The following is a 72,089-nucleotide window of genomic DNA, read 5'->3' on the forward strand; positions in this document are numbered from 1 at the left end:
ATAATCTATCCAAAGTCTGTCAAATCTCAGGTTCGGGTGCAAATCTTCCAAGTGCATATCAGAAAATGTCATGACTGGATGAGGTATATCCTGCTTGTAGTAGTTATCCACCTCCTGTTGTTCCGTATTCTCAGCAGGAGCATTGCGAGCTTGGGATGAAGATTCACCCCTTTCAGTCTGCAAAACACATCAAACACAATTTTTGTGCATCCAAATATGCATTAGTGTCAGCAAAATCATCAATCAAAATAATTACAATGACATGATCAATTTATATCAAACTTAAGCTCATTTTCATATTTTTATCAAATCTACACTTTTTCAAATAAGCATATACGAAAATGTTCGCCAAGTTCATAAGCATTCAACTCAAATAACATGTCAAAATAATCATTACTAGCAATTAAACAAGTTTCAAATGGCATTATCTCTCAAAAATCAAGTTCATGAATTTTTAGACTCGAAAAAGTCCACTTTAATTCTCAAAATCATGTTTAGGCTCAAATTTTGGATCATTTAATTACCTAAACATGTTACACTACTTAATCTAGCAACAATTCATGACAAAAATCGGCCATAACCTGTTTATATCAAAAAGCCCCAAATTTGCTCAAGAACACAAACCCTAGATTACTCAAAATTTGAAGTTTAAGGCTTCTAATCATGTTAAATAGCATCAATCTAGGTTATACAAGCATAATACATAAACAATTTAAGCATAATTACACTAAAAAAGCATCAAAATTAAATTGGGTATAAAATTGCTCAAGAACACTAATTTTCGGATTAAATGGTGTTTAGGTGTAGAAATTTACCGTTTTTCTTGAGTAATTCCTTGATAGCATCCTTCTCAACATGATTTTAGTAAAAGATTTGATGATTAACGGTTAAAAATTGTGATTTTGGGGGTGTATTTTCGAGTTTTTTCGGAGTGTTTTCGCAGTGTTTTCTGTTTTTGTGGGTTGGGACTGAGCTGTTCGATCAGTAAATTTTTTTCTAGTTTTTTCATCCTCCGCGAGTTGCGGGGTTTAAGGCTTCAAACTCCGCGAGTCGCGGAGTTTGTTTTTTTTTTTATATATATATCTTATACTAATTAAAACAATTAAATAATTAATTTTAAAATTTTGTTTCCCTTGTTATTTAGAACGAGGTCGTTTCGGATCGATGTCCTAGTCCGTCCTTCGACAAAATTTTAAAATTTGTCTTTTTGTAGCGATTGTTTTAAAAGCTAAGATTTTTGGGTTTTTTTAATGTTTTTGGCATACTTTAATTCAATAAGATTAAAAAAAATAATGATAATAAAAGTTCTCGTCCCTCCCTCGGGTAAAGCAATTTCGGTTCAACGACCTAGTCTTCAACTTACGACGAATTTTAAAAATCATATTTTTAACTTAATGAGATAAAGTAAATTTTTGTTTTTAAATTCACACAATTTAAATATAAAATTCAAAATTAATATTAAAAATTCACACCAAACTTACAATTTAAAATGCATAAAATTAAAAATTCATATTTTAAAAATAAAAAAATTCACACCAAACTTAATTTAAAAATTCATATTATAAATTCACACCAAACTTATATTAATTTTTCAAATATTTACAATTTTAAATATATTGTTTTTACAAAGTTTACAATATTAATTTAAGATTTATATATTAATTTTAAAAACATGGTAAAAATAAAATTAAAAATCTTTTTGGCTTTTTATCCCACTTTAATCAATCAAATATTATCAAAAATTTGCGCCCCTCTTTTCGGTAAAGTAATTTCGGTTCCAAGACCTAATTTAACTCATGACGAATTTTTGAAATATTTTGGGTTGATTGATTAAAGATATTTATACCTTAAGAATAAACGTTAAATTTCGCAGTGATGTAATAAATTTTTGAATGATATCAATAATTTCGGTCGCCAAACCTAAATTTATTCAATACCAATTTAATACTTTATAGCGAACAAATTATCGTTTATTATCAAAAGGTTAAAAATAAAAAAAATAAAAACTGTACAAACATACCTGTGAAATAGATTTCTTAGTTATATGATCTATCCCATTCATAAGATAGTCGGTTTAATTGGTTTTCCATAGCTATATAGGCGTAACCTCGAGCATTCAGTGTCTTTTCTTCTAAACATATGAATGGTCCGTCTCTGTATAAACTAACAAATTCGGTGTTTGAATAGGTTTGATTATTTGAACATTTACCTCCATGTGACCATTTTCCGCATTTGTGACATCTTTCTAGGTGTCGTGCTCTTCTTTTCGCTGCGGATTTTGATTTTCCTTTACCAAATTGTAACTTATTATCTTCGCATCTGGATTCTTTTCTAACTCCGTCCATTCTTTCTCTGATTACTGATACTATTTCACTTGGAAGTGTGTCATTATTACGTTTAGTGATCAAAGCGTGTAGCATTAGACCATGGTTTAGTTCACAGGCAGTCTTCATTTCGTAAAAACCTAAAAAATAAAAATTTAGAATGGGGGGAGAAGACTAGTTCTTTAGGGTCTGCTAGGGAAAGACCATTCGGGTTCCATTTTCGAGAACTACACGAAAACAGACAATCTAACTCTAACAGAAATACATAAACCCCCTATACTTAGTTGAAATTGTGATTAACATTATTTTCAATTGAATCATCAACAACTTGTATATCTTTGACTTTTACTTCAATCCATTTGTTGATTTCCTCCGTAACTTTCACAAATTCAACTAACACTGCCTTTTCTTTTGACGATAAATTGGATATTAATCTGTTATATAGCTTAAATTTTCTTTAATTTTAGCATCGTGAATCCGTTTATAAAGTTTCTTCGTTGAACTGTTAAAAATGGGCTCATCTAATTTCGTATCATCAACGGCATTCTTTGTGATTGGATCATCATTAAGTGTTTCTTCATCTTCCCCACACTTATGCGTTTTTATTGGTCTAACGGTTTTGGTTTGTGGAGATCTAAACTTTTGGTTCACAAAGGTGATCGATGTATCACCATCCCTAAGTGTCATTCTACCTTCTCTTACATCAATGAATGCCTCGGTGGTTGCTAAAAATGGGCGACCTAGAATTAGAGGAATATCAAGGTTTTCCTCCATATTAATCACTATGAAGTTTGCAACAAAGGTCAAACTTCCCACGTTAACAAGTAAATTATTTGCTATTCCAACCGGGTGTTTAATGGTTTGGTCAAATGATTGAACACCTATTTTGGTTGGTTTTAATTTACCCATGCCTAATCTTTTGTATAAGGAAAGAGGCATAATATTTGCACTTGCTCCTAAATCTGCGAGTCCATTATATACAGCACCATCATTAAGTAAGCAAGAAATGATAAATTCACCCGGGTCTCCTGCTTTAGTAAGTCGAGTTGGTTTGTAAACTTTTTTCGGGTGTTCTTTCCTTGATTCTTTCATTTCTATTTGAATTTCTTGTTCACATTTTTCTTCGTTTCTTGGAATGGGAGGTTTGTATAGGAATTCTTCTTCGTCACTCAAATTTGAATCCTCCCTATATTCCAATTTTGATTTTTCATATGTTGTTGATAACATATTTATGTTTTCATTTTGAAGGTTTCCTTGGGTGGTGAAATTATGATTAACTTCATTGTCAACTTCCATCGGACCATGTATGTAATGTTTAACTCTGTGACCATTAACTTTAAATTCAATCCCATTTGAATTTATTAATTCTATCGTTCCGTATGGGAAAACTCTTTTGACTATGAATGGTCCAGACCATCTTGATTTCAATTTTCCAGGAAATAGCTTGAATCGTGAATTGAAAAGAAGAACTCTGTCTCCTTCTTTAAATTCTTTTGAACTTCTGATTCTTTTATCATGCCATTTCTTCGTTCTTTCTTTATAGATTAACGAATTATCGTATGCTTCATGTCTTAATTCTTCTAATTCGTTTAGTTGACTTAATCGTAAACGTCCAGCTTCATGTAAATCAAGATTACATGCCTTCAAAGCCCAAAATGCTTTGTGTTCAATTTCTACTGGAAGATGACATGCTTTTCCATAAATAAGTCTAAAAGGTGTGGTTCCAATTGGAGTTTTGTAGGCTGTTCTAAAAGCCCAGAGTGCATCCTCCAATTTAATGGACCATTCCTTCGGATTTGATCCTACGGTTTTCTCTAGAATACGTTTTAAAGCTCGGTTGGTATTTTCAACTTGTCCACTTGTTTGTGGATGATATGCGGTTGAGATTTTATGAGTTACTCCATATCTTTTAAGAACTTTCTCAAGTTGATTATAACAGAAATGAGTACCCCGATCACTTATTAAAGCTTTCGGTGTTCCAAACCTTGCAAAAAGACGTTTTAAAAAGTTGACTACAACTCGTGCATCGTTAGTTGGGAGAGCTTGTGCTTCCGCCCATTTAGATACATAATCAATGGCTACGAGTATATATAGATTATTATGAGATTTTGGAAATGGACCCATAAAGTCAATACCCCAAATGTCAAATACTTCACATACTTGGATGACATTTTGTAGCATTTCATCACGTTGACTTATTTTTCCGGCCCTTTGACAAGCATCACAGGATTTGCAAAGAAGGTGTGCGTCTTTGTAAATTGTAGGTCAATAGAATCTAGCATCATAAACTTTTCTTGCTGTTAGTTGAGGCCCATAATGCCCTCCTGTTGGTCCTGTGTGACAATAGTTTAAAATTTTACTAGCTTCATCTCCAAATACACATCGGCGTATTATTCCATCTGGACAACTTTTAAACAGATGTGGATCTTCCCAAAAATAGTGTTTTATATCACTGAAGAATTTCTTTCGTCTTTGGTACGATAATCCTTTTTCAAGGAATCCACAAACTAAGTAGTTTGCATAGTCTGCAAACCATGGAATTTCTTTATAATCTATCTTCAATAGATATTCATCAGGAAAGTTGTCTTGTATGGCCGATTCATTTAGAACTTCTAATTCGGGATTTTCAAGACGAGAAAGATGATCAGCGGCGAGATTTTCTGCTCCTCTTTTATCTCGGATTTCAATATCAAACTCTTGTAAGAGTAAGATCCAACGGATTAATCTTGGTTTAGCATCTTGTTTCGAAAATAGGTATCTAAGAGCAGAATGGTCGGTATAGACCACCGTTTTTGCTAGAACGAGATATGATCGAAATTTGTCAAAAGCAAAGACAATAGCAAGGAGTTCTTTTTCAGTAGTTGTATAGTTCGTTTGTGCTCCTTGTAACGTCTTACTAGCATAATATATAGGTTGAAATCGTTTTTCAATCCTTTGTCCTAAAACGGCTCCCATTGCAAAATCACTTGCATCACACATTAGTTCAAATGGTAGATTCCAATTTAGTGTTATCATGATCGGCGCATTAGTGAGTTTCTCTTTAAGTATATTAAAAGATTTGATACACTCATCTGAAAAGATGAATAGAGCATCCTTTTCTAGGAGTTTATTCATAGTAGTGGCAATTTTAGAAAAATCTTTTATGAAACGTCAGTAAAAACCGGCATGCCCTAGAAAACTCCTAACTCCTCTAACATTGGTGGGATGTGGAAGTTTAGCAATTACATCTACTTTAGCTCTATCCACTTCAATTCCTTCTTTTGAAATTTTATGACCAAGAACGATGCCTTCTTTAACCATGAAATGGCATTTCTCCCAATGAAGTGCTAGATTTGATTGTTCGCATCTAATGAGCATTCGTTCAAGATTAACTAGACATGATTCAAATGTATCACCGAAGACTGAAAAGTCATCCATGAAAACTTCCATGCATTCTTCTATCATGTCATGAAAAATCGCCAATCTACACCTTTGAAAGGTTGCAAGGGCGTTGCAAAGTCCAAATGGCATGCGTTTGTAAGCAAAAGTACCATAAGGGCACGTGAATGTGGTTTTCTCTTGGTCTTCGGGTGCTATTGGAATTTGAAAATATCCGGAAAATCCATCTAGGAAACAATAGTAACTATTTCCCGCTAATCTTTCCAACATTTGATCTATGAAAGGTAAGGGAAAGTGATCTTTTCTGGTGGCGTCATTTAATTTTCTATAATCAATATATACACTCCATCCTGTTACATTCCTAGTAGGAATAAGCTCATTTTTCTCATTTGTAATGACAGTCATGCCACCCTTCTTAGGTACGCATTGAACTGGGCTTACCCATGGACTATCAGAGATTGGATATATCAAACCTGCATCTAGCAGTTTAATAATCTCTTTCTTAACTACATCTTGCATATTAGGATTTAGTCTTCGTTGGCGTTGCACATACGTTTTATGACCTTCTTCCATAAGAATTTTATGTGTGCAATACGAAGGACTTATTCCTTTAATATCATGAATCTTCCATGCAATGGCTGGTTTATGAGCTTTCAACACAGAAATGAGTTGTGATTTCTCATTTTCAGTAAGAGAAGACGATATTATTACAGGTAATTCAGATTCACCATGTAAATAAGCGTATTCCAAATGGTTTGGAAGTGGCTTTAACTCTAATTTCGGTGGTTCTTCTATCGATGATTTGTATCGATATCTGTCTTCTTCTTTTAGCATTTTAATTTCTTCTGTTGTTGGTTCATATCCATTAGCTATAAGTGTAGCTAACATTTCAGCTTCATCAATTGGTTCATTACTTTCTCCTAAAGAACATTCTCCTATTCCTTGTAATTCTGGAAATTCTTCTAACAATTCTGCATGTGCATCTATAGTTTGAATATAATAACATGTATCATCTGCAGATTGTGGTTGTTGCATTGCTCTATCAACTGAAAAGGTAACACTCTCGTCCTCAATACTTAGGGTCAATTTCTTACCGAACACGTCTATCATTGCTTTAGCCGTGTTTAAGAATGGTCTTCCTAATATGAGAGGAACTTGAGAATCTTCTTCCATGTCCAAAACAACAAAATCTACTGGAAATACTAAAGTACCAACTTTAACTAGCATGTTCTCCATTATCCCTCTAGGATATTTAATTGATCTATCGGCTAGTTGTATGCTTATTCTGGTTGGTTTCAATTCTCCAAGGTCTAGTTTAGCGTATAGTGAATATGGCATTAGATTTATACTAGCACCTAAGTCTGCCAATGCTTCTATTGAACTAAGACTACCCAGAAAACATGGAATTGTGAAACTTCCTGGATCAGATAGTTTTTCTGGTATCTTATTCAACAGTACTGCTGAACAATTAGCATTCATGGTAACAGCCGAGAGTTCTTCCATTTTCTTTCTATTTGAAATTAGATCTTTCAAGAATTTAGCATATCTAGGCATTCCTGAAATCACATCAATGAAAGGAAGATTTACATTTATCTGTTTAAACATATCCAAGAATTTGGATTGCTCGGCTTCAAGTTTCTCTTTCTTCATTTTACTCGGGTAAGGAAGTGGTGGTTGGTATGGTTTAACATAAGGTTTATCCTTAGCTGTGTTATCTTCATTAACCTTTTCAACTACCGGTTCTTTTTCCTTATCTTGATCAGGTTGTGGTTCTTGTGGAGTAGGAATAGTTTCATCAGAAGTTACAGGTATTTCAGGTGGTTTAAGTGTTGTACCACTTCTTGTGGTAATGGCTTTAGCTGTTTCATTTCGGGGGTTAGCATTTGTATCACTAGGTAGACTTCCCGGTTTTCTTTCACCTATTAACCTTGCTAGGTTACTTACTTCTTGTTCCAGATTTTGAATAGATGCTTGTTGATTTCTAAATGCTTGAGCATTTTGTTCATTAGTTTGTTTTTGAGATGTGAAAAACTGCGTTTGAGTTTCAACTAGCTTTGTCATCATATCTTCTAAATTCGGCTTTTTATCATCGGTTTGTTGTGGTGGTTTGTTTTGAAAATTAGGTCTTTGCTGATTGTAAGTATTATTGGATACTTGTTGATTGCTAGGACCTTGTTGGTTGTTGTATGGAATATTTCGGTTATAATTCTGGTTTTGATTGTAAATCGGTCTTGGCGGTTGATAATTATTCTGATAATTATTTCCATGCCTTTGGTTTATGTATGAAATATTCTCTCTTTGTTCCATTGTTAATTCAATACTGAGACAATCTTTTGTCAAATGTGGTCCTTCACACTGCTCACAACTAATTCGTATTGAGTGAATATCTTTAGTCATCTTTTCCATTCGTCTCTCCACAGCATCTATCTTTGCGGAAATGGAATCTAAGTCATGGCTAGAATCGGCTCTAGCTGCTTTAGATGATCTAACGATATCTTTTTCTTGGTGCCACTCATGTGAGTGAGAAGCAGTGTTATCAATAATTTTGTAAGCATCAGTTTCGGTTTTCTTCATAATAGAACCACCAGCTGCTATATCTATGTCTTTCCTTGTAGTGATGTCGCATCCTTGGTAAAATATTTGTACTATTTAACAGGTGTCTAAACCATGTTGCGGACATCCTCTTAATAACTTTCCATATCTTGTCCATGCCTCATATAGAGTTTCATTTGGTTTCTGTGTAAACGTAACAATTTCTGCTTGAAGTCTTACGGCTTTAGATGCAGGAAAGAATTGTTTAAGAAAATTTTCAACTAATACGTCCCATGTATCAATCGCCCCTTCAGGTAATGATTCCAACCAATCTTTGGCTTCTCCCTTTAAAGTCCAGGGAAATAACATGAGATATATCTGTTCATCCTCCACTTCTCGGATTTTAAATAGTGTGCAGATCCTATTAAAGGTACGTAGATGTTCATTTGGATCTTCCTTCGGCGCACCACTAAATTGGCATTGATTAGTCACCATGTGTAGAATTTGTCCTTTGATTTCATAATCTGGCGCATTAATGTCTGGATGAGTAATTGCGTGACCTTGGCCAGTGCGTTTAGCTCTCATTCGGTCTTCCATACTTAAAGGTTCCAGATTCTCCATAATTGAATTTGTTGAATCGGAATCACTAGAGGATTCTGATTTAATGGTTCATTCCTCAACAATCTCTGTTTGAATGATTAGTGGTTCCGGAGGAAAGTTTAGTGGTTCAGGATCTACGAACCATTCCTGAATAATCTCCGGATTCTCAATTGTGAGGTCGGGTTCAAAAAATGGATTATCGGAAATTTGAACTGGAGTACTTGGTCGACTGGATGACGATTCTAAAGAAAAAACAACGGCAGTAATATTTGCTAAATGTCTTGATCTAGTTACAGGTGGTGAACGTACAAAAGGTGGTGAACGTCTTGCTCGGTGCATTCACTGAATATCCTATTAGTTTTTAAAAGGAAAGAAAAGTTATAATAAGTTATCCAATCAATAGACTTTTCTGATTTTGCTCACGTTTTGAATAGCCAAAAGATGCAGCAGAGGGGCAGGATTCGTTTGGTCTCAATATAATTGAGGACTGTTTGGCTCCAATAACCCGGTCCACGTACAAATCCAACTATTACTACGAACCAGAAAATTTTGATGTCTATCAATTTAACCACTTAAAATAAATTTTCGTAATTTTAAGAAATTTAGATAAGAAGTAGAATAAAAATCTATGTCCTAAAACTAGAATAGCGAGAAATAAGAAAGAAAAAGAGCTCGTCGAAAAAGGTCGAAAAAGAAAAATGGTTGAAAAATAAAAGGTGACGGAAAAATAAAAGACACTTATAAAACTTAAAAACACTTGACTAACCTAACCTTATTACTACAACTAACTTAAAATTATAATCGCAAATTGAGATTACTAATTGGAATGATAATTGATACATAGGTAAAAGTCGTCTAAAAATATTAAAGCTTACAGGAAAAACTAAATCCCAAATGGAAATAACTTAAAAAGAAACTAAAACTTAAAAAGGCGTCGCAAAATTCTAAAGCACCTAAATCTTAGTCTAAAGAAAAAGCACTTAAGGAATTCTACGGCAAAGCTTAAAAATCTAGAAGTAAAAATAACTATGGCAAAAACTAAGTTTAAAACTAAATATGAGCTAAAAATACAAATATTACGCTAAAACGATTAAAAAGGGATAAAATATAAAAATATACAAAAAGTTGTAAAAATACAATTTTTTATAAAAATATTATTTATTTATTAAAACTATTAATTTTACAATTTAATTAAACTAATTTAACTAAATAAAACAAATTAAATAAAAAGAAATTTTAAAATAAAACTTAATTATAATAATAATAGATAATTAGGGTTTATAATAATAATAATTAATAAATACCCGTAATTAATGCTGAATTAGGGTTCTGTCGCGTGTCAGAAAAGCTCCGCGAGTTGCGGTATTTAAAGAAGCAAACCTCCGCGAGTCGCGGGGTTTCAAAATTCAACTGACAGCTTGTTTAAAATTCGACGCGTTTTTATTTATTTTTTTTTTAATTTCTATTTTTATATTTTCTGTTTATATTGTATAATAAAAACTTATAATTAAAAACTTAAATAAAAATAGAACTTACTTTATAATTTTTAAAAATATCTTAAAAATAGATTTATATATATTAAAAAAAAATTTTTTTTTTTTATATTAGCGTTGCGCTTTCGGCGTTTAAGAGTATTTCCCGGCAGCGGCGCCAAAAATACTTGATGTTTCGCGAGGTGTATATAAAATACTATTAAATTTTACAAGAAAATACTATTAAATACGATACAATTTTACACAAGATATTTATTTATTTATAGAATGGATATACTTAAACCTTGCTACAACACTTATAGGCAGTGTACCTAATCGTACAGTAGTGTAGTTTTTAGTAAGTCCGGTTCGTTCCACAGGGAAAATCTTTAAACAAAGCTTAACGCTATATTAGTTTACTTTTATAAAAATACAAATATATATATAAGTAATACAATTATTATAAAGGGGGGTTTTTACCGTTTAATGACCGGTTTGCCGATTTTAAAACTTTAGTCGCAGTTAAAACCAAATGTAAAATAATAAATAAATACAAGACTTAAATTAAAGCGTAAAGTAAATAACGATAATGAAATTGCGAATAATAAAAGTGCGATAAAATAAACTTGCGATAATTAAAAAGTACGATAATTAAAAGTGCAATTAAATACAATAACAATAAAAATGCGATAATTAGAAGTGCAATTAAATATAAAATAAAGGAAATTAAATATGAAAGAAAAGAATTATGCTTATTTAAACTTCCGTAATCATGATGTTTGACGTGTTGATTTTAGTTTTATGCCCATGGGTTAATTGTCCTTTGTCCTGGATTATTTAATATGTCCATACGGATTTGTCCATAATAGTCCATCAGTCATAAATATAAAGAGCGAAAGCCTTCGTCAAATTATTCTTATTCCCGAAGTCAAATATTCCAACTAATTGGGGATTCGAATTGTAACAAGGTTTTAATACTTTGTTTAATGAATACACTAGATTATCGACTGCGTGTAAACCAAGGTTTTACTACTTTGTTAACAATTACACCAATTACCCTTGAATGTAATCCACCCCTGTTTCAACAAGTCTATTAACTATTAATCCAGTTCCGTATCCGGTAAAATGAATAATTATTGGTATTTATAGATATCCCGCCCACCGTACCCAGTAAAGCGTATGTGGTTATATATAAATACGTCGAATTATAAGTTTGTATATTAAATTAACAAGGTATTGTTTAATTAATATAAAACCCATTAATAACCCATAGTCTAATTTCCACAAGTGTCGTTCTTTTATCCAAACCCCAATTATGGTACAAAGCCCAATTACCCAATTTTAGTAATTAGCCCAACATCATGATTACTTCGGATTAAATAAGCATAATAATAACTTAGCTACGAGACATTAATGTAAAAAGGTTGAACATAACTTACAATGATTAAAAATAGCGTAGCGTTACACGGACAGAATTTCGACTTACACCCTTACAACATTTGCTAACATACCCTTATTATTAGGATTAAAATTAAAATTAAAATTAAAATATAAATTATAAATATAAATATTACGATATAGATAGAGAGATGGATGATATATATTTTGAAAAATTATCAGAATTCGGTTGGCTTTATAGGGAGTTTCAGAGTTTGGGGCTCCGCGACTCGCGGTCCATTTTGCCTTCAAACTCCGCGAGTCGCAGAGTTTGCTTTTACAGCTCACACAAGTTTGGCTCTTTGTTTACCGACGGATTTATAAATAAATATAATATATTAAATAATTATAAGAATTATTTAAATATTATATTATATTTATGTGCATAGTTGACTTGTAATTTTTAGTCCGTTGCGTCGAGCGTTGAGAGTTGACTCTGGTCCCGGTTCCGGATTTTAGAACGTCCTTGCGTACAATTTAATATCTTGTACTTTGCGTTTTGAATCTTGTACTCTTGTAATTTCGAGACGTTTCTTATCAATAATTGGAACCTCTTTGATTGTATTTTGTACTTTTGAGCTTTTTGGTCGTTTGCGTCTTCAATTCGTCGAATCTGTCTTTTGTCTTCACCTTTTATTATTTAAACGAATATCACTTTTAAATAGAACAATTGCAACTAAAAGCTTGTATTTCTTGAGGAATAATGCTATGAAATATATGTTCGTTTTTAGCATTATCAATCATCAAAAAGGGGGAGAATGTTGGTTGAATGTGGGTTAATACACTAAACAATAAACTTAAGTATAATTAACCAAAGTGTAATCAACCAAAGAATATGTTTTGATGATGACACACACATACGAATAAGTAATGACTGACATCTTAACATAAAATGCGCAAGGTTACTAATCCATACTTTATCTTGCAAACGACCAAGTCAAACATAGGTTAAAGAATGAAATTAAAAGTTCAAGTAAACACACGGTCGAGGTACGGTCGACCGCATAGTCAACCGTGAAACCCCAAACTGAATTGCAACGCAGTTTTGTGAAAACAAGTTGCACGGTCGCCACCACGGTCAATCGCAGTGCGACCGCAGTTTATTCTGTCACCGTTTTTGACCAAATAAAGTTTGACTAGTTCCCGACATCTTTAATTCATGAAACCTTTCTCAACATGCTTTGAATAGATGCCTTCTCCATACTCAATTGAGTTTTGGTCATAAAAACACTAATTGTGATTAATTACACCTAATGACATCTTAATGACAACTTAACCAAGATTAGGCATAACACATAAGTGTTAATCAACAACTTGTGATCTTAATTCTTATCTAGATATCCTTAGTATGATCATCAAGTACCAACACACTTAAGCCAATATCACTAGAACAATAATTGCTATTAGAAATGACTTAGTGATTAATTAAGGCTAAATGAAGAACAATGCTCTCAAGGTTAAACTAGAAATGAATTGTAATCCTAAAACACACTTAGATACATTTAGGATGGTCGCCAAGTCCCAACTAGAGATTGCTCTTCCCTTGTGCATGTGTTGGACATTAATGTGTGCTTACACATTAATCATGTAATGTGTTATATTGCACATTAAACTTATTAAGTGCTTGAATTATAAGTTGTGAAAGTATCTATATGATTGATCCTAGAATAACTATCTCTTGCTATGTGAGTATTACTTGCTACTTGCTAATAATGCTTAATACTCATAAACTTGTCAACTTGATTAATATGTTTGCCATGTGCTCATTAGTTAGGATTCAAGTAACTAACCTACTCCAATAAATTAAGTGTAAAATGGTTTACAATGAAACTATAGTCAATTGTCTATTTGGTCTAGTCTAAGTAACTAAGTGTGATTGCTTGTTCAAGAATAACTTAACCTTAATGTCTCTACATACTTCATGATTATCTTATAGAGACATTATTCAATTAATCCCTAACTAAACTCAAATGAAATATGACTTGTGTTTAATTGGAACTAGGAAGTTAATGATATAGTGACTAGCCTTTAGAATTGAACCAAGAGCATTAATGTGACTAAGTCTTGACCAAACTGAAATTTTCCTAAATATCAATCAAGACACTTCTCCAAGAATGTTGGGTTTGCCACTTTTAGAATGATTAGTCACTTTCATGCAATAAGACCAAATCTCACACACTTAATGCATATAGTACTTGTATAGGATGTTTGGTTTCTTTTGCAGATGCTAGAAGGAGTAAAGGTGCCAAAATGTTGTGTTCAAATCTGAGTCAAACGACTATACAACGGATACCAATTTTGGACTGGAGCACGCACGGTCGCACCACGGTCGACCGTGCAGGCAACCGTGTGTCAACGGCTATTTTTTGAATCCCACTATAAAAGGCAAACATTTAAGAGCATTTGAAGCAGACCCTCTTGCACATTTCAAAGGCTTATCTCCAGTGATCACAAGTGCATCAACTACTACTCAAATGTGATTAAGCAAGAGAAGATTCTATGATCTTATAGATATAGAATTGGGTTGTTGTAAACTTACTAATCAAAATTATTTATCTTATGAGTTTACTTAATGTAATGTGTGTTCTAGTATTGTGTTAGGATCATCATTGCAGAGTGTATAAGTCTTGTAACTTCAATTAGTGGAAGCATAGGCTAGCTTAGTGATCTACTTCCTTAAAGGGGCTTAGAAAGTTGATTAATCTTATTTGGAGATTAATACTTGTCCAAGGTGAAGACAAATTGATCTAGGTTGGTGTTGATCTTTCAAAGGGATAGAAAGATTAGGTTTGTTGTCTACTAAAGAAGATTGAAGACTTGTAAATCGGATCTCCACCGGGTTTGGAGAAAAGTGCTTAGTGAAGCAACAAATCCCGATTAGTGTAATCGAGGAGTGGATTAGTTAACTTCCACCCGAACCACTATAAATTCTTGTGTCTATGTATTTTACATTACTTCATTTATCATTTTGAACATATACACTACACACATCAAGTTTGAGTTGAGTTGGTTGATCAAAGTAAAATCGAATTTGGTGATCAATCGAAAAATTGTTAAAAATGTATTAAGTAACTATTCAACCCCCTAGTTACTTACAGCGTCGAAAAAATTTAACATGCGGTGAGTGGGAAGATATGGGCCGTTATAAATTTGGGTGGAGTTAGGTTGAAGTTTTCTAATAAAATAATAATTTTACATTCTTGACCCCTGAGAAGTTGGCAAAGTTAATATTGTTTGAGGGGCAGTATTATAATTATGTTGGGGTTGTCGTTTGAATAAAGTGAGGAGACAAAACGACTTAAATGTTCACCACTTTTAGCATATAAAAGGGTTAATATATAATATATATACGTTTGCATATTTTTTTTCTATTATCCTACATACTAGTTATTAATTATTAAGTTTGTTAATAAGGAGTAGTTAATAAACTTTTCACTAAATTAATTAAATTAATTATTTACTAATTAATATTAATATTAAATATTAATATTATTAATAAAAATGAACTTTAAAATTTTTTGAATAACATGAACTCTTAAATTCAAAAGTATAATTGTTTGAAAAAATTAATTAATTTTGCATAATTATTTTATTCACCGTGCAATGCACGAGCTTTAATACCTATTACACCAAAACTGCAAAGTGATTTTTAACTAATTTTTAAACTATCGTGTAATGCACGACCTACATACATTAACTATCTTATAAAGCGTTAGCAATTTAATAATTTTATCAATTATTATCATTTTATTGAAAATATTAGCTTTAAAAATACTTCGTAACTGTTTAATAAACTCAATTAATTTTGTACGGTTATTTACTCACTCGTGCAAGATAGTGGTCTTTGACATACTGACACACTTGATCCGTTGATGGTATTATATTCGTTCACTATTTGTCGGGCCCAGCCCAATATGCAACCCAGCTAAAACATTCCTAGGGCGTGTTTGGCCGCGCAGCTTGTTGGAGCTTATGGGAGCTTGAGTTTATTTTTTTCATAAGCTTAAGCTAGTAGCGTCGTTTGGATGACATAAGTTTTCGAGCTTATAAAAAAAATAAGCTCTAGAAAAAGAAGCTAGTTGGAGTAGCTTTTAAAAATAAGCTCCTAAACTTCCTAGCTTATGATGTTTAAAATTACACTTTTGTCCCTTATTTAATTATCTATCATATATTTTATTGTCTATTTTAGTCAATTTACAACAATAAGCTCAAGCTCTAGCTACTTTTCACCAAACACTTATTAAAAAATAAGCTCCAGCTTTCAGCTTGAAAAATAAGCTTCAGCTACCAGCTATAAGCTCCAGCTCCAGCTAGTAACACCAAACACACCCTTAATGGGTGTGTTTGGCGCAAGAGCTTATGGGAGCTTATGGGAGTTTGAGCTTATGATTTAAATAAGCTCCAAGTAATAAGTTTTGTTTTGTAGAAATAAAAAGTAGGTCTTATGAAAATCATAAGCTCTAAAATGATAAGCTACTTCTCGTAGCTTATGAAAAAAATAGAGCTTATGAACTGGAAAATAAGTTCCAGTTAGTTTACCAAACACTTATAGAAAAAAATAAGTTCCAGTTACCAGCTTCAAAAATAAGCTCCAGCTCCAGCTCTAGTCCATAAGCTCCAACTCCAGCTACAAGTTCCAACTCCAGCTAATTTCATTCAAACACCCAACATCAAAGTGACCTAGATTCTAACTTCTAAGACACTCATTTTATTTTTGGTTCATAATATAATCTAGTCTATATTTTAAATGGTTATGCAAAGAAAAAAATCATCATTTTTAATCGATAAAAATATAAGGTTCTGGTTGAACACTTTAAGAATGACGTTTGAACTTTGAATTTTCATTAACACCTCAAACATATTTTCGATATCCAAAATGTAACATACGTCTAGTTACAAAAATCATAAATCACATGGTTCTGGTTGAACACTTTAAGAATGATGTTTGAACTTTGAATTTTCATTAACACCTCAAACATATATTCGATATTCAAAATGTAACATACGTCTACTTACAAAAATCTTAAATCACATGATTGTGCACGCGTGAGGGTTATCGTCACTAAAGAGTGATGCAACGGTTTCATCTGAAGCAACAGCAACCGAATAAACAGATGGGGTGTTGAAGAAAGCGTGAAGATTGTGATGCGACAAATCTTTGCTTGACGATGTGTCATGATAGTATTGGTTGGCAATGTGGGTTGGATACTTGTAAAACGAAGCGAAATGTGGGTGACCCGGGTAGGGCCATGGCTCAGCAGCTTTGCCCGCCCGTTTTATTGCTTTGAGCACTTTCTTTTCTTCTAAAGCGTAACCTCTCACAACGATTTTTTGCATCTCCATTTCAATTTCTATTTCTTCCACTCCTATAAAAATAAAAAATTTCAAACCGTTTATTTGTTTAGTTCTCCAATGATATTTATTAATTTTTAACCATTTTATTGAATCTTCGAACTTTGTTTCTAGCTTGTTGTCCGAACATGCATGAACAAGAAGTTTAGTAGTACATTCGTCACAAATTAATAGTCTTGTTTTAACTTTTGTAAGTATTTAGTTTTTCACTTTAACATTAAATAACTTTTTTTATTATATACTATAATATTTAATGAAAGTTATATTAAATGAAAAAAGTATAAAACTTAATTTAGTTATATACATGTTTTCAATTATTATATTATTATATAATACAAAAAAGTTATTTAAATTCAAAGTTAAGAAATAAACTTTTAAAAGTTAGAACAGAACAATTAATTTAGGACGATTAATAAGAAAGAATTTTCATTCAAATGTGCATGACATAATCGAGTTATCCCAAAATCGTATTTTGAAACTGAGACGTCTTGTGATTATATATAAGAGCAATGATAATTGTGTTTATAATATAAACCCACATAATCCATGAACTACATGGCATGGTCAATTGGTCATATATTTTATCTTCTTTTTTATACAAATTCTTTTATCTTTTATCTATTATATCTACGATTACATCGATTAGAAAACCTGAAATTACTGTTCACTGCCGCCAAATTTATGCATGCACATACAGCATTAATTTGAAATTTTTAAAATTACTGTTCACTTCCGCCAAATCCATTCAAGAGTGGAGCCAAAGGAGGGGTTGGAGGGAACTATGTCACCTCACCTAGCCCGAATGCTATGAACTTTTAATAGCCCAGGTCAAATAAATTTATTCAAACGTATCATCTAGCCCACAATACATGTTAAATAAAGCCCATATATTAACTAAATGAAAATTCCCATCCAATTCAATTACGTAAAATCACATTTACTTTTACTCTCACTATTAAACGAAAAGTAGAGGGCAAAATATTGTAATATTCAAATATTATGAAGAGAAAAGAGATATGTGCAAATTCGTTAATAGAGGATGCATTAATTTTAACGAATATACACGCCTTCAATTATCATTTACAATTATTATTATTTTTTTTAAACGACGATTGTTTTTTTGCATCAGTAGATCATTTATTTCAACGATCCTCATCATTTGCACGTAACACACACGTTCGGGCGAAAACCCGAACCCGACCGACAGTACCCAGGAACACATCCATTCGGGCAGTGGTCCGGTTTGTAACGACCCGACAAAATCGTCATTGACGGCGTCGTTAACTTAGGTCCCGTTACGTGGTCGTAGTCCCTAAATGAGAAGCGTTTGACCAAAATTATGTCGCATTCATTTGAGACGTATGAGACTTACAAAGTTTAGTTTACCAAACGGTTCGACAACAAGTTAAGTTTACAAAAGTATAAAGTATAATTGAGATAACTTGCGACATAATAAGTTGAAAATCACAGTTGCTATAAATAGCGTAAGTATGTATGCTTTAAGTTTGAATCCAAAGGTGCTATCACTAGCGTATGCATGTAAGCTTGACCCCAAGCAAGTATTCAAAGTATGCGGAAGCATGTATCAAGTAGCCAAGTATGAATCTGAGAAAATATATAGAAAACTGTCAACGAAAAACGTTGGTGAAATCATAGGTGTATTTGTAAAGTATGTTTTTGAACCACAAGATTTAGTATCAAAGCGTATACATCTCAAAAGATGTTGTTTGTATCACGAGCACCCAATTACCAAAACTTAACTGAATCTTACCTCTACATAATAGTGTTAGAACCTACACTATACACCGAAAATACGTTTCATCCATCAGACGAGGGTTCGTCAAACCCGTATGGCCACACAACATAAATTCTCGCTCACACCCTACAAGTGTAACTAATGGTAATTGAACTTGAGGATTTTTGTTCTAACTCGTATGTTTCTTTGCTCTTGTATTCGTATTTGTGTTCAAAGTATGAAAGTATAAACCGTATAAAATGTATATAAAGTATATGTTTCTCAGCCCACGATTTAAAGTATAAAAGTATTTGCAAATGTGGGACTATGATCTCACCTCGAGTGCACGAGTATAAAAGTACTTCACAAAGTAAACGTGTGCATGAAAGTTGCTTAGCCTTGACCTAAACAAGTAAGTTGTATCAATTAACCGGTTACGACACAAGGTCGGGTGAAATGTGTTCAATTAGTCCTATGGCTCGTTACGACTCGAATAAATAGCATGTGAATCACGTTATCAAGTTTCATGCAAGAATCAAGTATAAAATAAGATTAGAACGATTGCATAAGTGTTTTGTTAAGTTTGACCAAAAGTCAAACTTGGTCAAAGTCAACGAAAAAGTCAACGGGGTCGGGTCGGGTCCCGAACTATTTTCCTAAGCTTAGAAATCATATATGAGCATGTTGTCCAAGTTTCATGTTGATCGGGGGTGCGTAGCATGCTTAGAATTGAACGAAAATTGACCAAAATGGGCAGTCTGCCTCAGATGCGCCGCATCTGAGGTAGATGCGCCGCATCTGCATCTGGTGCAGCAAATTCTGGGGTAGTTTACACTTAGACGATTTCAACTTCAAATGATCATAACTTTTGACTCGTTAACATTCAAAACACGTATCTTATATCGTTGGAAAGGTAATTTAACAAGGAATACAACTACATACATTTCATGAATCAAATCCATCATTATCAACAATGAAAACCTCAATAAATGATCATTAAACGTTCAAAATTAAGGTTTCAAGTTCACAAAACGCATTTCTTAACTCGGGAATCCAATTTACACATACGATACATCGTTTTGAAGGTAATGAAACATACAATACAATTAAATACTTACTAACAACATTAACAAGCATTCAATGCATCAAAATCCCGTTTTAAAGTTCATCAAACCCTAAACAAAATTATGAATTCAACAATTTTGTAAATGAAGCTTTTCTAAATCAACCTACACATCAATTTGAAGCTAATGATGCTAGTAACACTTTTAATACATGAACTTTAACATTTAAACAACATTAACTCATCCAAAATCAAAGATTAAGCACACCCATTTCAAGTTCATGCTAATTACTCCAAAAACAACAAATCGAGCAAACCAAACATATATTCATGTTAGACTTGAGCCATAGACACTAACTAACACCATTTCAAGTTTATAAAACGAATTTGAGAAATCTAGAGTTTTTAGAAACCTTACCCCAAGCTATGAAATTGGTACCAAATCGAAGAGGATGAAGAGAGGATCACGAATATGTAATTTGTTTTGTGATGAACTTCCTTGATTGAATTTAGATGATAAATCTTTGATGTTGGGGTTTGAGAGAAGATATGGAAGTAGCAAGAATGAGGGAGGTGGAATGGATGGAGGAGAAGGCCACTTTGACTATTTGACCTAGTCAAATTTTTGCTCACTTGGCAAGTTTGGTCCCTCAAGTTTCAAAGCGGGTGCGGGAATTAACCGAGCGAATATTTTTAAAAACGCTAGAGTAAACGAGTGATGTTATAATTAAATAACGGGAATATTATGAACGTTAGTTAACGAAAGACACGAATTTAGATAACAAAAGGTATTCTCTAAAAAAAAGACGGTGTTAAAATAAATTTAACGGAAAAACGCGGGATGTTACATTACCTACACCTTAAAAGAAATTTCATCCCGAAATTTAGTTGGAAGCAATAGTTGATGTATTTTCCTCGAGACCTAGTGTTGTCAATTCTACAATTGAGTGAAGGTACTTCCTTAGGCATTTCAACGAACTTTGACAGTCGGGATTTTACGTTAGTTTAAAGTTTGGTTTCACGATTTATAGTTTCAACCGGTCCTCCTAGGAAGTGAAGTTTATCGTTGATAGTAAGTTCATCGAAGAGGATAACAAGTTCTTGTTTCGCAAGACACGCCTTTAAGTTTGATACACAGAATGTAGGGTGAACGGAATTTGTGAGTCGGAAGTGCGAAGCGGTAATCAACGGGTACAACATGCCCCAAGATTTCAAAAGGACTAAAAAAAATATCGCGGATTTAGCTTTCTACGTTTCTCGAAACGGATTGACGGTTATTTCATGAATGAGTTCGGGTCCTGTTGTTTGCTTGTCACCTACTTCGGTTCAACGATTAAGAAAATGACAATTATGGCTATATGAATTCTCGAAAGGTGTGGCGTTAATACTCGGATGAAAATTATTGTAGTAAGAGAATTTGGCTAAAGGCAAAAACTTTCCCCAAGTAATTTGAAGTTGATAACGCAAACTCGTATTATGGTTTCCAAGGTTTGAATCATGTGTTTGCTTGGTCCGTCGGTTTGTGGATGATACGCGGCACTCATGTTTAAACGTGGTCCCGAGGCTTTTGAAAGGCACTCCAAAATCTAGAAGTGAAACGAGGATTTCGATCCGAAATGAGGTACAGTTCTGTAAGGTATATTCGAACAAGTTTGTTAGGACTTGAAAACGTTTGTTGGAACAAGTTTCTGTTTCTCAAGAATTTTGCGCCGCGGAAGATTTATCGGTTTCTAAAAACGTTCGTTAGGACTATTCACCCTCGAGGCGAATACTAGTATAACGTGAGGAGTCTCTCTCTCCGTCGAGTATTTAGATAAAGGTTTTCCTTACACGAAAGTACGAGTGTAATGCGAGAGAAGTTTCCGCCTCGATGTGAGCATAACAAGCATATTGTAGTTCGTCGATAAAACCGTGCGAAAACGGGATAGTATACACGTGTGGCATATGTTTTGAAGTTGGAAGAATTGGTCATTCGTTCAAAAGCATAAATAGGATTTGAAAATATCAAGATGTGTCCCTGGTATGGTTGTTATCAATATTCTCGAAGTTTTCGGATGACAACAAGGAAAAATAAAGTCATGTACATGGCACATGATGGTGATTAGGTTGATCGAGTCCAATCACCATCACGAGTCATTAGAACTTTGGTATGACTTACCATAATATAACTACGTTGATCGAGTGTCGTTATATTATGCTAACTCATACCTCTATTCCCACATTACTCCATAGAATCAAGTTCGTGTAATCGTGAAGATTTAAAATGAACAAAGTGTAACGGCATCTCTAACGTGACTCGTATCGAATCGAAAGAATTTGTGCAACTCTGAAGAAGCGTTTCCCGAGTGAAGTGTATAAACGATTGTTCACTTCAATGCGGTTCAAGTCAACCAATAATGTCTTTAGGTACTAAAGGAGTAACGAATTATGATAACGAGTAGTACGCAACCGTAGTGATAAGCGGTGATGACGATACTCATCTAGAGTAGTGGTGGTAGTAACAAGAAGTAGTAAATAGTGAAGAACACCGGTGTAACGTCGGTAGTGGCTAGTGATTGCCATAGTGGTGGAAACCTTATAGTACTCGTGAATAGTAAGCCGGGACGGTGGTGAATAACAATCTGGGAGACAGAGTTCCGGACTGGTGTGACTAATGAAGTCGTCGTCATCCTTGCGCGTAGGAATCTCGAATTTATGTGTGTTACCAGAAAGTGGCAGAGTACGAGTTCGTATGATGAAAATTAGGTACCATTAAGAAGTTCGCCTAAGAATGATTCAAGTATAAATGCACAAGTAGTCAAGTAAGTGCTATCTATAGCAAATGCAAGTCAGAATGCAATGATTAACTATCCGGTTGTAGTCTAGATTCACTAACGCGTCCTAATGACTCTATCAGACACATTAATGCACATCCTAGATCCCTACAACCAACGCTCTGATACCATCTGTAACGACCCGACAAAATCGTCATTGACGGCGTCGTTAACTTAGGTCCCGTTACGTGGTCGTAGTCCCTAAATGAGAAGCGTTTGACCAAAATTATGTCGCATTCATTTGAGACGTATGAGACTTACAAAGTTTAGTTTACCAAACGGTTCGACAACAAGTTAAGTTTACAAAAGTATAAAGTATAATTGAGATAACTTGCGACATAATAAGTTGAAAATCACAGTTGCTATAAATAGCGTAAGTATGTATGCTTTAAGTTTGAATCCAAAGGTGCTATCACTAGCGTATGCATGTAAGCTTGACCCCAAGCAAGTATTCAAAGTATGCGGAAGCATGTATCAAGTAGCCAAGTATGAATCTGAGAAAATATATAGAAAACTGTCAACGAAAAACGTTGGTGAAATCATAGGTGTATTTGTAAAGTATGTTTTTGAACCACAAGATTTAGTATCAAAGCGTATACATCTCAAAAGATGTTGTTTGTATCACGAGCACCCAATTACCAAAACTTAACTGAATCTTACCTCTGCATAATAGTGTTAGAACCTACACTATACACCGAAAATACGTTTCATCCATCAGACGAGGGTTCGTCAAACCCGTATGGCCACACAACATAAATTCTCGCTCACACCCTACAAGTGTAACTAATGGTAATTGAACTTGAGGATTTTTGTTCTAACTCGTATGTTTCTTTGCTCTTGTATTCATATTTGTGTTCAAAGTATGAAAGTATAAACCGTATAAAATGTATATAAAGTATATGTTTCTCAGCCCACGATTTAAAGTATAAAAGTATTTGCAAAGGTGGGACTATGATCTCACCTCGAGTGCACGAGTATAAAAGTACTTCATAAAGTAAAGGTGTGCATGAAAGTTGCTTAGCCTTGACCTAAAGAAGTAAGTTGTATCAATTAACCGGTTACGACACAAGGTCGGGTGAAATGTGTTCAATTAGTCCTATGGCTCGTTACGACTCGAATAAATAGCATGTGAATCACGTTATCAAGTTTCATGCAAGAATCAAGTATAAAATAAGATTAGAACGATTGCATAAGTGTTTTTTTAAGTTTAACCAAAAGTCAAACTTGGTCAAAGTCAACGAAAAAGTCAACGGGGTCGGGTCGGGTCCCGAACTATTTTCCTAAGCTTAGAAATCATATATGAGCATGTTGTCCAAGTTTCATGTTGATCGGGGGTGCGTAGCATGCTTAGAATTGAACGAAAATTGACCAAAATGGGCAGTCTGCCTCAGATGCGCCGCATCTGAGGTAGATGCGCCGCATCTGCATCTGGTGCAGCAAATTCTGGGGTAGTTTACACTTAGACGATTTCAACTTCAAATGATCATAACTTTTGACTCGTTAACATTCAAAACACGTATCTTATATCGTTGGAAAGGTAATTTAACAAGGAATACAACTACACACATTTCATGAATCAAATCCATCATTATCAACAATGAAAACCTCAATAAATGATCATTAAACGTTCAAAATCAAGGTTTCAAGTTCACAAAACGCATTTCTTAACTCGGGAATCCAATTTACACATACGATACATCGTTTTGAAGGTAATGAAACATACAATACAATTAAATACTTACTAACAACATTAACAAGCATTCAATGCATCAAAATCCCGTTTTAAAGTTCATCAAACCCTAAACAAAATCATGAATTCAACAATTTTGTAAATGAAGCTTTTCTAAATCAACCTACACATCAATTTGAAGGTAATGATGCTAGTAACACTTTTAATACATGAACTTTAACATTTAAACAACATTAACTCATCCAAAATCAAAGATTAAGCACACCCGTTTCAAGTTCATGCTAGTTACTCCAAAAACAACAAATCGAGCAAACCAAACATATATTCATGTTAGACTTGAGCCATAGACACTAACTAACACCGTTTCAAGTTTATAAAACGAATTTGAGAAATCTAGAGTTTTTAGAAACCTTACCCCAAGCTATGAAATTGGTACCAAATCGAAGAGGATGAAGAGAGGATCACGAATATGTAATTTGTTTTGTGATGAACTTCCTTGATTGAATTTAGATGATAAATCTTTGATGTTGGGGTTTGAGAGAAGATATGGAAGTAGCAAGAATGAGGGAGGTGGAATGGATGGAGGAGAAGGCCACTTTGACTATTTGACCTAGTCAAATTTTTGCTCACTTGGTAAGTTTGGTCCCTCAAGTTTCAAAGCGGGTGCGGGAATTAACCGAGCGAATATTTTTAAAAACGCTAGAGTAAACGAGTGATGTTATAATTAAATAACGGGAATATTATGAACGTTAGTTAATGAAAGACACGAATTTAGATAACAAAAGGTATTATCTAAAAAAAAAGACGGTGTTAAAATAAATTTAACGGAAAAACGCGGGATGTTACACGGTTAGAGGTCCGGGAACGAATCCGGTAAAACCTCCTTATAGGGTCAATATATACCACCATTATTGGTGTTTAATTGATTTAAAGAAAATCATGTTATCCATAAGGATCGAACTCATTACTTCTCCATATCCCATGATGTAACGACCCGCACTTTTTCGATCGTTCTATACTTATAAGATTAATATTTACATAAATTAAACCTTACCAACATGATAAGCAATCCAAATTGTCGAGACTTATGTTTTTCGAAAAGAGTTTTACACAACGTTTGACCGTCTAGTTTGACCGATGATATCACGAACTATACAATATATGATAATTATACGTTTGTGTATATATATGTATATATACATATTTAACATGACCTAAGAATGTTTTAATATCTCATTTTGTATTAATAACAATAAGTTATAAGTATATTTTGAAACTACTAACTTAAGTTTTCAAAACGATAACCATACGTAACGTTATTTGACTTAAATACTTATGACCTATAATGTTTATACATATATCGTATAAGTAATGTATTTAATCACTTTTAAAGACTTAAATATATAAAACAATATAAGTATATTTACAAAAGATAGCTATATTTGAATCCTCGTTCCGTTTTCTCAAAGATTTCTATACGTATACCTAGGGTATATGTACCCGTATCATACGCAGCTTCTAGATGTATTTACTATTGGTATATACCAATAAAAATCTGCTCCTTAGCAGCCTTAAATGATTAAGAAACATGTGGAACCAACCATTTGTCAAGTAGCATGAATTATTTAGCAAGAAAACAAAGTTAGGTATCTTTTTTTTCCTTTATAACCTAAAAACGTTTTTATGCATGCACACCATTTCTTCACCCCATTTTCTCATACTTACACTTCCATTTCTCTCTCAAAATACTCTTAACTTCATACTTGATCATCTACAAGCATTTTCCCCATCATTTAGCTTCAAAAACAACACTTAAACCTCATAAGAAAACCTTACAAAAACACTTCAAGAAATCCTTCCAAGAACACCAACTTACTTCCAATCTTTCATCCACTTCCATCACCCTTTTGGTTCTAGGTTCTTACTCCTCTTTTACAACAACCTTGTCCAAGGAACTTGAGGTAGAATCTATGTTCATAACCTTATTCGATTCATATATATATAGCTATCTTATTTTGTGGTATAAAATTTTAACAACAAGAACATAGTTTGAATGTTTTCAAACTTGTTTGCAAACTAAATAGATCCTTCTAACTTAACTTTTAAAATACTCTAAGACCTGTAATATAACTTAAATATATGCTAATTTAACAAGGTATAACTTGGTTTTTCAAAGATTATCTTAAAAACTGTTTTTACGACGTCGGAGTGCCACCGGGGGCTGTTTTGGGTTGGATAATTAAAAACCATCTTAAACTTTGAATTGGAGGTTTATTTTCTGGAAAAATGATTTTTACTATGAATATGATAACACATAAAAATTTCATGATTTAACTCAAAGTATAAGTATTTTTAGAAAAATAATCATTTAAGGTTGTTTACATGATGGAAAATGATTAACTTCATAAGTTTCACTAAAGTTTGACCTATGCCGTGTGATTTTGAATACAAACTAAGGTATTTACAGTTCATAGTCTTAAATAGGGACTCGATCCAAGGAGATGACAAGTTGAATCAACGAAAACGGAGTTGTAACGAAGAAACTATGACCGAAACAAAATCGGATATCCAAGACTAGTTTAGCCACGAAAATAATTGGGAAAAATTAAATAAATCACATCTTTTTAAGTTAACATGATATTTTATATATATGTACTTATAATTCAATTTTATATGGTTCAGGATCACCCGTAAACAACACGAGAAGATTAATCATAAGATCCCATGATTGTACGCAACACGTCATTTGACAACACCGGTACTTTATGTACGCAACACGTCATTTGACAACACCGGTACCGTGGGTCAAGATTAATCTCGACCAATACATATACGATGAGGTTTTATTTATTTCATTGGGGGTTTTATTTATTTCATTGCGGGTATACTAAACATCTAAAAATGAACCATTAAAATTGAATTACTAACAACGAACTGCTAACTACGGACTAAGGAATTATTCAAAGTATTAAAAGTATAACAAGTATATATATGTGACGTTTGTTTAAAAAGAAAAGGTATTGATATATTATATATGGATAGGTTCGTGATATCAACCGGAGACCAAGTCAAATTATATATATATCTTCAAGACGAAAGTGAGTATATAGTCCCACTTTTAAACTCTAAATATTTCGGGATGAGAATACATGTATTTTATGTTTTACGTTATGGACACAAGTAACTGAAAAATATATTCTACGTTGAGTTGTACCACTGGCATACTTCCCTGTAGCTTGGTAACTGTTATTTACAGCGGTATTGTAAACGCGAATCCTGTTGATAGATCTATCGGGCCTGACAACCCCAATCGGACTGGACGACCAGTATTCAACGGTTGCACAGTACTTCGTTTCGTGACTATACTTGGTACAGTGTAGTAAGATTTCATAATAAAGGGAATATGCGACGTGATTAAATGTTAACTATGGTTACCAAGTGCTCAACCACTTAGAATACTTTTATTAAAATGTTTATATATGAAATATTGTGGTCTATATATATATATTGCTGCCGGCATTAAACCTATATCTCACCAACTTTATGTTGACGTTTTAAACATGTCTATTCTCAGGTGATAATTAGAAGCTTCCGCTGCATCATGTTGAATCTAAGCAGGATCTTGCGTACGCATATTTGAGTCAAAAATAAGACTGCATATCCAAGAACTTGTGTTGTAAAATATGCTAGAAATCGGGTTGTTATTATCATTTGTAAAGTTTGTAAGTCGAAGATTATCGCTAAACGATAATCATCTTTATTTTGTCCAAAGCTTGTATCAAAAATAAGGATCATGGTTTGTAATGTATAATATATGCAGTTTTTCTTTAAAAAAATGTCGCATATAGAGGTCAATACCTCGCAATGAAATCATACGTTATCTAACACGTTCTTATGGTTAAGGACGGGTTATGACATGTGGTATCAGAGCGGTGGTCTTAGAGAACCAGGTTTGCATTAGTGTGTCTAACTGATAAGTCGTTAGGATACATTAGTAAGTCTGGACTTTGACCGGGTCTGATTTAAAAACCATTGCTTATCATTGTTGGTTAAAATTTATATGTAAATATTATGTAGTACTAATGGGTTAGTTGTTGTGTGATAGATGTCGGGCTCAAAACTTGTCATCACGTTCAGCGACTCCGAACCAGAATCTTCAGATGGTGTTCCAGTCATTAACCTATCCGATGACGAAAATAATATCTTTGGGGAAGACTCACAAATTCCGGATGAACCGACTATAGAGAACCCGGAAAGTGAACCCGAGGAGGAAAGTGAACCCGAGGAGGAAAGTGAACCCGAGGAGGAAAGTGAACCCGAGGAGGAAAGTGAACCCGAGGAAGAAATACAGGAAATTACAAAAGACGAGTTCGAACTAGGAAAGAAACGAAAGGCTAATGAATTAGAAAATTCAAATCCCGAGTTTAGTAAGGATGATGTGGCACCAACTCCACTAGACACTACCACCCCTATTCCCGCTATTCCTATTCGTTCTATCCCGGCATCCAGTTCTTTAGTCCCACAGCCAAAATATAGGCAGACAGCCAGGATAAGCGTTAAGCGATTCTTTGAACCTAAACGTCCTAGAAAATAGACCAAACGATGCGCTGCCGTATTAAACCATGGGATCATATAATGTTTTGTATAATATTATTAGTGTGGTTTGTTTAATGTTCGATGTAAGATAAGCATATGTAAAATAGTGAAGTGTGAAATGCAATAATTTTCCATGGTTAAGTATTATTTAGATGGTAGTAATTGATTCTGTACTAAGCTATTAAGTATGGACATTAACGGGTAGGTACTACCCTAGATATAATTATAAAACGCTAATAAGAAGAAAAGGCTTTTATAATAATACCTGGTTCATATTATTAATAAGCTATAATGTACTGTAAATATACACTACATCTATAATATTCCATGTGAATAATTATTTTCTTTTCATTCTTATAGAAGAATATGGCGCGATTGAACCGAATGACGGAACAAGAAATCCAGGAACTCATCAATCAACGAGTGAACGACAGAATGTTATGGGTCGAGGCTGCAAGAGGTGCTGCAGTTAACCCAAATCCTCGTGTGGGGTGCACTTACAAAACTTTTCAAGCTTGCAAGCCCTCATCATTCAGTGGAACAGAAGGACCGATCGGTTTAACCCGGTGGATAGAAAAGATGGAGACTGTGTTTAAAATCAGTGGTTGTGTTGAAAAGGACATGACCAAGTATGCATCGTGCACTTTACAAGATAGTGCACTCACGTGGTGGAAAAATTATATGAAGGCTGTAGGAGGAGATGTAGCTTATGATACTCCGTGGGAAGAATTCAAAACAATGTTAATCAACGAATATTGTCCAAGGAACGAGGTTAGGAAGTTGGAAGATGAGTTACGAAGTCTGAAGGTTATTGGTACTGAAATCACCAACTACAATCAGCGATTCATGGAATTAGTTTTGCTATGTCCTGAATTGGTTCCAACCGAAGAACGGAAGATTGAAATGTACAAAGATGGTTTGCCCAAAAAGGTCAAGGCAAATGTTACAGCATCGAAACCTAAGACAATTCATGAAACTATAACCATGGCAAACGAGCTAATGGATCAGGTCATCATGGATAAGAAAGTATCCAATACTGATGTGAAGGTATCAGGTAACAAAAGAAAGTGGAATGGAAATTATGATCGAGGTAACCAACAACAATCTTTTAAGAAACAAGAAAACACGCAAGGTGCGGGTAGTGGTTTAAGCTTTGGTTATAAAGGACAAAATCCTTTATGCAACCGATGCCACAAACATCACTCTGGCAACTGTAATGTGGTATGCAACAAATGTAATCGAAAGGGTCATCTTGCTGAAGATTGTAGGGCTCTCGTTACAAATACAAATGGTACCAAGACTCCTGCCACCAATGCAAATAGAACTGCTTTGGCTACCATTACTTATTTTGGGTGTGGAAAACAAGGTCACTATAAGAGCCAGTGCCCGAATCCAGAGAAGAATATCGGACCTGCACGTGGGAGAGCATTTGTTATTAATGCTAGAGAGGCATGTGAAGACCCGGAGCTTGTTACGGGTACGTTTACCATTAATAACTTATCCGCATCTATTATATTTGATACTGGTGCTGATAGAAGTTACGTGTGTAGAGACTTTCACGCTAAATTGAATTGTTCATCATTACCTCTAGATGCTAAGTACATGATTGAGTTAGCTAATGGTAAACTAATTAAAGCCGATAAAATTTGCCGTGATTGTAAAATAAATTTAGCCGGAGAAACATTTAAGATTGATTTGATACCCGTAGAATTAGGAAGTTTTGATGTAATAATCGGCATGGACTGGATGTCCAAAATAGGAGCTGAAGTTGTGTGCGCCAAGAAGGCAATTCGCATTCCTCGTAAGGATAAAACGCCAGTAATGATTTATGGAGAGAAGGGTAAATCAAAGCTAAAACTCATTAGTTATTTGAAAGCTCAAAAGTGCTTGAAGAAAGGGTGCTATGCTATCTTAGCACATGTTAATAAAGTCGAAAAGAAAGAAAAAGAGAAATGCATCAATGACGTGCCTGTGGCAAGAGATTTTCCTGAAGTATTTCCGGAAGAGTTGCCGGGATTACCTCCATTTAGATATGTAGAATTTCAAATAGATCTTGTACCAGGAGCTGCACCGGTTGCCCGTGCTCCATATAGACTTGCACCGTCCGAGTTAAAAGAACTTCAGAGTCAGTTAAAAGAATTACTGGATCGTGGATTCATACGACCAAGTACTTCACCGTGGGGAGCTCCAATTTTATTCGTCAAGAAGAAAGACGGATCTTTCCGAATGTGTATAGATTATCGTGAATTAAATAAGTTAACTATCAAGAATCGGTATCCACTACCGAGAATTGACGACTTATTTGATCAACTCCAAGGATCATGTGTGTACTCGAAAATTGACCTAAGATCGGGCTATCATCAATTACGTGTCAAAGAAGAAGATATACCAAAAACTGCTTTTCGGACACGCTACGGTCATTACGAATTTTTGGTCATGCCGTTTGGATTGACGAATGCGCCAGCTGTATTCATGGACCTCATGAATCGAGTTTGTAGTCCATATTTAGATAAGTTTGTTATCGTTTTCATTGATGATATTCTTATCTATTCCAAGAGTGAGCAAGAGCATGAGCAGCATTTAAGGTTGATATTAGAGTTGTTGAGAAAAGAACAGCTATATGCTAAATTTTCTAAATGTGCTTTCTGGTTGAAAGAAGTGCAATTTCTTGGCCACGTTGTTAGTAGCAAAGGAATTCAGGTTGATCCAGCAAAAATTGAAGCCATTGAAAAATGGGAGACTCCTAAGACACCAATGCAGATACGCCAATTTTTGGGTTTAGCCGGTTATTATAGAAGGTTTATTCAAGATTTTTCCCGAATAGCTAAGCCGTTGACAGCGTTAACGCAAAAAGGGAAGAAATATGAATGGACTTCTGAGCAGGAGAGTGCATTTCAATTACTGAAAAAGAAGTTGACTACGGCGCCTATTTTATCGTTACCAGAAGGGAACGATGATTTTGAAATATATTGTGACGCTTCGCGACAAGGTTTTGGTTGCGTTCTTATGCAACGGAAGAAAGTTATTGCATACGCATCCCGACAATTAAAGATTCACGAGCGGAATTATACGACGCATGATCTAGAACTGGGAGCAGTCGTGTTTGCATTGAAGATATGGAGACACTACTTGTATGGGGTTAAATGCACTGTGTTTACTGATCATAAAAGCCTTCAACATATTTTCGATCAAAAACAGCTGAACATGAGGCAACGTAGGTGGGTCGAGCTGATAAACGACTATGATTGTGAAATTCGTTATCATCCCAGGAAAGCGAATGTGGTGGCTGACGCACTAAGCAGAAAGGAACGAGAACCAATTCGAGTACGAGCGATGAACATAAAAATTCGCATGAATCTCAACTCACAAATCAAAGAAGTTCAACGAGAAGCACTTACTAAAGAAAATATAGGAAATGAAATAATGAAGAAGTATGAGAAGCAACTCGTTATGCGGGAAGATGGAATTCGATATTTTGCAAACCGTATTTGGGTACCAAAGTTGGGTGGATTAAGGAAGTTAATATTGAATGAGGCACATAAGACAAGATACTCGATACATCCTGGAGTTGGAAAGATGTATCAAGATCTTAAGACGCATTATTGGTGGCCTAATTTGAAGACAGACGTTGCAACATATGTTGGGGAATGTTTAACTTGTTCCAAAGTCAAAGCAGAACACCAGAAGCCGTCAGGATTACTTCAACAACCAGAAATTCCAGAATGGAAATGGGACGGTATTACCATGGATTTCATCACGAAGTTACCAAAGACTGCCTGGGGATACGACACTATTTGGGTAATTGTTGATCGTCTTACCAAATCTGCACATTTCTTGCCTATAAAGGAAACGGATAGAATGGAGAAATTATTACGATTATATATAAAGGAAATAGTTTCAAGGCATGGAATACCTATTTCCATTATATCTGATCGTGATAGTAGATTTACCTCAAAGTTCTGGCAATCACTACAGGAGGCACTAGGAACTCGTTTGGATATGAGTACCGCATATCATCCGCAAACTGACGGGCAGAGTGAAAGAACAATTCAGACTCTTGAAGACATGCTCAGGGCATGTGTGATCGATTTTGGAAACGGATGGGATAAGTATTTACCATTAGCAGAATTCTCGTATAATAATAGTTATCATGCGAGCATTAAAGCTGCGCCATTTGAAGCACTGTATGGAAGGAAGTGTAGATCTCCTATTTGTTGGAATGAAGTAGGAGATCGACAATTAACTGGTCCCGAGATCATACACGAAACGACTGAGAAGATAGTACAAATCAAGGAGAGATTGAAAACAGCCCGTAGTCGCCAAAAGAGCTACGCCGATGTCCGAAGGAAACCATTAGAGTTTCAGATCGGTGACATGGTTATGTTAAAGGTGTCACCATGGAAAGGTGTAATACGCTTCGGAAAAAGGGGTAAACTGAACCCAAGATATGTAGGCCCGTTCAAGATCATCGAACGCATTGGACCGGTAGCTTATCGACTTGAGTTACCGCAACAACTCGCCGGAGTACATAATACCTTTCACGTCTCAAACCTTAAGAAGTGTCTTGCAAAGGAAGACCTCACCATTCCTCTTGAAGAAATCCATGTCGACGAGAAACTACAATTCATCGAAGAACCAATCGAAATCATGGATCGTGAAGTTAAACGGCTCAAGCAGAGCAACATACCGATCGTTAAGGTTCGTTGGAATGCTCGAAGGGGTCCCGATTTTACTTGGGAACGAGAGGATCAAATGAAACAAAAGTATCCACACTTGTTTCTCGATGACGCAAAATAGGTACAATTTTAAAATTTCGGGACGAAATTTATTTAACGGGGAGGTAATGTAACGACCCGCACTTTTTCGATCGTTCTATACTTATAAGATTAATATTTACATAAATTAAACCTTACCAACAAGATAAGCAATCCAAATTGTCGAGACTTATGTTTTTCGAAAAGAGTTTTACACAACGTTTGACCGTCTAGTTTGACCGATGATATCACGAACTATACAATATATGATAATTATACGTTTGTGTATATATATGTATATATACATATTTAACATGACCTAAGAATGTTTTAATATCTCATTTTGTATTAATAACAATAAGTTATAAGTATATTTTGAAACTACTAACTTAAGTTTTCAAAACGATAACCATACGTAACGTTATTTGACTTAAATACTTATGACCTATAATGTTTATACATATATCGTATAAGTAATGTATTTAATCACTTTTAAAGACTTAAATATATAAAACAATATAAGTATATTTACAAAAGATAGCTATATTTGAATCCTCGTTCCGTTTTCTCAAAGATTTCTATACGTATACCTAGGGTATATGTACCCGTATCATACGCAGCTTCTAGATGTATTTACTATTGGTATATACCAATAAAAATCTGCTCCTTAGCAGCCTTAAATGATTAAGAAACATGTGGAACCAACCATTTGTCAAGTAGCATGAATTATTTAGCAAGAAAACAAAGTTAGGTATCTTTTTTTTCCTTTATAACCTAAAAACGTTTTTATGCATGCACACCATTTCTTCACCCCATTTTCTCATACTTACACTTCCATTTCTCTCTCAAAATACTCTTAACTTCATACTTGATCATCTCCAAGCATTTTCCCCATCATTTAGCTTCAAAAACAACACTTAAACCTCATAAGAAAACCTTACAAAAACACTTCAAGAAATCCTTCCAAGAACACCAACTTACTTCCAATCTTTCATCCACTTCCATCACCCTTTTGGTTCTAGGTTCTTACTCCTCTTTTACAACAACCTTGTCCAAGGAACTTGAGGTAGAATCTATGTTCATAACCTTATTCGATTCATATATATATAGCTATCTTATTTTGTGGTATAAAATTTTAACAACAAGAACATAGTTTGAATGTTTTCAAACTTGTTTGCAAACTAAATAGATCCTTCTAACTTAACTTTTAAAATACTCTAAGACCTGTAATATAACTTAAATATATGCTAATTTAACAAGGTATAACTTGGTTTTTCAAAGATTATCTTAAAAACTGTTTTTACGACGTCGGAGTGCCACCGGGGGCTGTTTTGGGTTGGATAATTAAAAACCATCTTAAACTTTGAATTGGAGGTTTATTTTCTGGAAAAATGATTTTTACTATGAATATGATAACACATAAAAATTTCATGATTTAACTCAAAGTATAAGTATTTTTAGAAAAATAATCATTTAAGGTTGTTTACATGATGGAAAATGATTAACTTCATAAGTTTCACTAAAGTTTGACCTATGCCGTGTGATTTTGAATACAAACTAAGGTATTTACAGTTCATAGTCTTAAATAGGGACTCGATCCAAGGAGATGACAAGTTGAATCAACGAAAACGGAGTTGTAACGAAGAAACTATGACCGAAACAAAATCGGATATCCAAGACTAGTTTAGCCACGAAAATAATTGGGAAAAATTAAATAAATCACATCTTTTTAAGTTAACATGATATTTTATATATATGTACTTATAATTCAATTTTATATGGTTCAGGATCACCCGTAAACAACACGAGAAGATTAATCATAAGATCCCATGATTGTACGCAACACGTCATTTGACAACACCGGTACTTTATGTACGCAACACGTCATTTGACAACACCGGTACCGTGGGTCAAGATTAATCTCGACCAATACATATACGATGGGGTTTTATTTATTTCGTTGGGGGTTTTATTTATTTCATTGCGGGTATACTAAACATCTAAAAATGAACCATTAAAATTGAATTACTAACAACGAACTGCTAACTACGGATTAAGGAATTATTCAAAGTATTAAAAGTATAACAAGTATATATATGTGACGTTTGTTTAAAAAGAAAAGGTATTGATATATTATATATGGATAGGTTCGTGATATCAACCGGAGACCAAGTCAAATTATATATATATCTTCAAGACGAAAGTGAGTATATAGTCCCACTTTTAAACTCTAAATATTTCGGGATGAGAATACATGTATTTTATGTTTTACGTTATGGACACAAGTAACTGAAAAATATATTCTACGTTGAGTTGTACCACTGGCATACTTCCCTGTAGCTTGGTAACTGTTATTTACAGCGGTATTGTAAACGCTAATCCTGTTGATAGATCTATCGGGCCTGACAACCCCAACCGGACTGGACGACCAGTATTCAACGGTTGCACAGTACTTCGTTTCGTGACTATACTTGGTACAGTGTAGTAAGATTTCATAATAAAGGGAATATGCGACGTGATTAAATGTTAAGTATGGTTACCAAGTGCTCAACCACTTAGAATACTTTTATTAAAATGTTTATATATGAAATATTGTGGTCTATATATATATATTGCTGCCGGCATTAAACCTATATCTCACCAACTTTATGTTGACGTTTTAAACATGTCTATTCTCAGGTGATAATTAGAATCTTCCGCTGCATCATGTTGAATCTAAGCAGGATCTTGCGTACGCATATTTGAGTCAAAAATAAGACTGCATATCCAAGAACTTGTGTTGTAAAATATGCTAGAAATCGGGTTGTTATTATCATTTGTAAAGTTTGTAAGTCGAAGATTATCGCTAAACGATAATCATCTTTATTTTGTCCAAAGCTTGTATCAAAAATAAGGATCATGGTTTGTAATGTATAATATATGCAGTTTTTCTTTAAAAAAATGTCGCATATAGAGGTCAATACCTCGCAATGAAATCATACGTTATCTAACACGTTTTATGGTTAAGGACGGGTTATGACACATGACACAAAGTACATGGGGGAATCATTGGACTATGCCCGCAAGTTCATCATTTATCATTTAATTATTTAATTAAGAGTCATAACGGATTAACGTTGATAACTATTGATAATGATATGCTGACGAGTATTGGCTAAAAAGAGTTTCAACTACTTTGTTTTTAAAATTGTTAGAAATGTCGTTTTATCTAAAGAATTAAGTATAATTAATTACATGACAACAATCTGATAATAAAACACTTTGATACGAATTCTTTGGGAATTTTTTGTATGCTGATCGAATACTTTCAATATTATTAAATTTCTCTGTGTATTGAATTTTTTTTATGTGAGCCCATTTTATATCTCGCACCCGACTTTCTTAATTAATAAGACGGTCCTATATTAAAGTTTGGATTTGGAGTCGCCCTAATCAAACATATAAACATAAGGCTAATAATAAATTCACTTAAACTATAAAATTTAAAAATATCCATCACAATTATGCAAAAATGATTATGTTGTACAACATATTAATTTTTTTTTGGTGAATTTATAAACTTGGATGGTGGGTTAATATTTTTATTATGATACACATTTAAAACAGTATATAAATTAAAAGGTATGCATCATTTGTTCTTAAAACAATATAAGGTTAATGTACTTTGACTCTTAAATTATAATTGTATATTTCGCTAAATTTTACAATCAAATATATATTTTTTATAATAGAAGGCGATATTTTCATTTAAGTATTTGATGAATCCGCTTGTATACTTTGCAAAAATCTGTTGCATAAAAAGTGAATATATTAAAAAATTAAGTGAATTTATCATCAACTTTTTATTATACAAACAACCGGAGGTATATATGTCTGATCGTATGTACATAATGTCATTTTCTACTATTTATTAAAGCACTAGGAGTCGTTACAATTTTTCAACGTTTTGCCAATTTAACGCCGAGGACGGTGGTGCCGTCAACTCCCCGCTGGCGTTAAACTGGCGTTAAAGGCCGCCGTTATTGGCCAACGTCGCCTATGTAACGGTGTAAATTGCTTCTTTTCCTTTTCTTTTTTTCTTTTTCTTTCTTTTTTCCTTTGTTTATTTGATGTTGTTTTGTTGACTTTTGTAATTTGTTTTTGAAGGTAAACAAGATGGAGGAGACACTACATAGTAGTGTGCTCAATTGTGTTTTAACTAGAAAAAATTCGACCGCGCGTTGCTGCGGTTGTATTCGACGCGCGGTCGAATTTGGATATACGTTGTTTGGTACCTAATATATCTAGTATGTTGGGTTGTTTGTTGAACGTGTATGTATATGTATGTAAAGCTTTTTTAACGATGTCCGTTTCGCGTATAGTTAGTTGCGTTGTGTTCGTAAAATTATTTCGAGTTGAACGGTGGTCTCGGAAAAATTTAACTCGCACCGAGCGAGAATATAGGGCCCGTTATTTAGTGTTTTTTTAACGATATCCGTTTCGCGTGTAGTTAGTCCCGTTGGATTCTTGAGATTTTTTAGAGCTGAACGGTGGTCTCGGAAAAATTTAACTCGTACCGAGCGGGAAGATATGACTCTCTGAAAAATCGGGTGGAGTTTATTAATTAAAATAAAAAAATTGACAGTTTGTACCCCTGTTTTGGGGGGTGAAGTTGCATACTGCTAAAATTTTGGGGGGCATACTGCTAAAATTTTGGGGGGCAAATTTGTTTTTTTCCATTTGTGTTTGTGTGTGTCGTTTGGTTTAGGTGTTTGGGGGCAAACGGCCAAGATTTCAGTGGCAGTTAGTATGTAAACTAGTAAAATGGGCCCGCGCGATGCCGCGGGACCTTTCGGGTTGTATATTCATAGTTAATGGAGCGTTATGTATTTACAGAAGTAAAAACGTTTTACTACGGGTGTTTTTAAATACATGTAGTTAGTATCTAATGTACCTAATGGCCTTTTTAACGGCATGAAGATCGTGTAAAAAAAAAAGGGAAACAGAATTATCGATATGATGTAGTTAGTTTGGGGAGTTTATTATAGGTTATGGAGCACTGATCTAAATACACGTAATTAGCGTTTTTTTTTTGGAAGTGTCCGTGTCGCGTATAGTTAGTCTCGTTGTGCTCGTTAGATATTTTTGAGTTGAACGGTGGGTTCGAAAAAAATTAACGCGAGCCGAGCGGGAAGATATGTCCCGTTGAGTATTGAATAGAATCCGAGGTATTTAGCGTTTTTTTAGAAGTGTCCGTTTCGCGTATAGTTAGTCCCGTTGTGTTCGTTAGTTTTTTTTGAGTTGAACGGTGGGTTCGAAAAATTTGAACGCGAGTCGAGCGGAAAGGTATGTCCCGCTGAAAATATGGGCGAAGTTTAGTTAAGTTTTTTTATTAAAATATTGATTTTACACTTGATATCCCTGGTTTGAGGGTTGGGATGTAACTTGATACATTTTTTAGGGGTTGTTTTGTATTTTTTTCCCCTTTTTTACTTGTTGTCGTTTTTGGGGGGAATTGGGTGGGGGTTGGGATAAAACGGCAGAAAATCTTGTGTTGGTTAGTATGTATGGACAATGTAAATTGGGATTAAATAGGGCCAGATTTTGGGCCATTAAAAATAACAAAAAAATGGCTGATTTTTTTTAATAAATTGGGCCAGTTTTTTTTCTTAAAATCACAATAATACTTATTTTTATTTATATTATATTTTGTTAATTAAATAAATTAAATAATAAATAAAAGTATAAAAATTAATTAAATAATAATAATTAAATAATTGATTTAATACTGAATGATTTCTCCTGTTTTGGCCTCAGTGTTAAGTTTAACACTAAGATTTAACACCGAGCCTAGTGTCATGACTGCTGGTGCTCGGAGTAGGATAATCATTTTGTAGTAAAATTACTTTTTATATATTGAACTTGTAGCAAAAAAAAAAAAAAAAAACTTTAAATATGGTATAATTTGTTACTTATAAGTAAATATATTTTTAAAAACAAATACGTATATATACACGTGTACTTATATTACTTGAAGAAAAAAAGCTTTAAGAGAAATTTGAGCTTATCACATTTGATTCTAGTTCAGAAACAAATCATTAAAAAATGTTTTAATTGTTAGAATTATATTATCAAATAAATATAATATAATTATGTTAAATTTTTTAAAGAGAACGAGCTGGTAATAAAACATAAAGTACACCCCTTGTTACGATCAAGTAGAGGATATAAATTGTTTAAAAAAATTAAAATATATCGAACAAGATTAGTAAAAAGATATTTTTGTTGCTTCAACGCATATGAAGGTGTAGGACTTGGACCGGTCGAAGCGCGAACTCCGAAAACCAAAAAGCATGTTTCATTGTAAATACCAAAATTTATCTAGAATGTCGACTTCTTAAATGTGTTTATCTTTTTTTCGTATTTTTAACAAATTTTAGACCCATAAAATAATTGTTTAAAGACTACGGTCATCGCCAAGGTGGTAAATTCAAGTGGTTAGTCTCTATCTTTGATTTATTATTTCATCTATGTTTTGCTATTGTTAAAGTTTGTTATGTTGCTTCTTTGTTTTAGAGTTTTAGTGCTAAGATATTTGGTAGTTGTTTATGAGGTTAGGGTTGTACTTTTATAAGTTTTTTTTTGTGTGGCTCGATAGTAAATAGCGGGTAGGTTCTTGTTTTTCCAGTTTCGAGTCTGTCCGTTATATTGTTATATCATTGTTCGGTTATTTCACCTTTCGATGAATTAGCCTTTTTTTTATTGTAATCGTTATTTTAGTAATTAAAAAAAAATACATCCCTCGTGTCACAGGCTCAGAACACATAATGTAATACTTAGTAAATTAATTTTAGCTAGTCTGATTTATCTTCTTCGCAGTATTTGTTTAAGCTAATTTTAAAAAATGAAATGAAAGGACTGAATTAATATTGTAATCGTCCTGATAAAAGTGTCCACTTTAACTAGACACGTAATTTTAAGAAATTTTACTAACTACAATTTTAGTCGTTCCATCTATATCGATGTCTTCTGTGATTAGTATATGGAGTAACAAAGTTAACACGTATTATAATAATAATTTAAAACATGGACATTCATAATGAAACAAAAATGACTTTAGTATTTTACATTTAGACATAAAAGAAAATTTAACCTTTGAGCTTGAAAAGAGCTTTCTTGAGCTTAGAAGCACAGCCTTGACAATCCAAGTTCGGTACTCTCACGTCCACTACCTTCAATCACCAACCAAATATCATTATTATGTTGTTTTCCGGTTGATTTCAGTATATATGTTACATACATTTTTGTTACATATATGTATACATATGAATATATTTCTTTATGCATATAGTTTAAAAGAATTGAGAGGGAGATAAGACTTACAGACATAATTGTGTGTGGAGCAAACTAAACACAAAGTGGCAGAATATGATTAATTTGGGTTTAACTTTCACAGAAAACCCTCCTATATATATGGAGTGAGAGAATCCCCTTCCCCTACATCACATAAAGCGTAACATCAAATCCAATGTGTCAGTCCCACATGTTCCCTACTACCTAACCTCCACGTGTATTACACCAGAGTTTTTCTTTTTCTTTTCTTTATTCCTCGGTAAAAATGACACGTGTCCCAATCACTTCAAAAATGCTCACAAACACAAAATTACAGATCTGAAACATACCTCACCTCTCTCCTCCAATCCTATACCCCCTCTTATTAAAATTCCGGTCATCGCAATACCTTACTACCGATTTCATCAACACCAAACCTTAATTTGAAATCGCCATCAAATTACCAACAAAACGGTACACGTTGATCTTATTTTACCCTAATATCATCGGATTTCAGAAACGAATCGCCGGAACCGGGTTTACACGCTCCGATGCAGTTTCAATTAGATTGTTCATCATTGTTGTTGCGCAGGTCTACACAATCAAATCGCCGGTAAGTTGATTGGTTGTAATTAACTTTATGTTGGTTAGATTTCTGTTTCATGATTAGGTTTGTTCATCATTTTTGTTGTGCACATTTACACAATTTTGTCCAGGGTAATTTAATGTTCCATATTAACGTTATGTTCGTTCACTTTTTGATTCATAATAAGGATTAATTTTTCTTGCTTAGTGGAATGATTAATTTTAGTTTTTTGATTTTTCTTCTTTTTTAATACCAATTCTTCTAATTTATATGACAATTATAACAAAATCATTGTTGTAGATTTTTTGGTTCTTTGGATAAAAGATGTCATACCAACAACAATATAGATAATCCATTCATTATTAAAAGATCATATGTGATTCACTGATCATAAACGCACATAACAGTTGAAACAGAACATATGAACTACTATGAAATATGTGATGATAACGGATTTTCCTATTAATTGGGATTTGGGAATTCATAATAAAACAACCGGGTGTTTTTTTATTAAAAATCGATATGGTTGTTTGATTTAAGGTTCAAATTAATTTAATTTTATCCATTAATATATGGAATATTTTATTTTATAAAAGAAACAATTTGATCCTCTAAATCAAATTAATTATGGAAGTTAACTACCACTTCCACAATTTAGTCAATCACATTATCACATTATATCAGTGATGTAAAGATGAATTAGTTTTATTAAGAATAGTTCTTTCACCATTTATATTGTTGTATTGTAAACTGATATTTTTTTTTTTTTTTTTTTTGTTTTTTGTTTTTTTTTTTTGTTTTTTTGTAGTTTTAGCTAATTTTGTGTCAAGATAAAGAGGAAATATTATTTTCCTTATGTTGTGAGCTATTTTTTTTTTTTTTTTTCTGTTGCAGATTGAACAAAGCTCATATCTCTTTGTTATGCAACTTTAACACTTATATGGCATGATAGTGTCATACATATGTATGGTTCTTTTATTATAAGCTCAATGAATCCATGAAAAATCTTTTATATTCTATCATCAAGGCAAATTGGGCGGGTCTTCGCCATAGTTTCTATTCTTTTTTATTTATTCGTGTTTATCAATTTTAGTGTGTCCAGATTTTTCTATAACATGTTCTATGCTGCATTCACCACTTCAATAATGTCCTTTATAGTCGTTTGCAGTGAAAACTAATCCGTCTTTATGGACGATTCTTATGTTTTTTTAGTAGACGGGTTGTAGTGAAAACTAATCCGTCTTATGTTTTTCTCTCTTTATTTACTGCTTCTATTACATTAAAGCATTGTTAAGTACTAATGTATGCCAGTTTTTAGTAGTAAATTTATAAATATTTAGAAAAAGTGGTTAGTAAAATAGAAGGATAAATGTTAGTGATAAACTAGGACATTCTTGTATCCTGATGATCTATTTTAAATAGTCAAATTTTTTGCAATGCGAAAATTATATTTTATATTTACTAATATTAAGGATTAAGGATATCCAAATGAATTTCCATTTACACTGAGACCTTATTTCAGGTCTTGGGGCAGATGTAACCTCAATGTGAGTTATTCCATGTCACATGTACTCTGTCTCACTCTATTCGTTAGTGAATATTTCAGATCTGATTACAGTTTGTTTTTGTCCCTGCAGCACACACCTCTTGAAATGCTAGATAAAATAAAAAGTATTTTGCAAAAGGTGCGCAAAACCTCAACAGACCGGTTCGGTTGCTACTGCACATCAAGATGAGGATTCGAAAGAAATTGCTCTCATGGAGGCCAAATTAGAGAAGCTTTGTGAGCTGCTGTCAGATGTAAGCTTGCTCTCATGGTGGTGTCCGGTCAGATCATAGGACAACTTAGACTGTCTTTACACCCTTCTTTTGATATTACTTTGTTTATTTATCATTAGTTTGTTGATTTTTGATGCAATTGATATGCTCATCTAAGATTAGTTATATAGTCCAGATACATGAGTATGACTAATATGCTTGCTTTTTAATACTAAAATATGAAGCTATTGTTATAAACTTATGTCGGTAGCATTGCAAATGTGATATTTAATTAATTATGTCAATTTTTAATTGGGTATTGAATTATTTGTTGATATTTGATGTTATTGTGATTGTCAAGTTGATGTACTCTTTTGAGTGTGTGAGACGGTTTTGGTTACACTTTTTTCTTTGGCATACTTTGTTTGTGGTATAATTCATCTGATTATACACTTGGTTTTGCTCGCAGCTCAAAGACAAGTGGGTTAAGCCACACTGAAGACTTGAAGCTCAAGATCTTCAGACTGGTAATGTAACTCTATATATTTGCAACATTGAATTTGTTTGGGTGGTGGATCAGGTCACCTAACGGGAAACCTAATAAATTTGATGTTAGTTTGTATGATTGTTACTTAAGGGCTAAAATAATGATGGATGAACAACATGTCGACACGTATGGTATTCTTATGTGAATTCAAAGTTTACTATCACTCTTTAGAAAAAGTTCTTTTTGTCAACGTAGAAATTCTAAAGTCATAGTGTATGGTTAGAAAAAGTTCTTTTGGATATATTGATATGGTAAACATGTCTTAAATTACAGAAGCCGAATAGAGGCAATTTGAGGTAGTAAAGTGTATTTGTAACTATATGGACCCTGACTTTTTACATCAAACTTTACATGGCATGATGGTTGGAAATTGAAGTATTTACATGTATTTGTAAATCTATGAAGCCAAAGGGATTGAATTGTTTTAATCATATTTTCATTAATATATCAGGTGGTTCTTTTATCTATCTGAAATTCGAAAACGTGTTTTAGTTATTACTCCTATGGTTATAATTTATCTTATTTTCTATATATACATATACAATATATATAATTATAAATCACTGAACAGATTTGTGGTATTTTAAAGTGTTTATTTCTAACAGACTTATATTACTTTTGAAGTTCAGTGGAACTGGGCTTGGTACCGACACTTATGTTGTAAACCATATCATACTTTGTACAACAAACATGCTTATTAGACTACTAAATTATTTCATCATTCAATTGGTATCAACAACAAATAATGTTGTACAAATAGAAACGATTAAGAAAATTATTTTTTAGAGTTGTCGTGCAACGCACGGGCTCTTAAATTTATTATATTTAATGTAGTTTAACTTATATTTTTTCATTTTCTGAGTTAGTAATTAGAACCTGTTTAATGCAGATTGTATTTCCTTCTGAACGTCTTGGCATGCTGGCTTTCAGGATCGCTCTAGAAAGCATCTTTAACAAGTAACCTCAGGACTATTTATGTTTATTGTCTAGACTAGAGGTGTCAATTTTGACCCATTTACATACATATGTTTTTGAATAATTCCATATTTTGTGTTTGACTTTCAAGTGACATAACATTATTACATTTACAGTTTGTTTGATTAAGAGTCCCGTGCAACGCACAGGCTCTTAAAGGCTAGTATATTTATATTAAAAACAGCAACGGTTCTAATACTTAAAACGTATTTGGTTTTAAAACTATAGTTCTCGACATAAGAGAACTAATACATTTACCTACAACACATGTTTTATGAAGGTTTTAATATGTTTGTTAAATTAGTAGACGTAAAAAGAGAATGGAAGTGCATATAGACATACTATAGGAACTTAGACCATCTTTAACCCTTCGAGGCGTGTTAGCGTGTTGCTGAGTGGAGGTGGAGTGTTTGATGAACGTGCTGATAAACTGTTAAATAATGAGGTAGAGTGTTAAGAGGCGTGTTGGGTGATGTGTTAAAATATAATTGAAAGCTGAGTGTAATAGTGGATAAATATTAAAAAAAAAAAAAAAAATTTGACCGATCATAATATCTACACGCCAACATTGTTCCGGTGCTAGGAACACACATGCCTAGCTTGAAGGCCTTCAACACGCCGCATTAGAGGCGTGCTGAAGGGGGGTTGCGAGCACACAAGGCCTAACACGCTATGGTTAGAGAAGGTCTTAAGGTGTAAATAACAATTTATTACTCTACTATCTTGTTTTTCTTTAAATAATCCAAACGGGCCGGAAATAAAAAGAATCGGTCTCTCATGGCTAGTAAGTTTGTTTGTAGGTTGTGTTTGGTCGTTGTTTCGTTTCTTTCGTTTGTAATCTTTTATTCTCAAAATGAAGATTTCTCGTTCATTTTATATAAATTTTGTTTTTCATACAAAATCGACTAAAGATCACACACCTAAGGTTATGTTTGTAGTGACCCGGACTTTTCCATGTTTATATATATTAAATGAAATTGTTATTTACATGATTAAGTGTTTCCAACATGTTAAGCAATCAAACTTGTTAAGACTTGATTAATTGAAATAGGTTTCATATAGACAATTGACCACCCAAGTTGACCGGTGATTCACGAACGTTAAAACTTGTAAAAATTATATGATGATCATATATATGGATATATACATAGTTAACATGATATTATGATAAGTAAACATATCATTAAGTATATTAACAAAGAACTACATATGTAAAAGCAAGACTACTAACTTAATGATTTTGAAATGAGACATATATGTAACGATTATCGTTGTAACGACATTTAATGTATATATATCATATTAAGAGATATTCATACATCATATTATCATGATAATATAATAATTTAAAATCTCATTTGATATTATAAACATTGGGTTAACAACATTTAACAAGATCGTTAACCTAAAGGTTTCAAAACAACACTTACATGTAACGACTAACGATGCATTAACGACTCAGATAAAATGTATATACATGTAGTGATTTAATATGTATTCATACACTTTTGAAAGACTTCAAGACACTTATCAAACTACTTCTACTTAACAAAAATTCTTACAATTACATCATCGTTCAGTTTCATCAACAATTCTACTATTATGCACCCGTATTCGTACTCGTACAATACACAGCTTTTAGATGTATGTACTATTGGTATATACACTCCAATGATCAGCTCTTAGCAGCCCATGTAAGTCACCTAACACATGTGAGAACCATCATTTGACAACTAGCATGAAATATCTCATAAAATTACAAAAATATGAGTAATCATTCATGACTTATTTACATGAAAACAAAATTACATATCCTTTATATCTAATCCATACACCAACGACTAAAAACACCTACAAATACTTTCATTCTTCAATTTTCTTCATCTAATTAATCTCTCTCAAGTTCTATCTTCAAGTTCCAAGTGTTCTTCATAAATTCTACAAGTTCTAGTTTCATAAAATCAAGAATACTTCCAAGTTTGCTAGCTTACTTCCAATCTTGTAGAATGATCATCCAACCTCAAGAAATCTTTCTTATTTACAGTAAGATATCTTTCTAATACAAGGTAATACTCATATTCAAACTTTGATTCAATTTCTATAACTATAACAATCTTATTTCGAGTGGAAATCTTACTTGAACTTGTTTTTCGTGTCATGATTCTGCTTCAAGAACTTTCAAGCCATCCAAGGATCCTTTGAAGCTAGATCCATTTTTTTAATTTCCAGTAGCTTTATCCAGAAAAATTGAGGTAGTAATGATGTTCATAACATCATTCGATTTATACATATAAAGCTATCTTATTCGAAGGTTTAAACTTGTAATCACTAGAACATAGTTTAGTTAATTCTAAACTTGTTCGCAAACAAAAGTTAATCCTTCTAACTTGACTTTTAAAATCAACTAAACACATGTTCTATATCTATATGATATGCTAACTTAATGATTTAAAACCTGGAAACACGGAGAACACTGTAAAACCGGACATACGCCGTCGTAGTAACACCGCGGGCTGTTTTGGGTTAGTTAATTAAAAACTATGATAAACTTTGATTTAAAAGTTGTTCTTCTGGAAAAATGATTTTTCTTATGAACATGAAACTATATTCAAAAATCATGGTTAAACTCAAAGTGGAAATATGTTTTCTAAAATGGTCATCTAGACGTCGTTCTTTCGATTGAAATGACTACCTTTACAAAAACGACTTGTAACTTATATTTCCAACTATAAACCTATACTTTTTCTATTTAGATTCATAAAATAGAGTTCAATATGAAACCATAGCAATTTGATTCACTCAAAACGGATTTAAAATGAAGAAGTTATGGGTAAAATAAGATTGGATAATTTTTCTTGTTGTAGCAACGTGAAAATTGGTAACAAATCTATATTAATCATATCCAAGCTAACTTATATTGTATTATACATGTATTCTAATATATTATGTAATCTTGGGATCCCATAGACACGTATGCAAATGTTTTGACATATCATATCGACCCATGTGTATATATTATTTGGAATAACCATAGACACTCTATATGCAGTAATGAGGGAGTTAGATATACAGGGTTGAGGTTGATTCCAAAAATATATATACTTTGAGTTGTGATCTAGCCTGAGACGTATATACACTGGGTCGTGGATTGATTCAAGATAATATATATCAATTTTTTTTCTGTACATCTAACGTTGGACAACTAGTTGTAGGTTACTAACGAGGACAGCTGACTTAATAAACTTAAAACATCAAAATGTATTAAAAGTGTTGTAAATATATTTTGAATATACTTTGATATATATGTACATATTTGTTATAGGTTTGTGAATCGACCAGTGGCCAAGTCTTACTTCCTGACGAAGTAAAAATCTGTGAAAGTGAGTTATAGTCCCACTTTTAAAATCTAATATTTTTGGGATGAGAATACATGCAGGTTTTATAAATGATTTACAAAATAGACACAAGTACGTGAAACTACATTCTATGGTTGAATTATCGAAATCGAATATGCCCCTTTTTATTAAGTCTGGTAATCTAAGAATTAGGGAACATACACCCTAATTGACGCGAATCCTAAAGATAGATCTATTGGGCCTAACAAACCCCATCCAAAGTACCGGATGCTTTAGTACTTCGAAATTTATATCATATCCGAAGGGTGTCCCGGAATGATGGGGATATTCTTATATATGCATCTTGTTAATGTCGGTTACCAGGTGTTCACCATATGAATGAATTTTATCTCTATGTATGTGATGTATATTGAAATATGAAATCTTGTGGTCTATTATTATGATTTGATAATATATAGGTTAAACCTATAACTCACCAACATTTTTGTTGATGATTTAAGCATGTTTATTCTCAGGTGATTATTAAGAGCTTCCGCTGTTGCATACTAAAATAAGGACAAGATTTGGAGTCCATGCTTGTATGATATTATGTAAAAACTGCATTCAAGAAACTTATTTTTGATGTAATATATTCTTATTGTAAACCATTATGTAATGGTCGTGTGTAAACGGTATATTTTAGATTATCATTATTTGATAATCTGCGTAATGCTTTTTAAATCTTTATAGATAAAATAAAGGTTATGGTTTTTTTAAAAATGAATGCAGTCTTTGAAAAACGTCTCATATAGAGGTCAAAACCTCGCGACGAAATCAATTAATATGGAACGTTTATAATCAATATGAACGGGACATTTCAATGTTGCGTAAAGCTTTAGAACTTTTAGAATTTTTTTAATTTTTAGCTCTTGTGAAAAAACTCATATTTAATAAAATGTTACGTTTGGTAAAAGAGGCTTAAAACTTTTAGACAGAGATAAAAGGCTAAAAGCTACTAAAATTAACGTTTAACTTTTATTTTTTACTTTTTGTTATTTTACTCTTTATTTAATAAATTCGACTTCTTTACCAAACGATAAAATATATATCTAAAAAGTTAACATCTACCAATTACTAGCTAAAAGCTGCCACTTACTAACTAAAAGTGGCCAGCTATCGGCTGGTTTTGCTAAATCACCTTCCATCTATCCTTAAGCATACATTGACCACACATACGTTGACCACAAAATTTGAAAAATAAAAGAAAAAGACAACACAAAATCAACTTCCGAAGCCTCAAGTCTCAATAAAAATAATACTCCGTAATTTATAAAATACTACACTCACACTGATATAGTTGTTCATAGTTCTATGCCGGTGAAATTTAAGCACCGCACCAACTATCCTTAAGCATAATATAATTTATAAAGTCTCTTTCATCACTTCTGAGTTTTTTTATGTGTTTCAAAAACCCACAATCAGTGATGGAGGATTGTAAGGGGAGGGGGTACCATGTTCCTCCCAAAAAAATTTTGTCCTTAATAGCAGTTTGTATAGAATTTGGGATTAAATATGTTAAAATTCAATCTTCACCCTCATCAAATTAATATTTGAATATATAACATACGGTTTATCAATTCTTGATTATCAATAAGAGAATACATCTTTTGATTGGGTTTTCTTGACCTCCTCATTGTAAGTGTTTAAGCTTCGTCACTGCCCACAATATTAACTTCTTAACTATAAATAATAAAAATTATATTAATTGCTTATCAGCAACCGCTGAAAAGATTTATTTAAATTAATTAGAAAAATTCTAAAATCAAACATATAATATTACAGTCAATAAGAATGTGGATGACAAACATGATATTGAGTTATATTAAATTATTTATTTTTATTTTGTAATTAATTTGAGAGCGTTTAGAGCTCCGAAGCAGGTTTGAATATACAAAGAGGCGCGGATAAAAAGACAATGAGTGGAATTGAAAAGAGGGGCCCTTCAATTTTTGGTCAGCAAAAACAAGGCCCAACTGCCCAACCCCATTGAGCAGAAATCACTTTTTAGTCCGGTATTTACTCTACAAATGGATAAGTTGTTGGATGGATACCTTTAGCCATCTTTATCCCTGAAGTCTATGATGGGCGTGTTGCTGAGTGGGGTAGGGTGCTTGATAAGCGTGCTGCCAGACTGCTGGGTAATGGGTGGCGTGCTGAGTGGCGTGTTAGGGTATTTTTTAATTTTTTCCCCATTTTTCTTGCATTTAATTTATTTTGTTTAATTAGTTTATATTATTATTTTGTAATTATAATAACAAATTAATTTAATAAAACACACTAAAATTAATATTAATAAAACGATTACAATCCTAAAAATAGAAAATTACAATAAAAAAAAAGACGACCTAAAGTTACTTTATTTTTTTTTTAAAAGTCCTAAAAATTTAAACTACTACTCGTCGTCTTCATCCGACAACTGAATCAAGTCGCCGTACTCTTGGAGCAAGTTCTTCTTCATCTTCATGCAACGCTTTCTCTCTTTCGGATTCGCGATGTTATTAATGTCCAAGTTCGACAGAAATTTTGTGGCTTCGAGTGCGGCTTTCATACGTTCCGCTTTGGTGATTGCGTCCATTTGTTGAAGCTTTTTCTGTGCAACTTCAGACCTATACTCATTAATTTGTCACATAACTCATCAAACTTTGAAGAGTTTGTTGAACGAGAGCTTTGCGTTGCGTCGGAAGATGCGGAAGTCCTAGCCACCTTCTTTGCTCGATTCCTTCCCATCGACCTTTCAATCGGATCATCACCTAAAAGCACGTTCACGTTATCATCCGCGATATCAATCGTTTGTACCACGTTATCGTCATCCTCATCATGCAAACCTCCATAAAACGTTCCACCAACCGCAGCAGGCACAAGCCACTTTGGTTTGTCCTTTAAAAATTCCCAAGCTTCTTTAAACGCCCACGTCTTCTGTTCGTTTGCACCATACGCCTTTACCACACCCTCGTAAAAGCACTGTCCGGTTTTCCCACTACGCATTGGATTGCGTTTTTCCGTCTCATAATAACCTTGAAAAGCTTTACACCCCCTGTCCACATAACGCCATTTCCTCGATAACGCATCTTCATTTCGATGCCATTCGTGCTCGTTATTGTTGAATTTGTTCATTACAGTTTGCCACAAAGATTGATATTTTTGAGAGTTTCCGACGATCGGATTTTCGGACTCATCAAGCCAACATCTCGCCAACCAAACCTCTTCGGCTGATGTCCAAACTCTTTTTTGGATTGGTTCACGTGCCTTTTCTTTTCCTTTTCGTTGATGTTTTCTTCTACTTACGCCACCAGGTTGTTCGGCCTCATATTCGGGTTGAGTTTGTGGTTGAGTTTCACCTTGAAGTTGTGACATTTGTTGCGGGCTAAGACCGAGCTCTCTTTGAATCTCTTGTAATTTTTGGATTTGGTGTAATCTTTGGATGTGTTGCTCAAGTTGTTGTTCGCTCATATTAAACGAGCTAGTAGTATAGTTGGCAAAACCAAGAAATGAAGGTCGAGATGAAGATGATGAGCCCGGAGTAGTCGGTTCACCGGTGCCCGTCATAATGTTGTTATACAACGACCAATCACTCGGATGAGACATTGTTTGTTGTGTTTGATTTTGATTTTGGTGTGTATACAAAGAGATATAGAAGTGTTTGATTTTGTTGTGTTTGATATATGTGTTTGAAGTTATATATAGAGTTGAGAAATAAAAAATAAAAAAAAAACACACAAACAACCGTTGCATTTTCTTGCGGCTGGGAGGAGTCCATGTTGAATCCTTTTGGCAACACGCGTACCACTTCCCGGTTGAAACTTGAAGCACGCCGACGAAAATTGTGGCAACACGCCACCACTACACGGCGTGTTGGCCGGTGTTGGACGCAACACGCCACCGCTAAAGGTGGTCTTAGAGATTTACTACTTTTTTAAAAGAAAGAATAACGAAAACTTTATCAATAACGTAAAAGATACAAAGTAAACCACAAATCAATTTCATTTCAATATCTACTAAATGTCACCAACTTTTTGGTCGTTTATGTAGTGTAGGTTTTGCGTTTTGGCCAGAACAAGAAATAGTCAAGGGGCATAAAGTTGTAGGGTAAAAGGTGAAACTTTGGAGATGTAAAACGTGTAGAAAGCTTAACTTTCAGGGATAAAAAGTGTAGCTTTTCAATTTATGTAATAATCATTAAATAACTTTCAGCCAATTTCTTTTACGGGATTTATGTTTTTTTCGCTGCGAATTAGGTTTCTCCGTTATCACCGTTCAACTCGAAATAATTTTACGAAAAAAATGCAACTAATTATATTTAAAACGGAGCTTCTTTTTTTTAAGGAAAACATATTGGATAAATTATATATATATGTATACATATATATATATATATATATATATATATATATATATATATATATATATATATATATATATATATATATATATATATATATATATATATATATAGAACTAATTATATCAAATTGATGTGTAGCGCAAGTGGTAAGTTCATAAGTTTCTAATAAAAAACCTGAGTTCGAGTCTTAATGCCCTTTTTTCGCAATTTTTTTTTTAGTTTTCGCTCAACATTTGTTTCAGACGTTAAAATGTTCCACCGCAAAGAGCATGCCATTAGATATATTAGGTGTTGAGCAACATATATCCAAATTCAACAGCTGCAACGCGCGGTCAGTATTTTTTCTAGTTCAAAACAAGCGCACCATCAACAAAACCCAACAAACCCAAGACAAAGCAAACAAACCAAGCCAATTGTTCCTCTTCCCTAATTATCATATTAGTGCGAGTCCAATTTCTTTCAAAATTTTAGTCACCAACGCGCTTCAGCACAAATGATACTCGTTTCAGTAATAGTTGGAACCAGCTATGTGGAAACTCTTTTAGAATATGGTCGCGAGTTCGAGTTTCAAAGTCACATGACTTAGCAACTGTTAGGACCCCGAAGTTGTATAGTGTTAATGTGAAACATGCTTAAATGAAGGTTCCTTAGAAGAGGGCTATATAAGGAACCTATGTAGTCCTAATTAGATAGTCATTGTATTGTAACTGAGTTCTAGAAGCCGTGGAATGTAAATTTTACCGATTCTCTCTAATATCGAATCTGTTCTTCACTTACCGAGTCTCACTCTAACTCATCACATCTTCTAATCTCACCATAATTTGACCTATCATTTGGTATCAGAGCCAGGTTCAAAATAACTAATCTAGGGAACCTTGGATCCTTTATATAGCCCTCGTATAAAGGATCCTCCTTAAGGCTAGGAAACACGTTTTACTCCTTCTCGGGTACCTAACAGCAACTCTTGTCATGGTGGAATTAGTCTCGATAATGTCATACAGGGTTTTTCGGTTACGTGTATCCGAATCTTATGAGTAGATATGGTGGATTTCAAGAAAAAGATAAGATTTTGGTGTTCTACACACATTTTGCAAAAAGAAAAGGTAATAGTCCTATTATGTAATGTTAATAACCAGAAAAAATTATGTCCGCGCGTTGCTGCGGGTGTGTTTGGATATACATGGTTAGTGCCTATTATACCTAATGGCCTGAGCATTTTTAACGTCTTATGAAAGTAATGCCGAGCGAGAACCGAAGTGAAAAATAGCAAAAAAGAAGGGGACGGAAGGGCTGAAATTCGGGACTTTTCCTTTATAAGCTCGTGAAGTTAGCAGTTGCTCAATCCATCAACTAATATAGTTAGTTTGGGTTGTTTATTATATGTGTGTATATAGTTATGAAAGGTAACCCGAAATGGTTAGCGTTTTTAAAAATCTTCTGTTTCGCGTGTAGTTAGTTGCTTTGTGTTCGTAAAATTATTTCGAGTTTAATGGTGATGTTGGTGAAAAATAACTCGCGGCGAATAGAAAGATAAGCTCCGGCTAAGATGTCGAGGTGGATAGCGTTTTTTAAAAAACGGACGTTTCAAGCATAATTAGTTGAGTTTTTTTTTCATACAACTTTTTCAAATTTAATGATGTGGGCGGTGGAAGTTAACTCGATACGAATACGAAGATAGGTCCCGTAGTATATTGGTGGGTTTGTGGGTTTTGTTTTAGATTGAATAATGAATATACACTATAGGCCCCTAGAAGTTACGCTTTTGACCATGAAGGAAGGGGTGAAAGTGTAAAAGTTGGGTTGTTGCATTATTGTCGTTTCATGAAGTGCAAACGACCAAATTCGGGTCTCCATTTAGTATATATGAAAATAACAATGATTGGTATTATTCAATTATCGCTGAAAACGTACAATGAAACCCAAATATATAAGGCTATAACCCTAAACTATAGTGGGCTGAGCCCATACATGTAATAGGGTCGAGGGCCATAATCTGTGTACACTAACATTGTAGTGACCCGAACTTTTCCATGTTTATATATATTAATTGAGATTGATGTTTACATGATTAAATGTTTCCAACATGTTAAGCAATCAAACTTGTTAAGACTTGATTAATTGAAATAGGTTTCATATAGACAATTGACCACCCAAGTTGACCGGTGATTCACGAACGTTAAAACTTGTAAAAAAAACTATATGATGACATATATATGGTTATATATATAGTTAACATGATATTATGATAAGTAAACATATCATTAATTATATTAACAATGAACTACATATGTAAAAACAAGACTACTAACTTAATGATTTTGAAACGAGACATATATGTAACGTTTATCGTTGTAACGACATTTAATGTATATATATCATATTAAGAGATATTCGTACATCATAATATCATGATAATATAATAATTTAAAATCTCTTTTGTTATTATAAACATTGGGTTAACAACATTTAACAAGATCGTTAACCTAAAGGTTTCAAAACAACACTTACATGTAACGACTAACGATGACTTAACGACTCAGTTAAAATGTATATACATGTAGTGTTTTAATATGTATTTATACACTTTTGAAAGACTTCAATACACTTATCAAAATACTTCTACTTAACAAAAATGCTTACAATTACATTCTCGTTCAGTTTCATCAACAATTCTACTCGTATGCACCCGTATTTGTACTCGTACAATACACAGCTTTTAGATGTATGTACTATTGGTATATACACTCCAATGATCAGCTCTTAGCAGCCCATGTGAGTCACCTAACACATGTGGGAACCATCATTTGGCAACTAGCATGAAATATCTCATAAGATTACAAAAATATGAGTAATCATTCATGACTTATTTACATGAAAACAAAATTACATATCCTTTATATCTAATCCATACACCAACGACCAAAAACACCTACAAACACTTTAATTCTTCAATTTTCTTCATCTAATTGAACTCTCTCAAGTTCTATCTTCAAGTTCTAAGTGTTCTTCATAAATTCTAAAAGTTCTAGTTTCATAAAATCAAGAATACTTTCAAGTTTGCTAGCTCACTTCCAATCTTGTAAGGTGATCATCCAACCTCAAGAAATCTTTGTTTCTTACAGTAGGTTATCATTCTAATACAAGGTAATAATCATATTCAAACTTTGGTTCAATTTCTATAACTATAACAATCTTATTTCAAGTGATGATCTTACTTGAACTTGTTTTCGTGTCATGATTTTGCTTCAAGAACTTTGAGCCATCCAAGGATCCATTGAAGCTAGATCCATTTTTCTCTTTTCCAGTAGGTTCATCCAAGGAACTTAAGGTAGTAATGATGTTCATAACATCATTCGATTCATACATATAAAGCTATCTTATTCGAAGGTTTAAACTTGTAATCACTAGAACATAGTTTAGTTAATTCTAAACTTGTTCGCAAACAAAAGTTAATCCTTCTAACTTGACTTTTAAAATCAACTAAACACATGTTCTATATCTATATGATATGCTAACTTAATGATTTAAAACCTGGAAACACGAAAAACACCGTAAAACCGGATTTACGCCGTCGTAGTAACACCGCGGGCTGTTTTGGGTTAGTTAATTAAAAACTATGATAAACTTTGATTTAAAAGTTGTTATTCTGAGAAAATGATTTTTATTATGAACATGAAACTATATCCAAAAATTATGGTTAAACTCAAAGTGGAAGTATGTTTCCTAAAATGGTCATCTAGACGTCGTTCTTTCAACTGAAATGACTACCTTTACAAAAATGACTTGTAACTTATTTTTCCGACTAGAAACCTATACTTTTTTTGTTTAGATTCATAAAATAGAGTTCAATATGAAACCATAGCAATTTGATTCACTCAAAACGGATTTAAAATGAAGAAGTTATGGGTAAAACAAGATTGGATAATTTTTCTCATTTTAGCTACGTGAAAATTGGTAACAAATCTATTCCAACCATAACTTAATCAACTTGTATTATATATTATGTAATCTTGAGATACCATAGACACGTATACAATGTTTCGACCTATCATGTCGACACATCTATATATATTTCGGAACAACCATAGACACTCTATATGTGAATGTTGGAGTTAGCTATACAGGGTTGAGGTTGATTCCAAAATATATATAGTTTGAGTTGTGATCAATACTGAGATACGTATACACTGGGTCGTGGATTGATTCAAGATAATATTTATCGATTTATTTCTGTACATCTAACTGTGGACAACTAGTTGTAGGTTACTAACGAGGATAGCTGACTTAATAAACTTAAAACATCAAAATATATTAAAAGTGTTGTAAATATATTTTGAACATACTTTGATATATATGTATATATTGTTATAGGTTCGTGAATCAACCAGTGGCCAAGTCTTACTTCCCGACGAAGTAAAAATCTGTGAAAGTGAGTTATAGTCCCACTTTTAAAATCTAATATTTTTGGGATGAGAATACATGCAGGTTTTATAAATGATTTACAAAATAGACACAAGTACGTGAAACTACATTCTATGGTTGAATTATCGAAATCGAATATGCCCCTTTTTATTAAGTCTGGTAATCTAAGAATTAGGGAACAGACACCCTAATTGACGCGAATCCTAAAGATAGATCTATTGGGCCTAACAAACCCCATCCAAAGTACCGGATGCTTTAGTACTTCGAAATTTATATCATATCCGAAGGGTGTCCCGGAATGATGGGGATATTCTTATATATGCATCTTGTTATTGTCGGTTACCAGGTGTTCACCATATGAATGATTTTTATCTCTATGTATGGGATGTGTATTGAAATATGAAATCTTGTGGTCTATTGTTACGATTTGATATATATAGGTTAAACCTATAACTCACCAACATTTTTGTTGACGTTTTAAGCATGTTTATTCTCAGGTGATTATTAAGAGCTTCCGCTGTCGCATACTTAAATAAGGACAAGATTTGGAGTCCATGCTTGTATGATATTGTGTAAAAACTGCATTCAAGAAACTTATTTTGTTGTAACATATTTGTATTGTAAACCATTATGTAATGGTCGTGTGTAAACAGGATATTTTAGATTATCATTATTTGATAATCTACGTAAAGCTTTTTAAACCTTTATTGATGAAATAAAGGTTATGGTTTGTTTAAAAATGAATGCAGTCTTTGAAAAACGTCTCATATAGAGGTCAAAACCTCGCAACGAAATCAATTAATATGGAACGTTTTTAATCAATAAGAACGGGACATTTCAGTTGGTATCAGAGCGTTGGTCTTAGAGAACCAGAAAATTTGCATTGGTGTGTCTTATCGAGTTTGTTAGGATGCATTAGTGAGTCTGGACTTCGACCGTGTTTTCTTTAAAAATGATTGCTTAACATTTTTGTTGGAAACTATATATTTTTAACATATGAATATTATGTGATATATTAATCTCTTAATGTGTTTGATATTATGTGATAGATGTCTACCTCTAGAACAAGTCCCATTGACTCACCTAATAATAATGAAGAGTCAAATGTAAATTGGAATGATTTGTGGACTGATTCACAAGTTCCCGAAGAGGAACCGGAAGAAGAGTCGGAACCGGAAGAAGAATCGGAACCGGAAGAAGAATCGGAACCGGATGAAGAAATAGAACCGGTGGGGGAAATAATAAAACGGTTAAGTAAAAGAAAATCCTCAACCAACCGACCAAAGTTAATTATGGTCAATGGTGTTTCCGCCAAGGAAGCAAAATATTGGGAGGATTACCAATTCTCCGATGAATCGGATTCCGACGAGAATTCCGATGATGTTATAGAAATTACCCCAACTGAATTTAAAAAGGCAAAAGAAAATAATAAGGGAAAGGGCATAAAAATAGAGAAATCTAATTCCAACCCCGATGAACTTTATATGTATCGTCAACCCCCGAAGTCCTTAAGTTGTAACAATGACCCGGGAACCTCTAAACCACCAGGTTTTTCTAAACCAATGTGGATAACGACGGCTCGTATTAGGGGAACATCATATATCCCTAGAAACTTGGCAAAACGAACCAAAACCGAAGAAGAAGAAACGAGCGAGTCGAAATAAGATAGTTGTATTCGTGTGGTGTAATATATGGAATATAGTGTTCTTATGCTTTATGATATATGTAAAAATTGATTGTATTAATAAGTATTTTTTTTATGAATCTAACTCTTGTCTATTTTACAGTTTAAAAACACAAAATGGATAGACAACCCAATATTTTAAGAGACCTACCCGGAGACATGATTGATGAAATCTTGTCTAGAGTCGGCCAGAATTCTTCGGCACAACTATTTAAGGCGAGATCAGTTTGTAAGACATTCGAAGAACGTTCCAAGAATGTCTTGGTTTATAAGAGACTTTCATTTGAAAGATGGGGGATATCACATTGGGAAACCCATAAGTTACGATGTGTTTACTTTGACGCATATATTGCGGGGAACCCAAATGCTATTTTACGCAACGGGTTAAGAAATTATTTTGACTCAATATATCCGAATATTGGACTTCGTGATTTAGAAAAAGCGGCTAACATGCAACATAAAGAAGCATGTTATGCTTACGGATTAGTAATGTTCGCTTCTCACCAAAGTGAGAACAAGAACATCGGGCTACAACTATTAAACAAAACGTTTCCACAAGTGACGGAGTCGGTAATTGGGGTAAGAAATGAGGTTTTTAGATTATTACGGGACTGTTGGACATTACGTAACCCTCGTCCCTTTGATGACGTTACAACACGCTGTCTTATCAACGGCCATAACGGTTATGTTGCACAAGACCAAGGATGGGAAGTAGTCCTAGTAAAACCAGAATGCATGACTTGTTTCTGGACGTATGAATTACGTGTCTTTATTGCCTTTGCTGAACGACTTGTGTACTAGCTAGAATTGTCTTCACAACTATCTTGTATCAAAGTTATTGTGTGCTATATTTCATGCTTTATGTAAAATAAGCGGTATTGTAAGTTTGTAAAATATTGTATAAAAGTTTGAACGCGAAATATTATTATAATCAGTTTTTCATATAGAATTGTAGTAGTTGAATTGTATATTAGCTACTAAGTATGAACTTAACGGGTAGGTACTACCCGAATTTAAACTTATAAAACGCTAATATGAAGAAAAAGCTTTTATAAATGAGTTCATATTATGCTACGAAATACTATTAACTACTCTTAATATTCTGTATGATTAACTTGTTCCATTTAACTATTTTGAAGGAAATGGCACCGACTACTCGACACACCGTGAATATGAATGAAGAGGAATTCCGTACTTTTCTAGCTTCAAACATAGCCGCAGTACAGGCTGCGCTACATACCAACAATAACCTTGGATCTAGCAGTACAGGAAATCGTGTAGGATGCACCTACAAAGAATTCACTGCCTGCAAACCTTTGGAATTTGATGGAACCGAAGGACCGATCGGATTGAAACGGTGGACCGAGAAGGTTGAATCGGTGTTTGCCATAAGTAAGTGTACTGAAGAGGACAAAGTGAAGTACGCTACGCATACCTTCACAGGTTCTGCGTTAACATGGTGGAATACCTATCTAGAGCAAGTGGGACAAGATGATGCGTACGCACTACCGTGGTCAGCATTCAAGCACTTGATGAACGAGAAGTACCGTCCCAGAACCGAGGTCAATAAGCTCAAGACAGAACTTAGAGGGTTACGAACCCAAGGATTTGATATTACCACGTACGAAAGACGATTCACAGAATTGTGCCTATTGTGTCCGGGAGCATTCGAAGATGAGGAAGAGAAGATCGACGCGTTTGTGAAAGGATTACCGGAAAGAATCCAAGAAGATATAAGTTCACACGAGCCCGCCTCCATACAACAGGCATGTAGAATGGCTCACAAACTAGTGAACCAGATTGAAGAAAGAATTAAAGAACAGACTGCTGAAGAGGCCAATGTGAAGCAAGTCAAAAGAAAGTGGGAGGAAAACGGTGATAAGAATCACCAATACAACAACAACAGCAATTACAACAATAATCGCAACAATTATCCCAACAATCGCAACATCAATCGCAACTACAACAAACGGCCCAACAACAACAACAACAACAGCAACTACAACAATCATCCCAACAACAATAATAACCACAACAACAACAACAATCAGAAGCAACTATGCCAAAGGTGTGAAAAGAATCACTCGGGGTTCTGCACCAAATTTTGCAACAAGTGTAAAAGAAATGGTCATAGCGCGGCGAAGTGTGAGGTCTACGGACCAGGGGTTAATAGAACGAAAGGAACAAATGGTGTCGGAACGAGTAATGGCGGAGCAAGTAGTGTCGGAGCAAGTTATGCCAATGTAGTTTGTTATAAATGTGGAAAACCAGGCCACATTATTAGAAATTGCCCAAACCAGGAGAACACGAATGGACAAGGCCGTGGAAGAGTTTTCAATATTAATGCGGTAGAGGCACAGGAAGACCCGGAGCTTGTTACGGGTACGTTTCTTATTGACAATAAATCTGCTTACGTTTTATTTGATTCGGGTGCGGATAGAAGCTATATGAGTAGAGATTTTTGTGCTAAATTAAGTTGCCCATTGACGCCTTTGGATAGTAAATTTTTACTCGAATTAGCAAATGGTAAATTAATTTCAGCAGATAATATATGTCGGAATCGAGAAATTAAACTGGTTAGCGAAACATTTAAGATTGATTTGATACCAGTAGAGTTAGGGAGTTTTGATGTGATAATCGGTATGGACTGGTTGAAAGAAGTGAAAGCGGAGATCGTTTGTTACAAAAATGCAATTCGCATTATACGAGAAAAAGGAAAACCCTTAATGGTGTACGGAGAAAAGGGCAACACGAAGCTACATCTTATTAGTAATTTGAAGGCACAAAAACTAATAAGAAAAGGTTGCTATGCTGTTCTAGCACACGTCGAGAAAGTACAAACTGAAGAAAAGAGCATCAATGATGTTCCCATTGCAAAAGAATTTCCCGATGTATTTCCGAAAGAATTACCGGGATTACCCCCACATCGATCCGTTGAATTTCAAATAGATCTTGTACCAGGAGCTGCACCAATAGCTCGTGCTCCTTACAGACTCGCACCCAGCGAGATGAAAGAACTGCAAAGCCAATTACAAGAACTTTTAGAGCGTGGTTTCATTCGACCAAGCACATCACCGTGGGGAGCTCCTGTTTTGTTTGTCAAGAAGAAAGATGGTACATTCAGGTTGTGTATCGACTACCGAGAGTTGAACAAACTTACCATCAAGAACCGCTACCCACTACCGAGAATCGACGACTTATTTGATCAACTACAAGGCTCGTCTGTTTATTCAAAGATTGACTTACGTTCCGGGTATCATCAAATGCGGGTGACAGAAGATGATATTCCAAAGACTGCTTTCAGAACACGTTACGGTCATTACGAGTTTATGGTCATGCCGTTTGGTTTAACTAATGCACCAGCTGTGTTCATGGACCTTATGAACCGAGTGTGTGGACCATACCTTGACAAGTTTGTCATTATTTTCATTGATGTCATACTTATTTACTCAAAGAATGACCAAGAACACGGTGAACATTTGAGAAAGGTGTTAGAAGTATTGAGGAAGGAAGAATTGTACGCTAAGTTTTCAAAGTGTGCATTTTGGTTGGAAGAAGTTCAATTCCTCGGTCACATAGTGAACAAAGAAGGTATTAAGGTGGATCCGGCAAAGATAGAAACTGTTGAAAAGTGGGAAACCCCAAAAACTCCGAAACACATACGCCAGTTTTTAGGACTAGCTGGTTACTACAGAAGGTTCATCCAAGACTTTTCCAGAATAGCAAAACCCTTGACTGCATTAACGCATAAAGGGAAGAAATTTGAATGGAATGATGAACAAGAGAAAGCGTTTCAGTTATTGAAGAAAAAGCTAACTACGGCACCTATATTGTCATTGCCTGAAGGGAATGATGATTTTGTGATTTATTGTGACGCATCAAAGCAAGGTCTCGGTTGTGTATTAATGCAACGAACGAAGGTGATTGCTTATGCGTCTAGACAATTGAAGATTCACGAACAAAATTATACGACGCATGATTTGGAATTAGGCGCGGTTGTTTTTGCATTAAAGACTTGGAGGCACTACTTATATGGGGTCAAAAGTATTATATATACCGACCACAAAAGTCTTCAACACATATTTAATCAGAAACAACTGAATATGAGGCAGCGTAGGTGGATTGAATTATTGAATGATTACGATTTTGAGATTCGTTACCACCCGGGGAAGGCAAATGTGGTAGCCGATGCCTTGAGCAGGAAGGATAGAGAACCCATTCGAGTAAAATCTATGAATATAATGATTCATAATAACATTACTACTCAAATAAAGGAGGCGCAACAAGGAGTTTTAAAAGAGGGAAATTTAAAGGATGAAATACCCAAAGGATCGGAGAAGCATCTTAATATTCGGGAAGACGGAACCCGGTATAGGGCTGAAAGGATTTGGGTACCAAAATTTGGAGATATGAGAGAAATGGTACTTAGAGAAGCTCATAAAACCAGATACTCAATACATCCTGGAACGGGGAAGATGTACAAGGATCTCAAGAAACATTTTTGGTGGCCGGGTATGAAAGCCGATGTTGCTAAATACGTAGGAGAATGTTTGACGTGTTCTAAGGTCAAAGCTGAGCATCAGAAACCATCAGGTCTACTTCAACAACCCGAAATCCCGGAATGGAAATGGGAAAACATTACCATGGATTTCATCACTAAATTGCCAAGGACTGCAAGTGGTTTTGATACTATTTGGGTAATAGTTGATCGTCTCACCAAATCAGCACACTTCCTACCAATAAGAGAAGATGACAAGATGGAGAAGTTAGCACGACTGTATTTGAAGGAAGTCGTCTCCAGACATGGAATACCAATCTCTATTATCTCTGATAGGGATGGCAGATTTATTTCAAGATTCTGGCAGACATTACAGCAAGCATTAGGAACTCGTCTAGACATGAGTACTGCCTATCATCCACAAACTGATGGGCAGAGCGAAAGGACGATACAAACGCTTGAAGACATGCTACGAGCATGTGTTATTGATTTCGGAAACAGTTGGGATCGACATCTACCGTTAGCAGAATTTTCCTACAACAACAGCTACCATTCAAGCATTGAGATGGCGCCGTTTGAAGCACTTTATGGTAGAAAGTGCAGGTCTCCGATTTGTTGGAGTGAGGTGGGGGATAGACAGATTACGGGTCCGGAGATTATACAAGAAACTACCGAGAAGATCATCCAAATTCAACAACGGTTGAAAACCGCCCAAAGTCGACAAAAGAGCTACGCTGACATTAAAAGAAAAGATATAGAATTTGAAATTGGAGAGATGGTCATGCTTAAAGTTTCACCTTGGAAAGGCGTTGTTCGATTTGGTAAACGAGGGAAATTAAATCCAAGGTATATTGGACCATTCAAGATTATTGATCGTGTCGGACCAGTAGCTTACCGACTTGAGTTACCTCAACAACTCGCGGCTGTACATAACACTTTCCACGTCTCGAATTTGAAGAAATGTTTTGCTAAAGAAGATCTCACTATTCCGTTAGATGAAATTCAAATCAACGAAAAACTCCAATTCATCGAAGAACCCGTCGAAATAATGGATCGTGAGGTTAAAAGACTTAAGCAAAACAAGATACCAATTGTTAAGGTTCGATGGAATGCTCGTAGAGGACCCGAGTTCACCTGGGAGCGTGAAGATCAGATGAAGAAGAAATACCCGCATCTATTTCCAGAAGATTCGTCAACACCTTCAACAGCTTAAAATTTCGGGACGAAATTTATTTAACGGGTAGGTACTATAGTGACCCGAACTTTTCCATGTTTATATATATTAATTGAGATTGATGTTTACATGATTAAATGTTTCCAACATGTTAAGCAATCAAACTTGTTAAGACTTGATTAATTGAAATAGGTTTCATATAGACAATTGACCACCCAAGTTGACCGGTGATTCACGAACGTTAAAACTTGTAAAAAAAACTATATGATGACATATATATGGTTATATATATAGTTAACATGATATTATGATAAGTAAACATATCATTAATTATATTAACAATGAACTACATATGTAAAAACAAGACTACTAACTTAATGATTTTGAAACGAGACATATATGTAACGTTTATCGTTGTAACGACATTTAATGTATATATATCATATTAAGAGATATTCGTACATCATAATATCATGATAATATAATAATTTAAAATCTCTTTTGTTATTATAAACATTGGGTTAACAACATTTAACAAGATCGTTAACCTAAAGGTTTCAAAACAACACTTACATGTAACGACTAACGATGACTTAACGACTCAGTTAAAATGTATATACATGTAGTGTTTTAATATGTATTTATACACTTTTGAAAGACTTCAATACACTTATCAAAATACTTCTACTTAACAAAAATGCTTACAATTACATTCTCGTTCAGTTTCATCAACAATTCTACTCGTATGCACCCGTATTCGTACTCGTACAATACACAGCTTTTAGATGTATGTACTATTGGTATATACACTCCAATGATCAGCTCTTAGCAGCCCATGTGAGTCACCTAACACATGTGGGAACCATCATTTGGCAACTAGCATGAAATATCTCATAAGATTACAAAAATATGAGTAATCATTCATGACTTATTTACATGAAAACAAAATTACATATCCTTTATATCTAATCCATACACCAACGACCAAAAACACCTACAAACACTTTCATTCTTCAATTTTCTTCATCTAATTGAACTCTCTCAAGTTCTATCTTCAAGTTCTAAGTGTTCTTCATAAATTCTAAAAGTTCTAGTTTCATAAAATCAAGAATACTTTCAAGTTTGCTAGCTCACTTCCAATCTTGTAAGGTGATCATCCAACCTCAAGAAATCTTTGTTTCTTACAGTAGGTTATAATTCTAATACAAGGTAATAATCATATTCAAACTTTGGTTCAATTTCTATAACTATAACAATCTTATTTCAAGTGATGATCTTACTTGAACTTGTTTTCGTGTCATGATTTTGCTTCAAGAACTTTGAGCCATCCAAGGATCCATTGAAGCTAGATCCATTTTTCTCTTTTCCAGTAGGTTCATCCAAGGAACTTAAGGTAGTAATGATGTTCATAACATCATTCGATTCATACATATAAAGCTATCTTATTCGAAGGTTTAAACTTGTAATCACTAGAACATAGTTTAGTTAATTCTAAACTTGTTCGCAAACAAAAGTTAATCCTTCTAACTTGACTTTTAAAATCAACTAAACACATGTTCTATATCTATATGATATGCTAACTTAATGATTTAAAACCTGGAAACACGAAAAACACCGTAAAACCGGATTTACGCCGTCGTAGTAACACCGCGGGCTGTTTTGGGTTAGTTAATTAAAAACTATGATAAACTTTGATTTAAAAGTTGTTATTCTGAGAAAATGATTTTTATTATGAACATGAAACTATATCCAAAAATTATGGTTAAACTCAAAGTGGAAGTATGTTTCCTAAAATGGTCATCTAGACGTCGTTCTTTCGACTGAAATGACTACCTTTACAAAAACGACTTGTAACTTATTTTTCCGACTAGAAACCTATACTTTTTTTGTTTAGATTCATAAAATAGAGTTCAATATGAAACCATAGCAATTTGATTCACTCAAAACGGATTTAAAATGAAGAAGTTATGGGTAAAACAAGATTGGATAATTTTTCTCATTTTAGCTACGTGAAAATTGGTAACAAATCTATTCCAACCATAACTTAATCAACTTGTATTATATATTATGTAATCTTGAGATACCATAGACACGTATACAATGTTTCGACCTATCATGTCGACACATCTATATATATTTCGGAACAACCATAGACACTCTATATGTGAATGTTGGAGTTAGCTATACAGGGTTGAGGTTGATTCCAAAATATATATAGTTTGAGTTGTGATCAATACTGAGATACATATACACTGGGTCGTGGATTGATTCAAGATAATATTTATCGATTTATTTCTGTACATCTAACTGTGGACAACTAGTTGTAGGTTACTAACGAGGACAGCTGACTTAATAAACTTAAAACATCAAAATATATTAAAAGTGTTGTAAATATATTTTGAACATACTTTGATATATATGTATATATTGTTATAGGTTCGTGAATCAACCAGTGGCCAAGTCTTACTTCCCGACGAAGTAAAAATCTGTGAAAGTGAGTTATAGTCCCACTTTTAAAATCTAATATTTTTGGGATGAGAATACATGCAGGTTTTATAAATGATTTACAAAATAGACACAAGTACGTGAAACTACATTCTATGGTTGAATTATCGAAATCGAATATGCCCCTTTTTATTAAGTCTGGTAATCTAAGAATTAGGGAACAGACACCCTAATTGACGCGAATCCTAAAGATAGATCTATTGGGCCTAACAAACCCCATCCAAAGTACCGGATGCTTTAGTACTTCGAAATTTATATCATATCCGAAGGGTGTCCCGGAATGATGGGGATATTCTTATATATGCATCTTGTTATTGTCGGTTACCAGGTGTTCACCATATGAATGATTTTTATCTCTATGTATGGGATGTGTATTGAAATATGAAATCTTGTGGTCTATTGTTACGATTTGATATATATAGGTTAAACCTATAACTCACCAACATTTTTGTTGACGTTTTAAGCATGTTTATTCTCAGGTGATTATTAAGAGCTTCCGCTGTCGCATACTTAAATAAGGACAAGATTTGGAGTCCATGCTTGTATGATATTGTGTAAAAACTGCATTCAAGAAACTTATTTTGTTGTAACATATTTGTATTGTAAACCATTATGTAATGGTCGTGTGTAAACAGGATATTTTAGATTATCATTATTTGATAATCTACGTAAAGCTTTTTAAACCTTTATTGATGAAATAAAGGTTATGGTTTGTTTAAAAATGAATGCAGTCTTTGAAAAACGTCTCATATAGAGGTCAAAACCTCGCAACGAAATCAATTAATATGGAACGTTTTTAATCAATAAGAACGGGACATTTCAAACATCCCCCTGCAGTTGGAGCGGGAGTAGGGCAAATGCTCAAACTGGAGCGAAACTCGTCAAAGAGAGCGTGCGGAAGACCTTTGGTGAAGATATCTGCATACTGATATCTGGACGGCACATGCAAAACTCGGAACTGACCTTGAATGACTACGTCGCGAACAAAGTGTATGTCAATCTCAATGTGTTTTGTCCGTTGATGTTGAACAAGATTATTAGAGAGATAAATGGAGCTGACATTATTACAATAGACAAGGGTAGCTTACGTGAGAGGACGGTGAAGCTCGCGAAGTAGGTTACGAATCCAACAAGTTTCGTCAACGACATTAGCTACTCCACGGTACTCAACCTCTACACTAGATCGAGAGGGTGTGAGCTTTCGCTTAGAAGACCATGACAGAAAATTGTTGCCGAGAAAAACACAATAACCTGATATGGAACGTCTGGTGATAGGGCATCCTACCCAGTCAGTATCTGAATATGCAACCAGTGAGGTAGGAGATAATGAAAAAAGTTGTAGCCCAAGATCCGTAGTCCCTTGAACGTACTGTAAGATCCTTCGGAGAGCATGTAAAATGCATAAAAAGACAAACCTGCTGCACAGGATAAGAAATATATGGATGAGTAAAAGTGAGATACTATAAGGCACCTGAAAGAGTACGATATAAAGTAGGGTTCGAGACTTGTGGGCCAGTAACAGATAACTTGACACCAGGTTCAATAGCGGTTACATGTAGTTATAAAGTCATACGAGCCCGCTCGAGAATCTGTGAAGCGTACTGCCTCTGGGATAAGAACGTCCCAGAAGTTGTACGAGTAGCGGAGATTCCGAGAAAGTAGTTCAACGGACCAAGGTCAGTCATCGAAAATTCCTTATGTAGAGATGCAATGACTCGCTGAAGTAAACCTGTAGATGAGGCTGTCAAAACAATATCATCAAAGTATAGAAGCAAGTAAGCATTTTTCGAACCCTGTCGGTAAATAAATAAAGATGTGTCGCACCGGCTTTGATGAAATCCAATCCGTTGAGCATAACCTGTAAAACGTTGAAACCATACATGATGGGCCTACTTAAGGCCATAAAGAGGTTTCTGCAAGAGGAAGACATGATCAGGGTAACATGGGTCCTTAAACCCAGGTGGCTATGCATATAAACAGTCTCGGTAAGTTGTTCATGAAGAAAATCATTATTGACATCTAGCTGATAAACTGGCAGTGTCGAGTAATCGCTAGACTGAGAACAGTCCGAATGGTGGTCGGTATTGGACTGAAAGTCTCATCGCAATCAATGCCTACCTGTTGGCTACGACCATTAGCAACGAGTCGAGCCTTATAGTTGCTCAAGGTACCATCTGCATTAAACTCGTGCTTAAATAGTCACATTAAGCGAACTATGTTTGTGTCGGATGGGCGAGGCACACGTCTCCAAGTACTATTATTAATTAAAGAATTATATTCATCAGCATAACCAGTTGCCAGTGAGGGTCGGTAAGAGCGAAAGAGTGGTTGTTTAGGATGGGAGGTATTGTAGAGGTGAGGAGATTGAGACGGGTGCGGGTGCGAGTGATCATAGCCTTAAATCAACCAATCATGTGGATTATAGCTCCATCCCACACCATTTCATATTCAAGTAGGTTTTTGCTCCACTCCCGGGCAACAGAAAAAAGCAACGACCTATAACAAGAAAATTTAGGCGTTGGAATTGCCATGTCACCAACTCACAACATGAGTTGATTTGCGTAACGATCAGTCTCAGTGTGATGGGTCACAGTATATACTACAGGTAGTTCCTGATCCTTCGAACCATGATTCTTTACCATATTTTGATTAAAATATCAGGCCCATCCCACTATACAAGGTATGAATACACCATACAGGGAGCTTTAAACCACAATTTCTGATGTTATCCAACGACTAAACGTCATGAAAACAATTGTTAATAAAAACACTATGTGACAATTTTTTTGTAACGACTCCAAACCGTTTAATTAAATACCGACTAATTTTTTTTTTAGGCAGGAGCGGCGCACCACGCCCAGGTGCGGCGCTTTTGAAGACTCAAGAGCGGCGCTTCTGATACCAAAAGCGGCGCTTCTGACGACTGATCAAAAAGACTACCAGATGCTGACCAGGAGAGGCGTTTTTGCCCTAAAAGCGGCGCTCCTGCACCTGAATGTTGCAGATTCGAAATTTGACTAAGTGTCATCCCAACCCAATTACCCAAATATGAGTTTACACTCCAAGAACCCAAGCACAAGTTCATTATGACACAAATTACCACCGTTTACTCATTTTAGTCTTACATAACCATGACCAATCTTTAGTTGAAATAAAGCGACCCAATTATACATTTAGACGAGTTAGGACTTTACAACCCAACCCGATACCAAGAGCATAATCCCGGGGACTACCAAATACCCAAATCCGCATTCATACATTCAAAAGCTACCCCATCGAGCCCAAGCGCTCCTAAGCATCTAGTCTAACAACTAGTTAGCTTCAATAGACAATACATGTAAAAAGGTAAACAGCGAGAGGGGCAAGCATAAAGCTTAGTGAATGCAATAATTATACATATACATATATAATCTACTTACTTGCAATCACTTACACAATTACCGCATACACGCTATCAATATAATTAGCTTACCATCGCAAAGTATAACGCTAAATCTCCATTACGCAAGCTAGCACAAACAATAGCATATAACTCAAACAATATAATATGCTACACTACAACACATAACCATGGTTATCCAAAACACAAAGGGAACGATTCTCGCGAATGAACCGTTAGCCACACAGACGCCACTAGTATGCATCACTAGTCCCTTGGGTGGTATCGAGACCCGAACTTTAAACCCACCCGTCAAGTGAAATGTGGTATCGAACGCCCGAACTTTAAACCCACACTTCACGCCCGCACACATACATATGATATGGTATCGAACGCCCGAACTTTAAACCCATATCACATGCCGCACATGAAGATGATTTATCGAACGCCCGAACTTTAAATCCTCATCCCATGCCAACACGATGTGGTATCGCATACCCGAACTTAAAACCCACATCGCATTTCGCACAAGTAAATACATTACATACACACATGTATAATTATTCCACTCACCTCGAACTCGAGCATTACAAACCACGCACGAAATCTCCACCAACGCACCCGAGCAAGCTTTTACCACTACAATTAAAATGTACCTAGGAATGAAAGGAACAACTTTAACTCTTACACCTTCACCCGATTTGTAACGATCGCTCCAAATCCATATGAACAATACGTCATTCATTGATTTCATTGCGAGGTATTTGACCTCTATATGATACGTTTTGTAAACATTGCATTCTTTTGAAAAGGCACACCATAAATGAATATTTAAATCAAACATTTTTGACATCTGATGATTTCTACATATAGACAATCACCGTAAATAATAGTTTAAAATAGCACTTCCGTTGACAATGCAGTCAAAATAAGATACATGGTGATGATTTGGTGAATGCAACTTTTCCTTGAAAAATATGCCATGTACGACTCCATGCACATAGCTTGTCTAACATATAAGCAAACAGCGGAAGACTTCTAGGAAACCTGAGAATAAACATGCTAATAAATGTCAACACAAAGGTTGGTGAGTTCATAGTTTTAGTATTTCGCATAATCTGTATATAAAGGTGGATCACAAGATTTCAGTTGTTTCATCCAGAAATGTTTATCAAAATATTCTACGAAATTGAGCACCCTGGTAACTAAACTTAACGTATATATAATTCGTACCCTTTGTATAATCATCTTAATAATACACGCAAACCAACGTGTACGCTTCTCAAATAGCATACGTCCGTTAAAAGGCTAGTGCTCTAGCTCGGACGGGGATATCAAGCCCTATGGATCCATATACTACTACTCGCGCCCACCAGTTCTTATAACTGGCAGTTACTAGTTACCAAAGCTAAGGGATTTTCGGTTCAAACTCAGTATAGAATTTAGTATGTACTTGTGTCCATTGTTTAAAATAAAGTGCATGTATTCTCAGCCCAAAAATATATATTGCAAAAGTATTTAAAAAGGGAGCAAATGAAACTCACGTATCAATATTGTGATTCAATATTGCAGGGAAGTACGTAGACGCAACATAGATGATAAACACTAGGTTTGATTTTCCAATAATACCCATGTACATTACTGATAATGCTAAAAATGAACATATATTTCATAGCATTATCCCTCAAGAAAGACAAGCTTTTAGTTGCAACTGTTCTATTTACAAGTAATATTCGTTTAAATAATAAAAGGTAAAGACAAAAGACA

At 34.2% G+C, this 72,089-nt stretch overlaps 1 protein-coding gene and 1 long non-coding RNA gene across 2 annotated transcripts; one reads left to right on the forward strand and one right to left on the reverse strand.

The window, feature by feature from the left end:
• Positions 1 to 16,771: 16,771 nt before the first annotated feature.
• On the reverse strand, positions 16,772 to 41,114 carry LOC139889617 (heavy metal-associated isoprenylated plant protein 31-like). The gene is made up of 3 exons (XM_071872559.1): positions 41,109 to 41,114; positions 40,879 to 40,957; positions 16,772 to 17,109 (listed from the first exon to the last, which is right to left on the reverse strand). Exons 1-3 carry the CDS (start codon positions 41,112 to 41,114, stop codon positions 16,772 to 16,774), a joined length of 423 nt encoding a protein of 140 aa, XP_071728660.1.
• Positions 41,115 to 41,382: 268 nt separating this feature from the next.
• Positions 41,383 to 45,102, forward strand: LOC139892978 (uncharacterized). The gene is made up of 4 exons (XR_011774299.1): positions 41,383 to 41,670; positions 43,281 to 43,443; positions 43,871 to 43,928; positions 44,838 to 45,102. It is a non-coding gene; the product is annotated as an uncharacterized lncRNA (long non-coding RNA).
• The last annotated feature ends 26,987 nt before the right edge of the window (positions 45,103 to 72,089 follow it).

The sequence above is a fragment of the Rutidosis leptorrhynchoides genome, chromosome 2, assembly GCF_046630445.1.
Source record: "Rutidosis leptorrhynchoides isolate AG116_Rl617_1_P2 chromosome 2, CSIRO_AGI_Rlap_v1, whole genome shotgun sequence".
NCBI classification, from domain to species: domain Eukaryota; kingdom Viridiplantae; phylum Streptophyta; class Magnoliopsida; order Asterales; family Asteraceae; genus Rutidosis; species Rutidosis leptorrhynchoides.

Excerpts from the sequence above, each read along its gene's own strand:
- LOC139889617 (XM_071872559.1), bottom strand. Across the intron at positions 17,110-40,878 it reads AGCTCTTTTCAAGCTCAAAG|GAGTGGAAGAAATAGAAATT; the intron begins GTTAAATTTTCT and ends TTATTTTTATAG.